This window comes from Lolium rigidum, chromosome 3 (genome assembly GCF_022539505.1).
Source record: "Lolium rigidum isolate FL_2022 chromosome 3, APGP_CSIRO_Lrig_0.1, whole genome shotgun sequence".
NCBI lineage: Eukaryota > Viridiplantae > Streptophyta > Magnoliopsida > Poales > Poaceae > Lolium > Lolium rigidum.
The window spans coordinates 213011584-213083672 of NC_061510.1; the positions used below are offsets into that span (position 1 = coordinate 213011584).

General features: G+C 43.2%; 2 protein-coding genes across 2 annotated transcripts; one reads left to right on the forward strand and one right to left on the reverse strand.

Annotated features, from left to right (window-relative positions):
• Nucleotides 1–6781: 6781 nt before the first annotated feature.
• On the reverse strand, nt 6782–7126 carry LOC124696030 (60S acidic ribosomal protein P2A-like). Its single transcript, XM_047228820.1, has one exon. The coding sequence runs from the start codon at nt 7124–7126 to the stop codon at nt 6782–6784; it is 345 nt and encodes a 114-aa protein (XP_047084776.1).
• A 1498-nt stretch (nt 7127–8624) lies between these two features.
• LOC124696031 (BTB/POZ and MATH domain-containing protein 2-like) lies at nt 8625–9689 on the forward strand. Its single transcript, XM_047228821.1, has one exon. The coding sequence runs from the start codon at nt 8625–8627 to the stop codon at nt 9687–9689; it is 1065 nt and encodes a 354-aa protein (XP_047084777.1).
• Nucleotides 9690–72089: the final 62400 nt, after the last annotated feature.

Here is a 72089-nt window from a genome sequence, read left to right on the forward strand (position 1 = left end):
CCAATTTCCGGGTGGCCGCAGTGCTGAGCACTTCGCGGGCGCGTTTTGCATAGGGGCTGGAAGGAGCCGGCTTCTTCCTCTTAGCGGGGCGGGAAGCCTCGGGAGCTTCCGCCTCCGATGCGGCTTCCGGATCCGTGTTTCCGGTGGATGGGACTCGGAAGAGAGTTCCGAGTTCATTTTCCTCAAGCGCCTCGAGCTAATGCAAAGTTAAACACTTAGATGAAAAAGTTCGAAGGAAAACAACAGACCAAGGTCAAGACGACGTACCGCGGTTCCGGATCCATTCGTGTGGATATCTTTGTTGCACACGTGAACATGGAGATCACGTGAGATCTTGATGAGGACCCGGATCCTCTTGTCGATGGCGTCGGCGGAGAGATTGTCTTTGGTGGCGCGCATTGGATCGTCGCGCCCTGTGTATTCAAACATCAGGCGGTCCCTGTGTTGCAGCGGCTGGATCCGCTTGGTGAGCCAGGAAAGGGTTAAATCCTTCCCCGTCAGCCCCTCTTCCGTGAGCTTGCAGATCCGCCTAACAGCGCGGGTCAGTTGAGGCGAGTCGGAGAAGTGGGGGCAGTGCGTCCATGACGGAAGCTCCGTGGCGGGGCAATACTTGAAAGGCGGAAGTTTCTTTTCGCTCGCGGGGTCGGAGACGTCCTTCAGATAGAAGAAACCCCCGGACCAGTACCTCGCGGATTCATGGCGGTCGGTGGGGGGGTAGACGCGGCCCGGGCGGATCATGAAGGTAATGGATCCGCATGTAGCAAGTTCGGCGGATTGCCGGATCCTCTCCTTCTTGACAGAGAAAAATATTGGAACGAGAGAGATCTCGGGGGTTACCCGGAGATGGCCTTCTCGAGAGGGCGACGTGGTTGCTGATGGCGAGCACGCTGTTTGGAGATATGTTGTGGGGCTGAAGTCCATACGTCTTCAGAATCTCCAGGAAGAAGTCCGAAGGCGGAAATGAAAATCCGCGCTCCACCAGTGCCTTCGTCAGCACCATCTCGTCGTCCCTCAGAATCGGAGCTAGTTCGTTTGGAACTGACCTCCAGCTTCTGGGTTGCAGAAAGCCCTCCGACTCAAGGTTCTTCAGCTCCATCTCGGTGGTGGTACAAGGCCACCATTTTCCTTTAGCTTCAGAATCTCGCTTCCGAGCTTTCGACTTCTTTGTGACCTCTTCTGCTTGGTGCTCCGTCGACCCGCCCGGAGGTTTTTCCGGGTGAGCGAGAGGTCCCCTCGGCCTCCTTGCCGGAATCCTTTGAAGGATCCAGCCTGGCTGGAACAAAGGGAGGAGGGCGGAGGAGATCGGGGTCGCCATGATTGGTTCCGAGGTCGGAGGCGGAGTCGTTGAAGACATCTGAGGAAAAAAGGTTTGGCGGAAACTTGCTTTAGTCGGATCCCACATTGTCTTCTCCAAGTTCACCCCTACCAACTACGGCGCGAAGATGAAGCTCGAGGACTTGCTCGTAATGGCGATTGCGGTGGTCGTAGTCGCCGGCGATGAGTTTTCCGCGCGGTGGCTCGCCGGAGTTAAGAACACGAAGAACACTGCGGTGGTGGACTCGCTCCGGTGATGCTCCGGCGACTTTTCCGGCAAGTTCCGGCACGGCGGAGGAAGAGCTCGCGGGCGGCGCTCGGCTGAGAGGTGAGAAGGGGGGTGAATGAGGGTAAGGGCCTCGACGGCGGATATTTATAGGCTGAAGGGATAAGATTCGTGCTCCGCATCCTGTGGTCGGAACGCAAGCGTCGCACCGTTGGATGCGCGACACGTGTCCCAAACCCTAACGGTAAAAATGGCTAGAGATAAGTTACCGCGGAAATCGCGCGAAAATGGCGCCAGAATTGGCGGAACCGTTTGAGTCTTTTAAGATTCCGGGTAATTGCGTGAGGATAAGTTAGTTCTCATTCACGAGCAGGGAGTAACCCGGAAATGTTCTTTGGAATGTCGATGGATGAAGTCCCGCGGGATGGGAGCATTTCCGACTAATAGTTGGGGAAAGAAGAAAATGCGAAGTTGGAGCTCTTCAAGTTTCTCCGCGTTACCAACGTTTGCCGGAGATCATGATGGACCAGCAAGGCGGAAACTGCAGGAGAAACTCGGAGAACTCTGGGGGCTACTGTTGTGGGTATACTTCATGGGTGTACCATCGACAGTCCCTAGATCCGGCAAGCCCGGGTGGCCCACAGATGGTGATGAGGTATGTGGCCCATCGGGCGGCCCAGTTGCTGTTGATCATGAAGGAAGAAGTCCAGCCCAGGATCAGTAAGCCGGATCCGTACCAACATTAGGAGTAACCCGGATCCGTGGAGGCCCATGAGGAACCCAAATCCAGTACGACGTATATGGAAGGCGGATCCGTGACGTGCACGGCAAGATATTGTACCGTAGTTAGGCTATCTGTAATCCGGCTAGGACTCTCCGTGTAAACCCTAGATCCGTGCGTCTCTATAAGCCGGATCCCGGGAGCCCTAGAGGCACAACCACAACTCATTGTAACAACGCGAAAGCGCCCAGATAATTCTAGACAAGCAGCAGTAGGCCCTGTCATCGTGCAGGTGTTCCGAAGCTGGGTAACTCGCGTACCACCGTCCCGTGTGCACTCCGCCCTATGACCCCTACTTCTTCTCCCCCTCGTGAGGATCCCTCCTCCGAGGTACCGTCGATTAGGCAACGACAGCGTGTGCGGAGCGGCAAAATCCTCCGGCGGCGGTTCATCCTCCACTGCTAGGAAAATGCTCATATGCTTTGAGTTACCACCGACGCGCCAAGAAAGAGATCAATCGGTGATATATTACCGCCGACACACGAAATATTTTGTGGTAATAGAAGCATTGATACATATAATAGAAGCATTGAGGAGATCATATAGAAAATGCACAAAAGGGGGGAATAAATTAACGATTAACAAGATACTACGTGTAAATTATACTCCCTTCGTTCTTAGATATAAGTTATACTCCCTCCATTCTGAAATACTCTACGTTCTAGTTTTTAGTCAACAAGAATACGGAAAACGAAGTGGTCCTCGTTTACCCATTGGATGTCATTATTTTCAGTGTAGCTTGAATTGATTGTTTACCAATTTAACTAGTACTAATAAATGCACTACTAATTTGTCCGATTTTTCCTAAAATGTAGACTAAAAGAGAACGAAGGGAGTATAGTTTTTTGAGAAAAAGTCTAGAATATAAGGTGTATTGCATTGCGTCAATTATATGTACAATACTTTTAGAAATTTGATTACGTTTTCTTATCTTATGGAGAATTTTTTTATTACCTCATGTTAATTGCCTAGGGTTAATCCCCTTTAAACATTGTGTAATTTTTCCGAAATTTACATTCTTTAATTTCCGTACCAAAAACTATATGACTTATACTTAGGAACGGAGGGAGTATATAGTACTGATCAAAATAAGTAGTAGTACTATTCATTGGTCTATTCTTTTGGATTGTACAAGCTATGTAAATTATATTGCATAATATCATAAGCTGTGTCTTCCAACAACTTCAAAGATGAACAAGATCTAGCTCTTCTATTGCTTTTTGCATCTGGAATATTTCAGTTAATTGTTCCAAGAAAATTTTAACGTATCATCAACTGAAACAATCCTTCTGATCAATAGACATGGCAAGTTTATATAAACTCAACTTCCATGTTTCACATCTCAAAATAAAAAGCTTCCACGTTTCATGGATCGGCATATTTTCACAAATCTTCCAACGGCCAAGCGCCGCAACTCGTGCCATCATGGTGTTGTGTTGTATTGTATTGATGTTTTGTGGAGATAGAGGCATTGATACATAATACTCTCTCCGTTCCTATATATAAGACATATAGGTTTTTGAGAAAAAACCTAGAATATAAGGTTTATTGCGTTGCTCTACTTGTATGGATAATATTTTTAGAGATTTGATTAGGTTTACTTATCTTATGCAAAGTCCTCTATTTGCTCACGACAATTACTTAGAGTTAATCCTAGCCAAACATGATGTAATTTTTTCTAAATATGTGATCCTTAATTTCCGTGCCAAAAATTATACGGCTTATATTTAGGACCGGAGGGAGTGAGGGAGTATAATAGAAGCATTGAGGAGATCATATAGAACATGCACAAAAAATAGGAAATAATTAAAAAATTAACGAGATACAACGTGTAACAATAAGATGATTACTAAAAGAGAGGATCATATATAATGACACCTAAATCAGTATACTAGTACTATTGTTGCCGATTTACAATGAGTCCGGACGCCATGTATGCATGTATTAGCAAAAGTGCCCGTGCGTTGCATCGGGAGAAACAAAAGGCTAAAACGCTAATGTGAAACATCTGCGATGACCATAGATAATTTCGCTATTGAAAATCAACTTTTCTTGACGAGAACACAATTGTTCTACCACCAAGAATGTTTTTGTAGTACGACTCCAGGAGAGAGGCGACCCGTGACTGATGCAGCGAGCTGAGTAGAAGCTTCAACTGCACTGGGGCATCGGCGGTGATAGTAGATGTGGCATGACGCTAAGGAGGCGACAACCGTCTAGGCGAACACGGACAGATCAACTGTTATCTTTTACTTACGCGGTGGCATCGGTTATAATTTGGGTAGAAATTCAGGGGCAATAAAAAGGAGGAACAAGAAGCTAAGAAAAATATACTCATACGTTGCTACGGGTCATAAAGAATTTTGAACTGCAATTCAAACTTTATAGTTGCATAATCCACATTGCGATCACAAAATAGACATCACATATAGATGTTCCTCCGCCCGCGCGGCCTAACTGACTAAAATTTGGCCCTACCGGGGCCTCTACGCGCGGCGGACGACGACACCCCTACTTGGCGTCGAGGTCGACGACCTCCTTCTTCGTGCGGTGGACCGCGGCCTCCCTCTGCGCCGTCTCGTACGCGCACACCTGACTGACGTTGCCCGCCTCCTCGCGGCGGAAGCGCGCGCCTCGGCCTCCGAAATGACGACAACCTTATTAATGGATAGTGAAAGCATGCTAAATAAACTTCCCGAAAGAGCTCGATGAGAACGAGGAGATCGATGCATGACATCCGCAGCGCAACATTGTTAATAGGAAGATTTCTTTCATCGTTATTTATTGGCCCTCCCCCGTTGTTTACTACAATGCCGCCCATCTCGTCGTGCACTTTCACATCGTTGAACGAGATGAAGAACAAGAAGAGGTAAATGCACAAGAAGTTTTTATGTTTTCTTTCTTGTTGTTTTCGCTGTTAAGACACTATTTATTTCCCGTCACGCATGGGCAAGCGTCTGATATATAATGTGTTTGATTGAATTTGTCGTTACCTGTCGCCGTGGTGGTACTTCTGGTAGGAGGAGACGCAAGTCAGCTCCATCGATTTTGGCAGCTTGATAGTTGAATCGATCCGTGGATCACCACTTGGATTCGAGTCCATGACGACACGCGGGTATAAACATCATTGTATATGCAGCTAACCCGAGATTTCAATATTCCATTGAAGCAACCAGGGTAAGAAGCGTGCAGTCATTCAGTATGGAGGAACGGAGCCTCCGTCGTCCGGCTGCTCGTCCCTGTCCGCTGGTGGAGACTGCGGCAGTCCGCAGCGGGATGAATTTGACTCCGAGATCTTCGATTCACGGTGACACTGGCTAGCTTAACTGTCGAAAAACACAATCATACCTGGAGGCTTTGGAACTCGTCGGACAAGACATCCAGCTGTTTGCTCCTCTGCTCGAAATCCGCGAGCGCCTCCTTGCATGCTCTTGCGTCAGCACCGGCGGCAGAGGATCGGCCTCCAAGTCGAACGCAGCCCCGGGGACCGGAGCATCGGACTATGCACGTAGAATCGACAGTGATCGTGTGCCTTCTCCCCAATCCGTGGAGCAGGCTAGCACCAAAACTTCTCGATCCTGCTCTCGATTCCATATCGAGCAAGAGCTTCAGGCTTCAGGCTTCAGGCTTCAGCGACTTGGCGCACGATCAGCACGTCAGCACCGGATTCAGTGGAGCGAAACACGCGTCGGCCAGTACGAGCGAGGCAGGGAAATCTTGATCGGCCACCGATTGATTTACACGAGAGAGCGGAGGCAACGTGCCGCATCGGAAAACAAATCGACACTACGGGGCCTGTTAGCAGCGCGAATCGGAGACGACCGGCGGCAGGTGACCGACGAGGATTGGATCTCACGGGCTAGAGATCGAATTCGAGGATCGAGGTCATCGGGTTGAGCTGCTGCGGCAGAGCCGCAACCGATTCGGAACTCTCGCGACTCGATCTGAGGCTTCTTCGGTAAGATTCAATCGTGATGTTCTTTCGCCACGGATGCGTGGACTCTAGCGACCGGATCTGAGGCTTCGGTAAGATTCAATTGAGATGTTCTTTCGTCACGCCAGAGTAACACGATGGGGCGGCGGCGGCGTGTTGTAGGAATCAACTTTAGGATAAAACAGATTATATATAGGTGGGTTTTCCTGAGAAGGAGGCAAGAGTTGTCGATTCAATTCAATTGTAAATCGTGTTTGTTATGAACTGCTCTAGCTCAGGTGCGGGACGGGAGAAAACACCAGGTACAAACACCGACATTTTCACGATTCCAGGCCCAGTTCAGCCCAGTTCGGGTGGACGAACAAACCAGACGAAACTGAACGAACCGGTACGTGGCGTGGCAGTTGTGCAGTATTATGGAGATTGGTGGGAGGGCAAAATCGTCCAAAACAATGTTGGACGAAAATTTTGGCAGAAACCTTAGCTCCTTTATTATTAGGTATAGATATGCGTCTATCCTAATTGCTTAGTCGTCGAAGAGGCTAAACATGTTGTCGTCCTCCTCTTCCTCCATCTTCTCCTCCGCCTTCTCTTCCTTCTTATTCTCGGCAGCAGTGGCGCCCCCGGAGGAGGAGGCGGGAGCCGAGTCCATACCAGCACTGCCGCCAGTGGGCGCGTAGGCGAACTTCTCCCTGCCGGCTGCGAGGAGCTCGAGCACGTCCTTGCCCTCGACCTCCTTGAAGAGCATCTCCTTCTTGTCTTCCTCCACCTCGGCGCCCACCGAGTCGAGGATCTTGCGGACGTCGTCCTTGTTCGGGCTCGGGTTCCCGGCCCGGGCGGAGGCCAGCAGGTACGCCGCCACGAGCTTCATCTCGATCGCCGATCGGAAACTCGACAAATCGATTCACTACTCGCAGGCGAAGATTGTGCGATCGAGCTGGTCGATAGATACCTCGACGTAGCGGGGTATGATAGTTTATATATAGAGAAACCCTACATCTACGTGCACGGTGCACGGGTAGGACTCTTTTCCGGAGGGCTGGAGCTAATACGACTACTTAGAGCATGTCTAACAGTTCCCTTATAACCCGTCCACCCCGTAAAATTCCGACGGGATACGGGCAGGCGCGGTTTGGACCGTCTAGCAGGCCCCGTATTCGGGCCGGCCCGTTTCGGTGGAATACGGGGCCCAGGAAATCCGCCCCGCCGCCCCCTACTTATACCGGGCGAAGGTGCGAGTGAGGGGTTAACCCCTCACTCGCAGCCCTAGCTCCGCCGTCCGCCGCCGCCTCCGTAGTTAGCTCCGGCGAGAAATCCCTCACTCCCTAGCTCCGCATTTCACCCCAGCTCCGGCATGGACGCACGCCGCCGCAGTACCGCCTCGCCGGCGAGCGGATCGAAGCGATCCCGCTCGCCGGACAACGTGGAGGATGCGTGGCGTCTCCAATGCAAGAGATCCACCGCCGGGAGCCACCGTGCTGCCTGCAGGTACGCCGGCGCCGCGTACGTCCCGCCGAAGCTCGTTGAGTTCGCGGCGGGCGGTCGCTGGTACGAGGAGGATCCGCCGCTCAAGCTGATGAGCGGCCCCGCCTTCGACAACTGGCGCGCTGAGTGGGAGTGCCACCGCCGGGCGAAGGCGGCGTGGAACGCGACCATCGGAAGCACCAGCGGCGGAGGAGCTCTGCTCGCCGGCGAGGAGGAGGAGGAGGACCCCGACTTCTTGAAGGCGATAGAAGAGTCCCTCAAGGACGACGCCGAGAAGAAGAGGGCGGAGGAGGAAGAGAAGGCGGCGGCCATCGCCGCCGTGAAGGAGGCGCAGTTGCGGGAGGCGGAGGCCGACGCGTACATCGTCGACCTCTCCGACTAGAAGTCGCGATCCATTTAGGATCGCACATTTTGTATGTATTTACGTTGATCCGTATGTATAATCGACGAACTATGAATATGAACAAGTTTCCCGGGGTTTTAAATTTACGAATTTACGGGGTGAAATACGGGGTCTGCTAGACGGAACGGCGTATCGACGAGCACTTTTTTTATACGGAACAAAAAAATCGCGAAATACGGGGCAGAAAAGTAAGAAACCTGGGGTTTTGGGACACCAACATGGTATATGTACGTATCTCTGAACTCAGCACAACGGGTCACGATCGATCCCGGGCACAACGCACTTGGACGGGAGGCATCTGCGATTCTGCTTTCAATACGGTAACACCTATACCATACTCGTATTAATTTCTAGCTGCTTACATGCCACGCACTTTATATACGGAGTACTCCGATTGATTGAAGCAGAAAACACGGACGCGTTTGTTTGCGTAAGGAACAGAATTCTTTCCTTGCTCTCAAGGCCACACAGTTTTGGATCTATGTCCAGCTCTTCTAGATCTGTCCATGGCGGCGGCGGCAGCCGCGACGCGCCGGCGCAGCAGACGACGTTGTCAATCATCTCCAAGCCATCGGCGTCGGGTTCGTTCGCGTTCAAGATCGAGGGCTACTCCAAAACCAGGGCGCGGATCGGCGTGGGCAACAGCATCACGTCCGACGTGTTCGTCGTCGGAGGCCACCGCTGGCAAGTCAAGTACTACCCAGACGGCTCGGTCTCGGGGGCCAATGGATGGATATCCATGGCTCTGCTGCTTGTCGGCACCTATGCTGCCAAGGTCGAGGTGAGGGCCACGTTCAGGTTGCTCCACGACGACTCCAAGCCGTCTGGCTCTGGCTCTGACCGTGACATAATATACACGACCTTGCCGAAGAACTGTTCCTTGTGGGCGACGAATTTCACGACAGAAACGGAACTGGTCAAGTCTGGCTATCTGAAAGATGACAGCTTCAAGTTCATGTGCGATATCGCCCTCAGCAAGTTTGTTGCGGTGCCACCTTCTGACATGCGTCACCAGTATGGCGAACTCCTATCATCAGGCAAGGGTGCGGATGTAATGTTTGAGGTCGGCGGTGAGACCTTCTCCGCACACAGATGCGTCCTCGCTGCCCGGTCGTCCGTGTTCATGGCGGAGCTCTTTGGTCCCATGAAAGAGCACACCGCAGCACGTGTGCGTATCGACGACATGGATGCCAGGGTTTTTAGAGCTATGCTGGACTTCATCTACACCGACGAACTGCCCGAGATAGACGACGGGTACGCCATGGAGATGACTCAACACTTGCTTGTAGCTGCGGACAGGTATGACCTCGAGAGGTTAAAGTTGATTTGTGAGAACAACTTGTGCAACTATATCAATACCAAGACGGCGGCCTCTATGTTGACACTATGTGAGCAGCATGCTTGTTATGGGCTTAGAAAGGCATGCTTCAAGTTTCTCGAATCTGTGGCCAATTTACAAGCAACCGTGGTGACCGATGAATTCAAGCATCTCAAGAGCGTCTGTCCCGACATCCTAGACCAGCTGGTTGACAATCTTCATGGATGATTTCTTCACCTTCACTGCAACAGAACTCGGATATTATTGTTTAGTTTAGAGAAATAATTTTAGATTCCAGGGTATTCCAAATTATAGAGACATATAATTACCATGCTACCGTTCTGGATTGGCGACGACGACCTATAGAGCAACGGAGGAGGCGACAGGGAGCAACAGGCTGATCTGATTGGTGAGACGTGAACTGTGAGAGAAGGGTTTGGAAGCAACATGTGATTGACTCAGGATGGTAATTTAGTCCATGTACGAAATAAGAGGTGAAATATATCAATTTTTTTTCATAATTGTCTGAAACGTTACGCCCATATTCATAGTATATGCAAGACATTGTGGTGAACCTAATTAAGAATAGGGTTTATCTATGTCTTAGTTAACTGGGATTTTCTATCTTAGAAAATGCAGATGTAGTTCAAATTTTAAAATAATACAACTCGATACAGTAACACTTTTGCACAAAAAAGTGTAACAAAAACATTTTTTTTGTGGATGACTGGGGAGACTGAGACATAGCCCATTAATAATAATACTCCCTCCGTCTAAAAATAGGTGTCTCACTTTTATCTAGATATAGATATATGTAGCATACATCCGTATATAGATAAAAGTAAGACACCTATTTTTAAATAGAGGGAGTATAATAACTTCTTATAAAACATGAAATGCTTGGTGAATGACGTTATTTTTATTGCTCTATGCACTAACCAAAAAACTATTTTATTTATATAAAAGTTGTTATTATGTCAGACTTTAAATTAGTAAAGACCAAGTGTTATCGACGGATGTGCCAAATGGATCAGACAAGAACAAGCAATCACAACACAACACCGAGATTTGGTAACGCAATTCAGTGATCAACGACTACATCCCTAGGTACTTATCATGGTATCACTGATGATAAGCTCGCCGAGGTGTACATACACATAAGATCTACAAACGTCACACTGGTCCAACGCCTCTCTGCCACATGTCTAACCTATAGATTGAGTCTAGTCTATTTTAGCTACCCACAGCGCCTTTATATATTCTGCTAGGTTACAAAGTTTGACTTCAACATGTAACCTACGGCTAATTACAAGTCCAATTATAATGCTATTTATACACATACTGGACACATGTCTCTTTTTTAAACTTAAGGCACTACTGGAACCAGTCAAGGGGCTGACGGCCGACGGCCGTCGGCACAGCCAGCCCTGCCGTCGGCCCACGCCTGTGCCGACGACATCCGTCGGTACCTCGCCGTCGGCACAGTCTGGCCTCGACACAGCCTGCCCTGCCGTTGGCACAGGTCTAGCCGTCAGCACAGCCGGCAGCCTGACGGTGGGACCAAGTCGTCGGCACAGACGTCGTCGGCACAAGCGTCGAGGGTCCCGCAGCAGGTCTAACGGCCGTTAACCCAGGGAAAATACTGTGCCGACGGCCTGGCCACAACCCGCCACGTGGCCACATCCCACATGCTGTGCCGATGGCAATGCCGTCGTCCCAGCTCCATCGGCACAGCGTGCCCGTGCCCAGCTCCTGCACCAGCTGCTGTGACCAGCTGCTGTGCCGATGGCAATGCCGTGCCGACGGCATTGCCGTCGGCATAGAAGCTGCCATTCATTTTTTTTGCAGAAATCTGCCTGCACAACAGGTGCATGATCAAATAAGCAGTAAATATGGCAGTTTAATAGAATGAAATGCATCATAACGTCATCATATCAAATATAGCACGGCACATCGACACATGTAGCACGGCACATGTAGCACGACACATGGTAGCAACATTATCATACATCGTCGACATGCACACATGATCGAGACACACCCGCTAGACACCTAGCTAAGGGAAACTAAGATCAGGGGCTCCAACCAAGTTCCTGAATCGTAAATTCAGGCATCCGACCTTTGTTGAGGTAGACTGAGGTAGAACCATGGCCCGAACCATCGCCAGCAGGAGAAAAATCTGAAGCACCGGGATAATGGCGGCCGGGGTGCATCGGTGTGCCCTTGGGCGACAAACCAGGAGAGGGTTGGTTCCGCGAGCTTCCCGTTCCCTACATGTTTGACAAGAGTTAGAATCTTAGACATGTGAAAGGAAAGCGACGACAACGGGTTAGGCACAGAACTTACCGGAGTCCATGCGTAGTATGTGGCCGCGAAAGTTTCCCTCGATGGGCGCAATGGAGTCCGCCCCGGCCTAGGTGGCTCCTCTTCCGGCAGTGGGATCCTTCCTCCAGTCAAGAAAAACGTCTTGAGTGCCTACAAGATAGTTTAGATGTCAAGCGCTGCAGAAATAAAATAAAGAGGAGGTGGAACTTGTCATGTCTTTGAACCATAAAAGATTGGAACTTACACAACTCGTGATCTCCTGGTACTCTTCCCAAGCCGCTCTCTTAAGGTCTCAGTTGGCTACAACCATCAAATACTTCTCATAAGCGGCCCGCGTAGGCGGCCTCAAAGTTAGCCAACAATTTCCAAGAAAATGAGTCTCGTCAATTTAGCCATTCAGGAATGAATGTTGGAAAGAAGATGAAAATGAGAAAACTTACATCGGTACGACCGTGTCGAGGAGGCGCGATTGGTGGGTGATACGTCTCAAACGTATCTATAATTTCTTATGTTCCATGCTACTTTTATGATGATACTCACATGTTTTATACACATTATATGTCATTATTATGCATTTTTCGGCACTAACCTATTGATGAGATGCCGAAGAGCCAGTTGCTGTTTTCTGCTATTTTTGGTTTCAGAAATCCTAGTAAGGAAATATTCTCGGAATTGGACGAAATCAACGCCCAGGATCTTATTTTTCCACGAAGCTTCCAGAAGTCTGAAAGGGAAACGAAGTGGGGCGACGAGGCGACGCCACGCTAGGGCGGCGCGGCCCAGGCCTTGGCCGCGCGGCCCTGATGACCCACAAGTATAGGGGGTGTATCGTAGTATCTTCGATAAGTAAGAATGTCGATCCCAACGAGGAGCAGAAGGTGTTGACAAGCAGTTTCGATGAAGGTTTCACTGTAAATGCTCACGGACAAGTATTCGGGAGGTTTTGATGTAACGGATGAAATAAATACGAGTAAGTAAAATGCGAGAGAAATAATTGCAGCGAGTGGCCCAATCCTTTTTAGCACAAAGGACAAGCCGGTTTGTTTACTTATAATGACCAAACGTTCTCGAGGACACACGGGATTTTAGTCTAGTGCTTTCGCTACATACGGCTAAATAATCTTCATTGTTATGATAAGTGTTGTGTGGGTGAACCTATGCTAATGTACCGCCCTTCCTAGGACTAAATACATACTTGTGATTATACCCCTTGCAAGCATCCGCAACTACAAGAAAGTAATTAAGAATAAATCTAACCACAGCCTTAAACTGCGAGATCCTGCGATCCCTCCCGCATCGATATACCAACGGGGGTTTAGGTTTCTGTCACTCCGGCAACCCCGCAATTAGCAAACGAATACAAGATGCATTCCCCTAGGCCCATAAATGGTGAAGTGTCATGTAGTCGACGTTCACATGACACCACTAGAAGAATAACACCACAACTTAAATATCACACCATTGAATATTACTCAACCATAGTTCACTACTAACATTTAGACTTCACCCATGTCCTCAAGAACTAAACGAACTACTCACGAGACATCATACGGAACATGATCGAGGTGATATGATGATGAACAACAATCTGAACATAAACTTGGTTCAATGGTTTCACTCAATAGCATCAACAACAAGTATGAATAGATACTGGGAGAGTTTCCCCTATCAAACAATCAAGATCAAACCCAAATTGCTACGGCGGTGACGAGGTGCTGCGGAGGAGATGGCGATGATGATGGTGGAGATGATGATGATGATGATGGTGATGATGTCCAGCTCGATGACGGTGACGATGGCGTCGATTTCCCCTCCCGGAGGGAATTTCCCGGCGGATTCCTGCCCGCCGGAGAGCTCTTTTCTCTCTGGTGTTCTCCGCCCCGCGAGGCGGCTGTAACTCTTCGCGAGGTACCCCTTCGGCTTAGGTTTTCGGGACGAAGGTTTTCGCGAAGAAAAGGAGGCGAAAGGGGTCGTGGGCCCCCGGACCATAGGCCGGCGCGGCCGGGGCATGGGCCGCGCCGCCCTAGGGTGTGGGCCCACCCCGGCTCCTCCCGGCCCCTCCTTCCGGCTTCCTTCGTCATCTTGAAAAATAGGATTTTTGGTATAATTTCCTTCCGGAGTTGATCTTCCGAAATATTGCGTTCGACGGTGCTTTTTCCAGCAGAATCCTGGCTCCGGTGTTCAATCCTCCAATAATGATGAAACATGCAAAATAGATGAAATAACATAAGTATTGTGCCCCAATATGAAATATATCAATGAATAACAGCAAATTATGATATAAAATAGTGATGCAAATTGGACGTATCAACTCCCCCCAAGCTTAGACTTCGCTTGTCCCCAAGCGAAACTGAACTCGATAGACATGACCACATGTTTATGGAGTGAAGAGTCGATAAACAAAATACGGACAAGAAGCATCATATTCATTCTCACAAGACATTATAGTAAACAACTTCTTCATATAACTCAATCTTGAAACAAGTATAAGGTAGTCACAAGTAAAGGTGCATAAGGAATCATAATTGGTGGTGGCAAACTTTGTTCTTGGTCAGAGAACATTTAACAAATTATATTCATCTATTGAGCAGTGCTCTCATATTAACAGCTGATGGTAATCTTGCATACTCAATCATAATGGTCTCTTCGTAATCATTGATAACTTGCAAAGCTATATTCATTCGGATAAAACTTGTACTAAACAAGGAAGAATAAAAGACATGATGTAGCAAATCACAATATAATGGTTTGATCACAACTACTCAAATGCTTGCTTGAGATGGAGAGAAATAGGTTTACTCGACTCAACATAAAGTAAAAGACAGGCCCTTCGCGAGAGGGAAGCGGGGATTAAATCATGTGCTAGAGCTTTTTCGAGTTTTGAAATCATATAAAGATAATAAAAGTAACATTTTGAGAGGTGTTTGTTGTTGTCAACGACTGGTATCGGGTACTCTAACCCCCTTGCCAAACAAACCTCCAAAGAGCGGCTCCCATATTATTTTCATTTTGTGTGGCACTCCTTCCAACCTTTCTTTCACAAACCATGGCTAACCGAATCCTCGGGTGCCTGCCAACAATCTCATACCATGAAGGAGTGCCTTTCTATTTTAGTTTTATTATGATGATGACACTCCCCCCAACCTTTGCTTACACAAGCCATGGCTAACCGAATCCTTCGGGTGCCGTCCATCAATCACATACCATGGAGGAGTGTCTATTTAGTTTAATTAATTTGGGATCCGGGAATCCCATTGCCGGCTCTTTTTGCAAAATTATTGGATAAGCGGATGAAGCCACTAGTCCATTGGTGGAAGTTGCCCAACAAGATTGAAAGATAAAACACCACATACTTCCTCATGAGCTATAAAACATTAACACAAATAAGAGATACTAAGTTTTGAATTTTTTAAAGGTAGCACATGAAGTATTTACTTGGAATGGCAGAAAATACCATGTAATAGGTAGGTATGGTGGACACAAGTGACATAGGTTTGGTTGAAGGTTTGGATGCACGAGAAGTATTCCTTCTCGGTATGGGTCTTTGGCTAGCAAGGTTAATTAGCAAGCATAAGAGTCGAGGGAAACAAACAAATATACATATGATAGAAACAATCATGCATCTTCCTTGTAAGCACAAACAATTTTAACTTCAGAATAATGAGCTATGAGCTAACAAGAAAGACAATGAAACATCTACATGTATTTCTCTTTTCTATTTAAACCTCAAAGCGTTGTTGCTATTGACCAATGCTAAGTTTGCCAAAACCAAATAGATTTATTCAATGCTCCCAAAGTGATACCTATACTAACAACAAGACAAATCATATGGCAGAAAGTGCAAACTAAAATAAGATGTGCAATATGTAAATGATAAGACTTCTCATTGATATTCCATATCGATAACTCGCACCAAGGGATACATAGACAACTAAAGGAGAGATACTTCCAAACGCAACCCATCTCATATGATAACTTCCCTACTCATGATATGACACTACTTGACAATAAAAGTAAAAGGTAGTGATAATGTGATACCGCGGCACTCCCCCAAGCTTGGAACAAACCAAGGGGATGCCAATACCGATGATGAATTACTCCTTCGGCGATGGTGGTGATGAATTTTTCCCGCGCTTCTTAATAAGCTCCTTCAACTTCAGTTTCTCAGCTTGACAATTCTGCACTAGGCTTCGAAGAGATTCATTGTTATCTGAGGTTGGCGATGACGACCTTGTGACGCGAATCGAGTGGTATTCAATCAATCTTCGGAGACGGCAGTTCTCCTCCTGGAGTATCTCCACTTCTCTTCTCGAGCCCGATATTGATCACAAAACTCATCGGTAACCCGTAGAACTTCTTCCATCATGGGGAAGGAGTCGAGGCTAAGAGCTGGTGGTAAAGGTCCCTGCAGGTTATGAGAGAAAGAACGTCGAGTGTCAATAGATCCCACCAAGACTTGCTTGCTCCCTCCGGCTTGCTGCTCTTGTCTTGATGGCACCTCCTTCACTTTTTCCTCCGAAAGCCCCTTGCCCTTGTTGTTGGAGGCCATGGTGCTTCTAGACTAAAAACGAGATCTCGGCGAAACAGCTCGAAACAAAACACGTCGAAAACACGATATACGGACCTCCAGGAGTCCGGGGAATTATATAGCAAAAATTTTCTCGGCAAAAGGAAAGTACCAGATCGAACCAGAGTCGGAAAGGGGCGACGGGGCGGCCAAACCCTAGGTCGGCGCGGGCCCTGGCTAGGCCGCGCCGGCCTATGGTGCCACGCCCTCGTGCGTCCTTTCCACTCCGTTTCGAACTCGTAATTTCTCATATTTTCCAAAAACAGCGAAAATATTGTTCGGAAAGTAAATTGCGTACTTTTCATTACCAGTACTGTTACCTATTCAAAGTCGAGTTCTGGCGGACTGTCAATTTGTCCCTTGATGAAAGCTTCCGGTGTTTCCACTCGAATAATATCAACATCAACATTATAAGAATCACCTGAGATATAATGCTTGAGTCTTTGTCCATTCACCACTTGCGTGGCATTACCTTGGAGAGAGCTAATCTTGATTGCTCCTGAGCGATACACCTCCTCGACAACATATGGTCCTTCCCATTTCGAGAGTAATTTCCACGCAAAGAATCCGAGACGAGACCGATACAATAGGACTTTATCCCCAATATTAAACTCTCTTTTGATGATCCTCCTATCATGCCATTTTTTAACTTTTTCTTTAAAGAGTTTAGCATTTTCATAAGCTTCACTTCTCCATTCATCTAGAGAACTTAATTGTAACAACCTCTTATCACCGGCAAGTTTAGGATCTTTATTTAATTCTCTAACAACCCTATAAGCTTTGTGTTCTAGCTCTAAAGGTAAATGACAAGCTTTTCCGTAAACCATTTTATAAGGTGACATTCCCATGGGGTTTTTATAAGCAGTTCTATAAGCCCATAGTGCATCCTTCAATTTACTAGCCCAATTCTTTCTAGATTTATTAACAGTCTTTCCCAAAATAGATTTAATTTCTCTATTTGATAATTCTACTTGACCACTACTTTGAGGGTGATAAGCGAAGCAATTCTATGATTAATACCATACCTAGCAAGAGTCTTTCTAAAACCTCCATGAATAAAATGAGAACCTCCATCAGTCATAATATATCTAGGAACTCCAAATCTAGGAAAAATAATATCTAAAAGCATTCTTAAAGAGGTCTCACCATCGGCACTTTTTGTAGGTATAGCTTCCACCCATTTAGTAACATAATCAACAGCAACAAGTATATGAGTGTTACCTTCCGAAGAGGGAAAAGGTCCCATGAAGTCAAATCCCCAACAATCAAACGGTTCAATAACAAGAGTATAATTCATTGGCATTTCATTGCGTCTGGAGATATTACCAACCCTTTGGCATTCATCACAAGATAAAATAAACTTCCTTGCATCTTTGAAGAGAGTTGGCCAATAAAAACCTGATTGTAGAACCTTTTGCGCGGTTCTATCTCCGGCGTGATGTCCTCCATAAACACTGCCATGACATTTACTCAATATCTCTTGTTGTTCATATTCGGGAACACATCTTCGCATAATACCATCCACTCCTTCTTTATATAAGTGTGGGTCATCCCGAAATAATGCCTCAAATCATAAAAGAATTTCCTCCTTTGTTGAGCTGAAAAGGTTGGAGGCAAGTACTTGGAAACAATAAAGTTAGCATAATCAGCATACCATGGACCGTCTCGCGAGCTCACCTTTATTACAGCCAATTGTTCATTTGGAAAATTATCATTAACGAGGAACAGGATCATAAGCAATATTTTCCAATCTAGACAAATTATCGAGCAACGGGATTATCAAGCACCTTTCCTATCTACAATATGTAAATCAAATTCTTGCAACGAGAAGTACCCATCTAATAAGCCTCGGCTTAGCATCTTTCTTTGTCATAAGGTATCTAATTGCAGGCATGATCAGTATGAATAGTAACTTTTGAATCAACAATATAAGATCTGAATTTATCACAAGCAAAGACTACAGCCAACAATTCCTTTTCAGTTGTAGCATAATTTCTTTGAGCAGCATCAAGGGTTTTACTAGCATAATGAATAACATTCAGTTTTTTATCTACTCGCTGTCCAAGAACAGCACCTACAGCAAAATCACTAGCATCACACATAATTTCAAATGGTAAATTCCAGTCATGGGGTTCAACTATAGGAGCAGTTGTTAAGGCTTTCTTAAGAGTTTCAAAAGCTTCCTTACAATCATCATCAAAAACAAATGGTACATCTTTTTGAAGGAGATTAGTAAGAGGCTTTGAAATCTTGGAGAAATCTTTAATAAATCTCCTATAAAACCCGAACATGACCAAGAACACTACGAATACCTTTAACATCCCTCGGATAGGGCATCTTCTCAATTGCTTCAACTTTAGCTCTATCAACTTCAATACCTCTTTCAGAAATTTTATGTCCCAATACAATTCCTTCATTAACCATAAAATGGCATTTCTCCCAATTAAGAACAAGATTAGTTTCTTCACATCTCTGCAAAACTTTATCAAGATTTCGCAAACAACTATCAAATGAATTCCCATAGACGGAAAAATCATCCATGAATACCTCTACAATACTCTCACAAAAACCATGAAAAATAGCAGACATGCATCTTTGAAAAGTAGCAGGAGCATTACATAAACCAAAAGGCATACGCCTATAAGCATAAGTTCCATAGGGACAAGTAAAAGTGGTTTTCTCTTGATCTTTAGCTTTAACGAGCAATTTGTGAAAACCCGAATAACCATCAAGAAAACAAAAATGAGTATTTTTAGATAACCTTTCTAGCATTTGATCAATAAATGGTAAAGGGTAATGATCTTTCTTAGTAACTTTATTAACTTTTCGAAAATCAATGCACATTCTATACCCTACAACTACTCTTTGAGGAATGAGCTCATCATTATCATTAGGCACAACAGTCATACCTCCTTTCTTGGGAACGCAATGCACAGGACTAACCCATCTACTATCAGCAATAGGATATATAATACCGGCTTCAAGAAGTCGTAATACCTCATTCCTTACCACTTCCTTCATCTTCGGAATTAGACGACGTTGAGGTTCAACAACGAGCTTTGCATCATCTTCCATATTAATAGCATGTTGGCAAATAGATGGAGAAATCCCCTTTAAATCATCAAGAGTGTAGCCAATAGCTCCTCGGTGTTTCTTCAATATTCCCAATAACCTTTCTTCTTCAAACTCGAAAGCTTAGAACTAATAATAACAGGATATATTTTCTTATCATCAATATGAGCATATTTAAGATTATCGAGTAAAGGCTTTAAATCAAAAACAGGATCTTCCTTTGGTGGCGGTGTTGTACCCAAATCTTCCACCGGTAAATCATGCTTGAGAATAGGTTGGCGAAGAAAAATCTCCTCAAGCTCCTCTCTTTCTTTCCTAAAAACTTCACTCTCGCTATCCTCCAGATGTTGCTTGCAAAGGATTATTAGGAACAAGAACAATAGATGCACACTTGCTCCATTTTAAAATCATTACTAGGCAAATCAGCTTTATAAGGAGTTTTAGTAAATTTAGAGAAGTTAAACTCGTAAGATTCACCAGACAAATTTAGTCAAAATTTTCTCTTTCTTGCAATCTATAATAGCTCCACAAGTATTTAGAAAAGGTCTACCAAAAATAATAGGACAATAATCACTAGCAACGGACCCTAGTACCAAAAAGTCGGCGGGATATTTAATCTTACCGCATAAGACTTCCACATCTCGAACAATACCAATTGGTGAAATAGTTTCTCTATTAGCCAGCTGAATAACCACATCAATATCTTCAAGTTCACAAGAATCAATTTCGTGCATAATCTCCGTGTAAAGCTCATACGGAATAGCACTAACACTTGCACCAATATCACATAATCCATAATAGCAATGATCACCAATTTTAACGAGACATCATAGGAACACTAGCTTGTTTGGGTTTATTAGGATGTGAAACAATATTAGAAGCATCTTCACGAGAAAATAATATGACCATCCTCCACATTTTCGGTCACAAGATCTTTAACTATTGCAACAGCGAGGTTCAACTTTTATTTGTTCTTCGAGTTCTACGGGTTTCTTTTCACTTTTATGAATCGCACTATTTATAACAGAGTACTCTTTCATTTTAGCAGAAAAGGAGTTTTTTCAATATAAGCTTCAGGAATAACGCGATCAGCAGTTTCAATTACAACACACTTATTAATAGATGAATCAATTTTATCTTTATACGGTTCATGATACTTATCAAAATTCTTCTTTGGCAATTCATAATGAGAGGCAAAAGCTTTATAAAGATTTACAGCGACTTGAGAATCAAGACCATATGTAGCACTCATATTACGAAATTTATCGAGTATCCATAAAAGCTTCAATGCATTTATAATCATAAATTATACCCGATTCTCTACCTTTGTCGTTCTCCCAACCTTCGGTATTTTCTTGGATTCGATCAAGAAGGTCCCTTTTAAACTCTTCTTTGTTGCGTGTAAATGATCCGGAACAAGAAGTATCCAGCAAGGTCTTGTCTTGAAAAGAAAGTCTTGCATAGAAATTATCAATAATAATATTACCAGGAAGCTCATGAATGGGGCATTTGAGCATCAAAGACTTCAATCTCCCCCACGCTTGGGCAATACTCTCTCCATCATGAGGCCAAAAATTATATATGCGATTCCGATCTTTGTGAATTTCACTTGGAGGATAGAACTTAGAATAAAACCGGGGCACAATATCATTCCATTCAAGAGAATCCCCATTATCCAAGTAATTTATACCAATGCGCCGCCTTACCGGACAGCGATAAGGAGAATAATTTCTTCCTCACTTCATCCACGAGCAATACCTGCACATTTGAATAACCCGCATAATTCATGCAAAAACAAGTAAATGATCACCAGGATGGACAGTTCCATCCCCTTCATAGCGGTTATCCATAACATGTTCAATAATTTTCGTAGGTATTTTATATGGTATTACTTCCTCACCTGGCGCCTCATCCACTACCGTTGCAGTAGTAGTAGATTTCCCAAATAGAAAATGAAGAGAAGATCTCTCCATAATGACTTATAGCGACGAGCGAAATAAAATCAGCACAACGAGTAAAGGTTTTCCTTACCAATTCCACTTACCAATAGCGCTTCACTCCCCGGCAACGGCGCCGAGAAAATAGTCTTGATGACCCACAAGTATAGGGGGTGTATCGTAGTATCTTCGATAAGTAAGAATGTCGATCCCAACGAGGAGCAGAAGGTGTTGACAAGCGGTTTCGATGAAGGTTTCACTGTAAATGCTCACAGACAAGTATTCAGGAGGTTTTGATGTAACAGATGAAATAAATACGAGTAAGTAAAATGCGAGAGAAATAATTGCAGCGAGTGGCCCAATCCTTTTTAGCACAAAGGACAAGCCGGTTTGTTTACTTATAATGACCAAACGTTCTCGAGGACACACGGGATTTTAGTCTAGTGCTTTCGCTACATACGGCTAAATAATCTTCATTGTTATGATAAGTGTTGTGTGGGTGAACCTATGCTAATGTACCGCCCTTCCTAGGACTAAATACATACTTGTGATTATACCCCTTGCAAGCATCCGCAACTACAAGAAAGTAATTAAGAATAAATCTAACCACAGCCTTAAACTGCGAGATCCTGCGATCCCTCCCGCATCGATATACCAACGGGGGTTTAGGTTTCGTCACTCCGGCAACCCCGCAATTAGCAAACGAATACAAGATGCATTCCCCTAGGCCCATAAATGGTGAAGTGTCATGTAGTCGACGTTCACATGACACCACTAGAAGAATAACACCACAACTTAAATATCACACCATTGAATATTACTCAACCATAGTTCACTACTAACATTTAGACTTCACCCATGTCCTCAAGAACTAAACGAACTACTCACGAGACATCATACGGAACATGATCAGAGGTGATATGATGATGAACAACAATCTGAACATAAACTTGGTTCAATGGTTTCACTCAATAGCATCAACAACAAGTATGAATAGATACCGGGAGAGTTTCCCTATCAAACAATCAAGATCAAACCCAAATTGCTACGGCGGTGACGAGGTGCTGCGGAGGAGATGGCGATGATGGTGGTGGAGATGATGATGATGATGATGGTGATGATGTGCAGGTCGATGACGGTGACGATGGCGTCGATTTCCCCCTCCCGGAGGGAATTTCCCGGCGGATTCCCGCCCGCCGGAGAGCTCTTTTCTCTCTCGGTGTTCTCCGCCCCGCAGAGGCGGCCGTAACTCTTCGCGAGGTACCCCTTCGGCTTAGGTTTTCGGGACGAAGGTTTTCGCGAAGAAAAGGAGGCGAAAGGGGTCGTGGGCCCCCCAGACCATAGGCCGGCGCGGCCAGGGCATGGGCCGCGCCGCCCTAGGGTGTGGGCCCACCCTGGCTCCTCCTGGCCCCTCCTTCTGGCTTCCTTCGTCATCTTGAAAAATAGGATTTTTGGTATAATTTCCTTCCAGAGTTGATCTTCCGAAATATTGCGTTCTGACGGTGCTTTTTCCAGCAGAATCCTGGCTCCGGTGTTCAATCCTCCAATAATGATGAAACATGCAAAATAGATGAAATAACATAAGTATTGTGCCCCAATATGAAATATATCAATGAATAACAGCAAATTATGATATAAAATAGTGATGCAAATTGGACGTATCAGGCCCTACTGTGTGGGTCCCTCGCGTCGCCCCTAAACCTACCTCTTCGCCTATAAGAAGCCTTCATCGATAATAACTCCAGTACCGAGAGCCACGATACGGAAAACCTTCTAGAGACGCCGCCGCCGCCAATCCCATCTCGGGGGATTCAGGAGATCGCCTCCTGCACCCTGCCGGAGAGGGGAATCATCTCCCGGAGGTCTCTTCATCGCCATGATCGCCTCCGGATCGATGTGTGAGTAGTCCACCCCTGGACTATGGGTCCATAGCAGTAGGTAGATGGTTGTCTTCTCCTCATTGTGCTATCATGTTAGATCTTGTGAGCTGCCTATCATGATCAAGATCATCTATTTGTAATCCTACATGTTGTGTTTGTTGGGATCCGATGAATATTGAATCTATGTCAAGTTGATTATCAATCTATCATATATGTTTTTTATGTTCTTGCATGCTCTCCGTTGCTAGTAGAGGCTCTGGCCAAGTTGATACTTGTGACTCCAAGAGGGAGTATTTATGCTCGATAGTGGGTTCATGCCTCCATTGAATGCTGGGACGATGACGATGAAAGTTCTAAGGTTGTGGATGTGCTTGTTGCCACTAGGGATAAAACATCGATGCTTTGTCTAAGGATATTTGTGTTGATTACATTACGCACCATACTTAATGCAATTGTCTGTTGTTTGCAACTTAATACTGGAGGGGGTTCGGATGATAACTCTGAAGGTGGACTTTTTAGGTATAGATGCATGCTTGGATAGCGGTCTATGTACTTTGTCGTAATGCCCCGATTAAATCTCATAGTACTCATCATGATATATGTATGTGCATTGTTATGCCTTCTTTATTTGTCAATTGCCCAACTGTAATTTGTTCACCCAACATCTGTTTATCTTATGGGAGAGACACCACTAGTGAACTGTGGACCCCGGTCCAATTCTTTACATCTGAAATACAATCTACTGCAATTGTTCTTTACTGTTCTTCGCAAACAAACATCATCATCCACACTGTACATCTAATCCTTTGTTTACAGCAAGCCGGTGAGATTGACAACCTCACTGTTACGTTGGGGCAAAGTACTTTGATTGTGTTGTGCAGGTTCCACGTTGGCGCCGGAATCCCTGGTGTTGCGCCGCACTACACTCAGCCACCAACAACCTTCATGTGCTTCCTTGACTCCTACTAGTTCGATAACCTTGGTTTCTTACCGAGGGAAAACTTGCTGCTGTGCGCATCGCACCTTCCTCTTGGGGTTCCCAACGGACGTGTGTCTTACACGCCATCAAGCTCTTTTTTCTGGCGCCGTTGCCGGGGAGATCAAGACACGCTGCAAGGGGAGTCTCCCACATCCAATCTCTTTACTTTGTTTTTGTCTTGCTTTACTTTACTTTATTTACTGCTTTGTTTGCTCTTTATATCAAAAACACAAAAAAAATAGTTGCTAGTTTTACTTTATTTACTGTCTTGTTCTCCGTATTAAAAACATAAAAACTTAGTTACTTTCATTTACTTTATTTAGTTTGCTTTATTTACTACTGCTAAAATGGGTACTGTTGAGAATACTAAGTTGTGTGACTTCACTAGCACAAATAATAATGATTTCCTATGCACACCTATTGCTCCACCTGCTACTACAGCAGAATTCTTTGAAATTAAACCTCGCTTTACTAAATCTTGTTATGAGAGAGCAATTTTCCGGTGTTAGTTCCGATGATGCTTGCTGCCCATCTTAATAATTTTGTTGAACTATGTGAAATACAAAAGTATAAGGATGTAGATGGTGACATTATAAAATTAAAATTGTTTCCTTTCTCCTTAAGAGGAAGAGCTAAAGATTGGTTGCTATCTTTGCCTAGAAATAGTATTGATTCATGGACTAAATGTAAGGATGCTTTTATTGGTAGATATTATCCTCCCGCGAAAATTATATCTTTGAGAAGTAGCATAATGAATTTTAAGCAATTCGATAATGAACATGTTGCTCAAGCATGGGAGAGAATGAAATCTTTGGTGAAGAATTGCCCTGCCCATGGACTAACTACTTGGATGATCATCCAAACCTTTTATGCAGGATTGATTTTTTCTTCGCGGAACCTATTGGATTCAGCTGCTGGAGGTACCTTTATGTCCATTACTTTGGGGGCGGCAACAAAGCTTCTTGATGATATGATGATAAATTACTCTGAATGGCACACGGAAAGAGCTCCACAAGGTAAGAAGGTAAATTCTGTTGAAGAAACCTCCTCCTTGAGTGATAAGATTGATGCTATTATGTCTATGCTTGTGAATGGTGGATCTAATGTTGATCCTAATAATGTTCCTTTAGCTTCATTGGTTGCCCAAGAAGAACATGTTGATGTGAACTTCATTAAAAATAATAATTTCAACAACAATGCGTATAGGAATAATTCTGGTAACAACTATAGGCCATATCCTTCTGCTAATGGTAATAGTTATGGTAATTCTTATGGTAGATTTGTTTCGCCTAATGAGGAAAAGATGTTAGAAATTGAAAGAGCTACTAAGATCTTTATGCAATCACAATATGAGCAAAATCAATTGTTTACTAAAACTATGAATGAACAATCTGCCTTGTTGAAAAATATAGGAAATCAACTTGAAAATTTAAATATGGAGATTTCTGGTTTGCAAACTAAGCTTTCAAATGCTGAAAACCGAATCTCATACATGTCTGCGTCACAATCTTCTTTAATTAATAAAATGGCTGCTAAACCTGAGGACATTGATAATAAAATTGTTACTACAGCAAATGCCATCCAAGTTCGAATTAATGAGAATATTAGATTGATGGCTGAATTGCATGCTAGGTGGGAAAGAGAAGAAAACGAAAAACTAGCTAAAGAGAATAATGTAGCTAAAGTTTGGACTATTACCACCACTAGTAATGATAATGCTTCACATGTTGCTACACCCCCTACTATCAATGGAAAAATAATTGGTGTTAGCAATGTTTCTACTCCTAGTGCAAAGCGTGCAAAATTGCCTGAAACTGCTGAAACTGATAAAACTGCTGTATTTTTTCAAAATATTAGGGACAATGATCCCATTGCTGTAGATCATAATGGTTTAGATTTTGATGATTGTCACATCTCTGAAGTTATAAAGTTCTTACAAAAACTTGCTAAAAGTCCCAATGCTAGTGCTACAAATTTGGCCTTTACAAAACATATTACAAATGCTCTCATAAAAGCTAGAGAAGAGAAACTAAAACTTGAAACTTCTATTCCTAGGAAGTTAGAAGATGGTTGGGAGCCTATCATTAAGATGAGGGTCAATGATTTTGATTGTAATGCTTTATGTGATCTTGGTGCAAGTATTTCTGTTATGCCTAAGAAAATTTATGATATGCTTGACTTGCCACCATTGAAAAATTGTTATTTGGATGTTAATCTTGCTGATCATGCTATAAAGAAACCTTTGGGGAGGATTGATAATGTTCGTATTATGGTTAACAATAACCTTGTCCCCGTTGATTTTGTTGTCTTGGATATTGAATGCAATGCATCTTGTCCCATTATATTGGGAAGACCTTTTCTTCGAACTGTTGGTGCTACCATTGACATGAAGGAAGGTAATATTAAATATCTATTTCCTCTCAAGAAAGGTATGGAACACTTACCTAGAAAGAGAATGAAGTTACCTTATGATTCTATTATTAGAACAAATTATGATGTTGATGCTTCGTCTTTTGATGTTACTTGATACACACTTTCTGCGCCTAGCTGAAAGGCGTAAAAGAAAAGCGCTTATGGGAGACAACCCATTATTTTACCTCTGTACTTTATTTTATATTTGAGTCTTGGAAGTTGTTATTACTGTAGCAACCTCTCCTTATCTTTATTTTATTGCATTATTGTGCCAAATAAAGTCTTTGATAGTAAAGCCAATACTAGATTTGGATTACTGCGCAGGAACAGATTTCTTGCTGTCACGAATTTGAGCAGTAGTCTCTGTAGAAAATTTATAAAAGTCTGCCAATTTACGTGCGTGATCCTCAGATATGGACGCAACTTTCATTCAATTTGGGCATTTTCATCTGAGCAAGTCTGGTGCCTCTTAAAAATTCGTCTTTACGGACTGTTCTGTTTTGACAGATTCTGCCTTTTATTTCGCATTGCCTGTTTTGCTATGTTTGATGGATTTCTTTGTTCCATTAACTTTCAGTAGCTTTGTGCAATGTCCGGAAGTGTTAAGAATGATTATGTCACCTCTGAATATATGAATTATGCACCGACCCTCTAATGAGTTTGTTTTGAGTTTGGTGTGGAGGAAGTTTTCAAGGATCAAGAGAGGAGGATGATACAATATGATCAAGGAGAGTGAAAAGTCTAAGCTTGGGGATGCCCCCGTGGTTCATCCCCGCATATTTTAAGAAGACCCAAGCGTCTAAGCTTGGGGATGCCCAAGGCATCCCTTCTTCATCGACAACTTATCAGGTTCCTCTAGTGAAACTATATTTTTATTCCGTCACATCTTATGTGCTTTACTTGGAGCGTCTGTTTGTTTTGTTTTTGTTTTTGTTTTTATTTGAATAAAATCGGATCCTAGCATTCTTTGTTTGGGAGAGTGTGGTGACCCGGCATACCACTGCATGGTGTAGTATGCAAGTCTGATATAACACCAATGAAACACCGTTCCACTAGTATTATATCGCTCAGAGTGGTACAACAGAAACATATGCGGGTCCAAGGCATGTCTATAGAATTACAACATTGACTCTGTTACATAAGATCATCACAACCTCCTACTTTACAATGAGGTAAAACCGCAAATAAACTCCAGAAGAACGACTCGTAGTCTATTCTTATCACGGACTCTATTTGTAGAGTATTTGACTAGCTATAGGGGCTATGAATAGATTCTAGCTAAATAGGAGCTAGGTTTAGGAAGCTAGTTCCCTTCTATGGCTAAACTAGGTTTTCTCCTTGTTGGATGTGGTATTCGACTCTTCCGACGAGTTCCTGTCCCTTGAAGTAGTTGTTGACTCCTCGGCCTTCGAGTTGCACCGTAGATCCTCCTTCGATGCCTCCATATCTAGCAGGGATTTAAGAGTGGGATGAGTACGAGCGTACTCAACAAGTTCATTATAGGAAAGAGGTGTTTAATGCACTAGCTACGGCATTAGACCGTAAAGTCTAATACCAATGCAGGTTTTCATAATCATTTCTTCAAGAGGTTGCTTTTATTCGGAAGAACTATGTCCGTCAGCCTTCACCGGTTTACTAGAACTTCATGGAGCTCCTTTCCGGCCGCGTTCGCAGCTTCCATATCCCGAACAGGGAGTGACAGGTCACGGTTCTTTACACTCGCAGAGGTGTGTTGCTTTACCCATAAGAGATCTTAACCTTGGTGCCAACCGGGCATATGTTCCCGTCCACACTTCCTTTGGTGTGAGGCCCGGTATAAGGTCTAGCCAATCATGTTCCTCCGCTACCTCGAACACCCACCCGTTGTTGCATGCCCCGACCCTGGGTCCACGCCGGTCCCATTATTCCCGTAATTTCAGGGTGGACCCCGACCACGACAACAGTTTGGGACTCGTTAACCAAACTCCTTCGCCGGTAGCTGCAACCCATCATAGACCACATTACCGTGGGGAATTAGAAGGGGATCCCCACCCACCAATTGTTCCGCAAGCGAGAACCGTCTACGGTAAGCAACAGCTATACCGTGGGGAATTAGAAGGGGCTCCCCACTCCACCAATTGCTCCGCAAGATACAACCGTCTACGGTAAGCGAATCCGTTGATGTTCAAGAGGTGGAAACACTTTTGACTACTCCGTCCCACTCCGGATCTTATGGTTAACACGGGTATTACGGCACAAGAATCACTCGGCGACATTTGTTGTTTAATCCTAGATGGATATAAACCCGTGCAATGGAACCTCCACCATATCAACACAATCCATGGTTCCATTGCCCACCACATAGTCATATTCATAGTTATGAAAGTAGTGGTTTTGATTTTTATGCAATAGTGATAACCATAGTACTTTGCAAGTAATTTGATAGAAATACACAAATGACATGAGCAAGTGATGAACTTGCCTTTCTTGACTGCAAGATTATGCAGGCAAGGTCTTCGGTGCGCAATAACTCCAAATTCTGAAATAGCATCATCGTCCGGTAAGGACGATGTTTTAAAGATTGGCAAGGATGCAATAATGCATAAGTATGAGATGCAATCGCTCTAAGCGTGACCCAACCCCGATGATTAAGGATTAGTGCGTTGTAATGATTAGTTTAGGGTGTGTTGCACTTTTAGAGTGATTCACAAACAAGGTTCTTATTAGGATTGAATACTTGGTATCATAAACATGTGCTGGAATATATCATAATAATATCATTAATAGCACACAACAATAACATTTGGTATAATCCTAACATGTAATGAATAGTGGTTGGTTTAAACACTATATGGCATGGTTAAATATTAATTATCATATACTTCAAAAGAATAACTTTTGAAGAACATGTTCTTTGATGAAGAACAGGTATGATAATTAGGTTTGTGGAGTTCTATGGTTTTCTATGGTTCTAATTGGTTCTCGGAGTAAGTAGTAGATGGATCACAACCTAGTTGGATTCATCCGCTACTAGGCTTGTACTGTTGAATTAAGCCTAAACATCTCAATTACCAATAGTTGCTATCAAGGTGGTATACCTTGTTGGTGATAGCTGGCTAGGGTTTATAGGTCCTTATAAGCAGGGTTGATGATGATTCTTTATTTACTTCAAAAGAATAACTTTTGAAGAACATACTTCTTAAGTAATAAGAAGTATATCAGTTAGGGTTGAGGTTGTCTAGGTTTTGCTACTGGATTCACTAAGTAAGGAATGGGTGGTTCCTAATCTAAGTGGCTTATCATTTCCCAAGTAGGGTTTAGTGGAATAGGAGCATGTAATGTGAATTACTACACAAGATTGATGTTAGGGTTGATCACCATGGTTCTACTAAGTAATGATGATTAAAATTGATTTCAATGATGTGATACTAAGAATGGTGATCAATGGTGTTAACATGTGACTAACAAGATGGCTTTATATTTAAGTGGCACTAACGGATCATATAAGTATTAATCAAAAGTCAAGACATGAAATACTAATTTCATGTGAATTGGTTTTATGTTAGTGGATCATGAGCATGCATTCATGGTTTGCTTATTAGGGTTCTACATGTAAACTAAATCTCCTATGATCACATGTTATAAACCCTTAGGGTTTTAGGTTTGAAAACCATTTAGGGTCTTCACATAAAATAATAAGGTTAAGGTCTTTACTCATGTTAGAACTAGGGTTTCCAAGTGGTGATGTAATTCTTAAAGTAATGATGGGTAACAAAGTTGAAATTATTAATCACTTTGATATAACAATAATAATGGATTTAACATTGTATGATAAATACTATTAGGGTTTTTTTTTTAATTAATAATTGAAGTAATGATCAATTAGGATTTTCATAGGATTAGACATAACCATCTAGAAATATTTGTTGTTTTAAAAAGGCAAATTAATATGAAGTGATATTTAATATTTTATTTATGTGGGGAATTGAAACAAGAAATTATATGCTTAGTTTTTAGGTTTTTAATTGTCTAAGATCTAAAATTACTCTTGTTAAAATACAGAGGAAACTCCAAATTATTGTTCCTTGAGTTTTTAAATTATTTGTCATATATTATTATGAGGTAATTTTCTATTACTCAATTTTATTTATTTATTGTTATTCAATTTATTTTTAAATGATAAAATCTTATAGGAAGGGAAATAAAGAAGAAAAGGAAAAAAATATTGGACCAAATGGCCCAATGGTTTGGCCCAAGACCTGGTCAACCAGGCCTGGACAAAACTAGCCCAAACTAGTTTGGGGTCAACGACCCTCTCTCTCTCTCTCTCTCTCTCGTTCCTCATCCTCTCCCCCGCACACACGCCCGGCCGAGCCCCCGGGCGTCCGCCTCGTCGTCGCCCCTCTCACCCTCGCCGGCTCCGGCCACCTCCGGCGCCGCCGTTAGCCGGATCCGCTCCGCCTCCTCATGCTCTACGAATCCCCCTCCTTGATTTGATTCCCATGGCCCCGGTTGCTCGCCCACGACCCCGGAAACCCTAGTGGTCACCGGCGGTTCTATCGTCACCGGTGCTCGCTTCGGCCATCGCCGGCCGCCCGAGAGCGTGGGCTCCGCCACCGACTCCTATTACGGATCTTCGCATCAGCACCATCCTCCCGCACCTGCGCGCGGGCGTCCGCAGAACCTGAGCCATAGGGCTCGTGCTTGCGGCGCGGCCCCTGTGCCTGCGTCCCCGGCTACTTCCTGTCCTCTCTGGCACCGGCGAGGCGGGCTCTGAACTGCCACGACGTGCTCTACCCGGCGCCGGCAAGATATTCGCCGTCGGCCCCCCACCACCTGGATGCTCTCTGCTCCTGCGCGTGGCTCCGCCATAGGAGTTGCTGCTGCCACCCACCGCCTCGACGCCTACTGCGGTGAACTAGTGGCGTGGCGGCTACTTCGTTCTCGACGCCGGCTGGACGGTGTTGTAGGCGCAACCCCGGCGTCAACCTCTTCCTCTATTCGCCCGAACCACTGTGAGCTATTCCCCTTTCTCCCTCTCTCTCTGTCTGCTCTAAAACGATGAATTTATTGGCCATGAGCTTGTGTGTGCTTGGCCTGATTATTGCATATGCTGGTGAGTGCCATTCCTGTGCTGTATGACTTGTAAATTTGTCAGTCCAGTGCTGATTCTAGTGTGTTGTATTACATTATGTGCTTAAGATGGAACCTGCAACTACTAGCTGCTTGCATATACATGGTATTGTTAACTGAAGAAGTTCGGTTCTGCTATTATTAAATCCTTATTGAGCTCAATTATGCTTGGAGAAGCAATTCATGGTTGGTACTTGTGTTGCTTGGCAATATCATGATACTCGGTTGGTTGGGTGGCAAATAAATGATTGATTTGATTATGGCTCGCTTGGAGATAACTTGGTTGGCCCGGGATTGTTCCTGGACCCCAAGTAATTCTCCGAAATTTATCTATATGGACACTCTGTTGTGGATGTGTAGGTGTGGTGCCTCTGTTTGGATGGTTTATTCATCCGGGCATAATTATCTTGGTATAATAATTTGATGTTGCATGTATGGGTTGAGTTTAATCAACAAGGTAGAGATATTGGTGCTTGATGATTTACTTGATGGATTCTAGTGAGCTTATGATATGCTTGTTATGCTCGATTGATGGGAATACTTACTCGGATAAGGTGCATACATGACCGGACCTTGTGGTTATGTGGATAGCTTGCTTATACTTAAGCCGATGATTTTGTAGCTTTGATTTACTTGTCTTTTCTTATTCCGCATAAGTACTCATGTGCTTCTTACCAACATATCTACCCCGTGGTGCCTCAATGAGTGTGCACGAGTATGAATCTGTTAGAGTGAGACCCGGTGTTGTTGTGCTTGTGTAAAATAGGAAATAGACATTGATCATAGCTGTATGATTAGATGATGCCAAATGTCCATCCCAAGCTCTTAATGATGCTTGAGTTAATTTGAATGGACAGATCGATGCTTGCTTTAGCCGATGATGCAAAGGCTGAGGCAAAAACTTGGATAAGAACAGATATTAATATTTGACTTAAATTCTCTGTGATGAGCTTGGCATAGCACTACTATGCAGATCTGAGAGAAATAATTTCTCTCGATCCTCCTAGACCAGAATCTAGTTGCAGGGTGGTTGGATTTATTTACTTGCATGTTACCCTTTTATTTTCCTTTACGTGATTATGCAAACTAGGAGCAGATGACATGCTTAAATTGTTGCATAATAACCTGTTGTTGGAGAGTTGCTTGACCTTGTGGATTCTTGATAAATCCCGCTCCTTGTGGATAACCTGCACCTCCTAGCTGTTTGATTTGCTTCCTGATGGTTTTAAGCATCCATGGCCATCTGTGGGTGTGCTTGTGTTCTAGCTACTATTCTCCTATCTGATCATCTTGACTATGGTACTGGTCTGATGTGGTTTGGGGATGAACTGTGGGAATGGTCGATGGATTGGTCTTGCACTAGGCTAAACAGCTATATGCTGTAAGGAATATGCCTTTTATATGATGCCTTGGAGCTGTGCTTGGCCGACAGCTATGCCTGTGTGCTATGAGTGTGAGACAACACATACATGGTGAGTGAGCTACTAGCCTGCATGGCTGCTAGTCGTGGCTGGGTGCATCTCCCCTTGAGGATGAGTATGACAGTGAAAATATCTCCAACCATCCGATATTATTTTCTTGACTCGCCATTTGGCATTACTTCTCTTGTGGTTTTCTTTGTTTGTTTTGCAGGTGACCAAAGAAACAAAGAATAGAAGATATTTAAATAGGTTTAGCTTAGCTTTTCTTTTCTGTTTTAGATTCTTGTAATATTTGTAATTTGTAATATTATGGATATTGTAATGACTTTGTATATGTGTATTTAATTAATAAAATGTGATTTCCCTATTCTTAATACTTCTACTTTTGTCTTATTCCTATTTCAATTGTTTGAATTGTAATTAGAAATTTATATCTGAATTCAAATTTGAATTCAAGTACTTATTTGAATTTCTTTTATATTTTATTGTATATGATTGTTTGGAATCCCAAATTCCAATTATTGTTTGCATAGTTGTCATTTATATTTGAGTCAAGTTTCACTCGCCTTTCTCACAACTTCGAAATCAACAAAGGTCATGTCAAAGTTTATCGCACTCGTGTCGCTGACTTTAGTCAATTCCCATCAACACAAGCGAAACCTTGATCTCTTTGTGTTTTAAATAAAAGCGCGAAAATTCCCCGGATTTTCTATGCATGAATGCAATGCACACATTTGTTTCCTCTCATTTTGTAACCCCAAATCCTGGGATATTACAGTCTCTACCCCTTAAATTAAACTTCGTCCTCGAAGTTTGAACTCTCTCACGTTTCCGGAGTGTGGATCTGACTTGTGCAGACTACAACATTCTCGAACTCCTTATTGATCTTGTTGGATATATTTGAATATATCCCTTGTCCAGAATTCTTCCTGGAATCCATTAGGGTTTGTCTCTGAACCATGGTTCTTACTTTGATTCATTGATTTCTTCCAACTCCATATGCTTGTTTCCTTTCTCATTGAAGAATCAATGATGGGACTTTTTCTAGTGCTTCTAGTCTTAATTGAGGATTAATTGGATAACATTCTCCTATTTGATAAAATAGGTCTTTGTTTTCCCTTAATACCAAAATTGCAGTAATGGTGCTTAATAAGGTACTAACTATGGAATTGGTCGTGATGGTTTATTTCTCTAAGAATGGATTAGACTCATTTAGTCCATCCAATCCTGGTTTATGATTGATACACATACCTATTTTGGATTCTTTAGGTTCCATGAAAGGAATCTTTCAAATGAACTTTAGTTTTGATATGGTGCATATTGACCATCTTGGGCTTTATTGGTCTACGGTATTTCCTTCGTCCAACTTCATTATGCTGACTTACTTGAGCTTTCGTAATTCTGAGTAAATACTACTCACTTTCTCAAGTTATAATCCCCTTCTTACTTCCTCGAGGTATAAATCTCGGCTTCTGGTCTGACATTCTTCTGAAAGTATTGTTCAATAATCTTATGAAAATAAGATCAAACTTCCTCTCAGTTCAGACCTTCTTCATCTATCTTGCTTAAAGTATTGAGTTATTGCACATCCAACTCAATCTTTACTCTACCCCTTAGAGTTTTCTTATGGTCTTCAACTCCTTTTCTTCCAACTATTGGACATATGGTTGGAATATTGGTCTGGTTCTAATTTCTGGGTTGTACTCTTCTAAGGTCTTATGAAGAACATCAGTGGTGTATCCACTCAATTGTGGACATCCAATTTGACTCCTTAGACTAAATGTTTATAGGTCATTGTTATTTGGCTAATAAAGTTTTATTTGTTCACAAACTTTTGTTACAAATAATTAAATCATGGACTTTTTGTAATACCATCTCATACCAGCTGTGGTTATTATACCAACTGTGGCTATTTGATATCAAAAAAAATGGATTCTATTATAGGTTCTGATCAACTGGACGAGACATCTTCTACTCTATCTCGTAGTGTTGGTCCTATACCAATTGTGGTCTTCTGATATCAACTATGGTCTTCTTATATCTGCTATGGTTTCACAAATCATCTTCCTTCATTCAGGGTTTATTTTGCAAGAAAACCACTAGCTGACACTATGATTATAGTATCCTAAGTGATTTCCCATGCATTCCCTCTTCCATGATGACTATGGTTCTTCTTTTACTTCTCCATAATCATCATATTTCTCACCTTCATACTTCTCAAGTACTAAAGTACTCCTCTGTTGAGGTAAAGCATGAGTTTTGATTGATCAATTATTTAGAGTATTGCGGTTACTTCCCACAACTTTTCTTCCTTTATCTGATGAACCTTCATCTTGTCTTTAAGATCTTCAGAGTTCGTCACTTCCTCACACGTTTACCACCACCCCCTAGATCTATAGCATCAAGTAAGGACTTGATATTGCAACATGCATTTGCATATCAAAGTCAAACTTCATGTATGGATCTAGTCAAACAATGAAAATCCAATAAAATCCAAGAAGATTCAGCTTTGTGTTTATAGTACACACCATCATAAGCCTGAATAAAATAATTCAGTAAGACATCTCTAAACATCAGGCTCTGATGTGTAGTATATAACACCACATAAGATAGGTTTATATCGTGATACTTAGCACGAATATAGGGAATTCTACCATTTGTCTCAATCTTTACCTTAATTGCACATTTGCAATGAGATAAACTTGAAACAAAGTGGTATGGGATGGTTAAGGTTAACCTAATTTTCTTTGGAAGTATTGACTTAGCTTCCATTTTATTGAGGACTATCTCACATGATATGTCTAGGTTCTAACATTGCTACTCTAAACACATATTATGGAAATATAGCTCCTATACTTCCAAGTGTTTATATTATCACAAGACTATGGTGATGATGTGCTGGGGCACACTTCCCATGGTTTTGGAACACAAATCTTGCACTATTATTTAGCACTTGACTTCTTATTGTACTTTCCTAAGTATTTATGATGTTCTGGTGCATCACATAATGATTCTTAGGTGAATCTTATATGATTACTATCTCTACCATGTGTGTAGACATATTTTATTCCTATTTCTCTTCCTTACCTCCCATGATTGACTCATCATGGTCTATACTACCTCATATGACTAATAGTTATCACTTACTATTAATTGTTTCACATGTCTAGATAAATTTAATTATTCATTACTATCTGAGTCTACATCTTCTATTAGGATATCTTAATTATCTTCATCACTTGATATTAATCCTATTACAGGTCTGAATAATTTTATTTAATTATAACATGTGTTGGTACACATCTTCCAATAGGATATCTTCCTTATGGTTGTATCCTCTCTTTGGACTACCATGTATTGTATACCAACTGTGATCTACTCATCTATTGTTTTAAGGACTTATTGATGTGCTACATGTTTTGCATTAGCCGACTAACTTCACTTAGGAAGGATGGGTAGGAAATGTTGACTCAAGTGTGTCGGGATTATTCTCAAGTGAATATCCATCTCAAGTCATAAGAAATATTTGGTTTACCTAGGACAACTTCCTATAGACACTACCAATCCTATAGGTCTCCTTTAAAGGGTTTTAATCCTAGGGTCAAAGCATTTGCTACGATACCAACCGTGGTGACCCGGCATACCACCGCATGGTGTAGTATGCAAGTCCGATATAACACCAATGAAACACCGTTCCACTAGTATTATATCGCTCGAGTGGTACAACAGAAACATATGCGGGTCCAAGGCATGTCTATAGAATTACAACATTGACTCTGTTACATAAGATCATCACAACCTCCTACTTTACAATGAGGTAAAACTGCAAATAAACTCCAGAAGAACGACTCGTAGTCTATTCTTATCACGGACTCTATTTGTAGAGTATTTGACTAGCTATAGGGGCTATGAATAGATTCTAGCTAAATAGGAGCTAGGTTTAGGAAGCTAGTTCCCTTCTATGGCTAAACTAGGTTTTCTCCTTGTTGGATGTGGTATCTGACTCTTCTGACAGGTTCCTGTCCCTTGAAGTAGTTGTTGACTCCTCGGCCTTCGAGTTGCACCTGTAGATCCTCCTTCGATGCCTCCATATCTAAGCGGGGATTTAAGAGTGGGATGAGTACGAGCGTACTCAACAAGTTCATTATAGGAAAGAGGTGTTTAATGCACTAGCTACGGCATTAGACCGGAAAGTCTAATACCAATGCAGGTTTTCATAATCATTTCTTCAAGAGGTTGCTTTTATTCGGAAGAACTATGTCCGTCAGCCTTCACCGGTTTACTAGAACTTCATGGAGCTCCTTTCCGGCCGCGTTCGCAGTTCCATATCCCGGAACAGGGAGTGACGAGTCACGGTTCTTTACACTCGCAGAGGTGTGTTGCTTTACCCATAAGAGATCTTAACCTTGGTGCCAACCGGGCATATGTTCCCGTCCACACTTCCTTTGGTGTGAGGCCCGGTATAAGGTCTAGCCAATCATGTTCCTCCGCTACCTCGAACACCCACCCGTTGTTGCATGCCCCGACCCTGGGTCCACGCCGGTCCCATTATTCCCGTAATTTCGGGGTGGACCCCGACCACGACAACAGTTTGGGACTCGTTAACCAAACTCCTTCGCCGGTAGCCGCAACCCATCATAGACCACATTACCGTGGGGAATTAGAAGGGGATCCCCACCCACCAATTGTTCCGCAAGCGAAGAACCGTCTACGGTAAGCAACAGCTATACCGTGGGGAATTAGAAGGGGCTCCCCACCCACCAATTGCTCCGCAAGATACAACCGTCTACGGTAAGCGAATCCGTTGATGTTCAAGAGGTGGAAACACTTTTGACTACTCCGTCCCACTCCGGATCTTATGGTTAACACGGGTATTACGGCACAAGAATCATCGGCGACATTTGTTGTTTAATCCTAGATGGATATAAACCCGTGCAATGGAACCTCCACCATATCAACACAATCCATGGTTCCATTGCCCACCACATAGTCATATTCATAGTTATGAAAGTAGTGGTTTTGATTTTTATGCAATAGTGATAACCATAGTACTTTGCAAGTAATTTGATAGAAATACACAAATGACATGAGCAAGTGATGAACTTGCCTTTCTTGACTGCAAGATTATGCAGGCAAGGTCTTCGGTGCGCAATAACTCCAAATTCTGAAATAGCATCATCGTCCGGTAAGGACGATGTTTTAAAGATTGGCAAGGATGCAATAATGCATAAGTATGAGATGCAATCGCTCTAAGCGTGACCCAACCCCGATGATTAAGGATTAGTGCGTTGTAATGATTAGTTTAGGGTGTGTTGCACTTTTAGAGTGATTCACAAACAAGGTTCTTATTAGGATTGAATACTTGGTATCATAAACATGTGCTGGAATATATCATAATAATATCATTAATAGCACACAACAATAACATTTGGTATAATCCTAACATGTAATGAATAGTGGTTGGTTTAAACACTATATGGCATGGTTAAATATTAATTATCATATACTTCAAAAGAATAACTTTTGAAGAACATGTTCTTTGATGAAGAACAGGTATGATAATTAGGTTTGTGGAGTTCTATGGTTTTCTATGGTTCTAATTGGTTCTGGAGTAAGTAGTAGATGGATCACAACCTAGTTGGATTCATCCGCTACTAGGCTTGTACTGTTGAATTAAGCCTAAACATCTCAATTACCAATAGTTGCTATCAAGGTGGTATACCTTGTTGGTGATAGCTGGCTAGGGTTTATAGGTCCTTATAAGCGGTGGTTGATGATGATTCTTTATTTACTTCAAAAGAATAACTTTTGAAGAACATACTTCTTAAGTAATAAGAAGTATATCAGTTAGGGTTGAGGTTGTCTAGGTTTTGCTACTGGATTCACTAAGTAAGGAATGGGTGGTTCCTAATCTAAGTGGCTTATCATTTCCCAAGTAGGGTTTAGTGGAATAGGAGCATGTAATGTGAATTACTACACAAGATTGATGTTAGGGTTGATCACCATGGTTCTACTAAGTAATGATGATTAAAATTGATTTCAATGATGTGATACTAAGAATGGTGATCAATGGTGTTAACATGTGACTAACAAGATGGCTTTATATTTAAGTGGCACTAACGGATCATATAAGTATTAATCAAAGTCAAGACATGAAATACTAATTTCATGTGAATTGGTTTTATGTTAGTGGATCATGAGCATGCATTCATGGTTTGCTTATTAGGGTTCTACATGTAAACTAAATCTCCTATGATCACATGTTATAAACCCTTAGGGTTTTAGGTTTGAAAACCATTTAGGGTCTTCACATAAAATAATAAGGTTAAGGTCTTTACTCATGTTAGAACTAGGGTTTCCAAGTGGTGATGTAATTCTTAAAGTAATGATGGGTAACAAAGTTGAAATTATTAATCACTTTGATATAACAATAATAATGGATTTAACATTGTATGATAAATACTATTAGGGTTTTTTTTTTTAATTAATAATTGAAGTAATGATCAATTAGGATTTTCATAGGATTAGACATAACCATCTAGAAATATTTGTTGTTTTAAAAAGGCAAATTAATATGAAGTGATATTTAATATTTTATTTATGTGGGGAATTGAAACAAGAAATTATATGCTTAGTTTTTAGGTTTTTAATTGTCTAAGATCTAAAATTACTCTTGTTAAAATACAGAGGAAACTCCAAATTATTGTTCCTTGAGTTTTTAAATTATTTGTCATATATTATTATGAGGTAATTTTCTATTACTCAATTTTATTTATTTATTGTTATTCAATTTATTTTTAAATGATAAAATCTTATAGGAAGGGAAATAAAGAAGAAAAGGAAAAAAATATTGGACCAAATGGCCCAATGGTTTGGCCCAAGACCTGGTCAACCAGGCCTGGACAAAACTAGCCCAAACTAGTTTGGGGTCAACGACCCCCTCTCTCTCTCTCTCTCGTTCCTCATCCTCTCCCCCGCACACACGCCCAGCGAGCCCCCAGGCGTCTGCCTCGTCGTCGCCCCCTCTCACCCTCGCCGGCTCCGGCCACCTCCGCGCCGCCGTTAGCCGGATCTCGCTCCGCCTCCTCATGCTCTACGAATCCCCCTCCTTGATTTGATTCCCATGGCCCCAGTTGCTCGCCCACGACCCCGGAAACCCTAGTGGTCACCGGCGGTTCTATCGTCACCTGGTGCTGCTTCGGCCATCGCCGGCCGCCTGAGAGCGTGGGCTCCGCCACCGACTCCTATTACGGATCTTCGCATCAGCACCATCCTCCCGCACCTGCGCGCGGGCGTCCGCAGAACCTGAGCCATAGGGCTCGTGCTTGCGGCGCGGCCCCTGTGCCTGCGTCCCCGGCTACTACCTGTCCTCTCTGGCACCGGCGAGGCGGGCTCTGAACTGCCACGACGTGCTCTACCCGGCGCCGGCAAGATATTCGCCGTCGGCCCCCCACCACCTGGATGCTCTCTGCTCCTGCGCGTGGCTCCGCCATAGGAGTTGCTGCTGCCACCCACCGCCTCGACGCCTACTGCGGTGAACTAGTGGCGTGGCGGCTACTTCGTTCTCGACGCCGGCTGGACGGTGTTGTAGGCGCAACCCCGGCGTCAACCTCTTCCTCTATTCGCCCGAACCACTGTGAGCTATTCCCCTTTCTCCCTCTCTCTCTCGTCTGCTCTAAAACGATGAATTTATTGGCCATGAGCTTGTGTGTGCTTGGCCTCGATTATTGCATATGCTCGGTGAGTGCCATTCTCGTGCTCGTATGACTTGTAAATTTGTCAGTCCAAGTGTTGATTCTAGTGTGTTGTATTACATTATGTGCTTAAGATGAAACCCGCAACTACTAGCTGCCGCATATACATGGTATTGTTAACCGAAGAAGTTCGGTTCGCTATTATTAAATCCTTATTGAGCTCAATTATGCTGGAGAAGCAATTCATGGTTGGTACTTGTGTTGCTTGGCAATATCATGATACTTGGTTGGTCGGGTGGCAAATAAATGATTGATTTGATTATGGTCTCGCTTGGAGATAACTTGGTTGGCCCGGGATTGTTCCCGGACCCCAAGTAATTCTCTCGAAATTTATCTATATGGACACTCGTTGTGGATGTGTAGGTGTGGTGCCTCTGTTTGGATGGTTTATTCATCCAGGCATAATTATCTTGGTATAATAATTTGATGTTGCATGTATGGGTTGAGTTTAATCAACAAGGTAGAGATATTGGTGCTTGATGATTTACTTGATGGATTCTAGTGAGCTTATGATATGCTTGTTATGCTCTGATTGATGGGAATACTTACTGGATAAGGTGCATACATGACCAGACCTTGTGGTTATGTGGATAGCTTGCTTATACTTAAGCTGATGATTTTGTAGCTTTGATTTACTGTCTTTTCTTATTCTGCATAAGTACTCATGTGCTTCTTACCAACATATCTACCCTGTGGTGCCTCAATGAGTGTGCACAGAGTATGAATCTGTTAGAGTGAGACCTGGTGCTGTTGTGCTTGTGTAAAATAGGAAATAGACATTGATCATAGCTGTATGATTAGATGATGCCAAATGTCCATCCCAAGCTCTTAATGATGCTTGAGTTAATTTGAATGGACAGATCGATGCTTGCTTTAGCCGATGATGCAAAGGCTGAGGCAAAACTTGGATAAGAACGAGATATTAATATTTGACTTAAATTCTCTGTGATGAGCTTGGCATAGCACTACTATGCAGATCTGAGAGAAATAATTTCTCCTGATCCTCCTAGACCAGATCTAGTTGCAGGGTGGTTGGATTTATTTACTTGCATGTTACCCTTTTATTTTCCTTTACGTGATTATGCAAACTAGGAGCAGATGACATGCTTAAATTGTTGCATAATAACCTGTTGTTGGAGAGTTGCTTGACCTTGTGGATTCTTGATAAATCCCGCTCCTTGTGGATAACCTGCACCTCCTAGCTGTTTGATTTGCTTCCTGATGGTTTTAAGCATCCATGGCCATCTCGTGGGTGTGCTTGTGTTCTAGCTACTATTCTCCTATCCGATCATCTTGACTATGGTACTCGGTCCGATGTGGTTTGGGGATGAACTGTGGGAATGGTCGATGGATTGGTCTTGCACTAGGCTAAACAGCTATATGCTCGTAAGGAATATGCCTTTTATATGATGCCTTGGAGCCGTGCTTGGCCGACAGCCTATGCTCGTGTGCTATGAGTGTGAGACAACACATACATGGTGAGTGAGCTACTAGCCTCGCATGGCTGCTAGTCGTGGCTGGGTGCATCTCCCCTTGAGGATGAGTATGACAGTGAAAATATCTCCAACCATCTGATATTATTTTCTTGACTCTGCCATTTGGCATTACTTCTCTTGTGGTTTTCTTTGTTTGTTTTGCAGGTGACCAAAGAAACAAAGAATAGAAGATATTTAAATAGGTTTAGCTTAGCTTTTCTTTTCTGTTTTAGATTCTTGTAATATTTGTAATTTGTAATATTATGGATATTGTAATGACTTTGTATATGTGTATTTAATTAATAAAATGTGATTTCCCTATTCTTAATACTTCTACTTTTGTCTTATTCCTATTTCAATTGTTTGAATTGTAATTAGAAATTTATATCTGAATTCAAATTTGAATTCAAGTACTTATTTGAATTTCTTTTATATTTTATTGTATATGATTGTTTGGAATCCCAAATTCCAATTATTGTTTGCATAGTTGTCATTTATATTTGAGTCAAGTTTCACTCGCCTTTCTCACAACTTCTGAAATCAACAAAGGTCATGTCAAAGTTTATCGCACTCGTGTCGCTGACTTTAGTCAATTCCCATCAACACAAGCGAAACCTTGATCTCTTTGTGTTTTAAATAAAAGCGCGAAAATTCCCCGGATTTTCTATGCATGAATGCAATGCACACATTTGTTTCCTCTCATTTTGTAACCCCAAATCCTGGGATATTACAGAGAGAGACACGCTCCGCTTTTTCGTATGAACACATATGTTCTTAGCTTTATCTTTAATGTTCATTGCGAAAGTTGAACTACTTCATTCATTGTTAAATGGTTGGAAACGGAAAATGCCGCATGTGGTAAATGGTATAATGTCTTGAATAATTTGATACTTGGCAATTGTTGTGCTCATATAGATCATGTTTAAGCTCTTGCATCATGTACTTTGTACCTATTAATGAACAACTACATAGAGCTTGTTAAAATTTGGTTTGCATGATTGGTCTCTAGAGTCTAGATATTTTCTGGTTAAGGTGTTTGAACAACAAGGAGACAATGTAAAGTCTTATAATACTTACAATATGTTCATATGTGAGCTTTTCTCGTACCTTTTATACTTGAGTTTGCTTCAAACAACCTTGCTAGCCTAGCCTTGTATTGAGAGGAATTCTTCTCGTGCATCCAAATCCTTGAGCCAATAACCATGCCATTTGTATCCACCATACCTACCTACTACATGGTATTTCTCCGCCATTCCAAAGTAAATTACTTGAGTGCTACCTTTAAAAATTCTATTCTTTGTCTTTGCAATATATAGCTCATGGGAAAATAGCCTTAAAAACTATTGTGGTGAAGAATATGTACTTATGTATCTTATTTCTTAATAAGTTGCTTGTTGAGCGGTAACCATGCTTCTGGGGACGCCATCAACTTTTACCTTTGTTGAATATCATGTGAGTTGCTATGCATGTTCGTCTTGTCTGAAGTAAGGGTGATTTTCATGATCAAATGGTTTGAGTATGCATATTGTTAGAGAAGAATATTGGGCCGCTAACTAAAGCCATGATTCATGGTGGAAGTTTCAGTTTGGAGAATCAATCCTCAATCTCTTATGAGAATTTTAACTGTTGTTGAATGCTTATGCATTAAATAGGAGTCCATTATCTGTTGTCTATGTTGTCCCGGTATGGATGTCTAAGTTGAGAATAATCAAAAGCGAGAAATCCAATGCGAGCTTTCTCCTTAGACCTTTGTACATGCGGCATAGAGGTACCCCTTTGTGACACTTGGTTGAAACATATGCTATACTATGATAATCCATGTTAATCCAAGCTAATTAGGACAAGGTGCGAGCACTATTGGTATACTATGCATGAGGCTTGCAACTTATAGGATATCTTATACATAACACATATGCTTTATTACTACCGTTGACAAAATTGTTTCTTGTTTTCAAAATGAAAAGCTCTAGCACAAATATAGTAATCCATGCTTCCTCTCGCGAAGGGCCTATCTTCTACTTTATTGTTGAGTCAGTTTACCTATTCTTTCTATCTCAGAAGCAAACACTTGTGTCAAATGTGTGCATTGATTCTTACATGTTTACTTATTGCACTTGTTATATTACTTTATGTTGACAAATATCCATGAGATATATATGTTGAAGTTGAAAGCAACCGCTGAAACTTATATCTTCCTTTGTGTTGCTTCAATGCCTTTACTTTGAATCTATTGCTTTATGAGTAACTCTTATGCAAGTCTTATTGATGCTTGTCTTGAAAGTATTATTCATGAAAAGTCTTTGCTATATGATTCATTTGTTTACTCATTATCTTCATCATTGCTTCGAATCGCTGCATTCATTTCATATGCTTTACAATAGTATGATCAAGATTATGATAGCATGTCACTTCAGAAATTATCTATGTTATCGTTTACCTACTCGAGGGCGAGTAGGAACTAAGCTTGGGGATGCTTGATACGTCTCAAACGTATCTATAATTTGTTATGTTCCATGCTACTTTTATGATGATACTCACATGTTTTATACACATTATATGTCATTATTATGCATTTTCCGGTACTAACCTATTGACGAGATGCCGAAGAGCCAGTTGTTGTTTTCTGCTGTTTTTGGTTTCAGAAATCCTAGTAAGGAAATATTCTCGGAATTGGACGAAATCAACGCTCAGGATCTTATTTTTCCACGAAGCTTCCAGAAGTCCGAAAGGGAAACGAAGTGGGGCGACGAGGCGACGCCACGCTAGGGCGGCGCGGCCCAGGCCTTGGCCGCGCGGCCCTACTGTGTGGGTCCCTCGCGTCGCCCCTAAACTTACCTCTTCGCCTATAAGAATCCTTCATCGATAATAACTCCAGTACCGAGAGCCACTATACGGAAAACCTTCCAGAGACGCCGCCGCCGCCAATCCCATCTCGGGGGATTCAGGAGATCGCCTCCGGCACCCCGCCGGAGAGGGGAATCATCTCCCGGAGGTCTCTTCATCGCCATGATCGCCTCCGGATCGATGTGTGAGTAGTCCACCCCTGGACTATGGGTCCATAGCAGTAGCTAGATGGTTGTCTTCTCCTCATTGTGCTATCATGTTAGATCTTGTGAGCTGCCTATCATGATCAAGATCATCTATTTGTAATCCTACATGTTGTGTTTGTTGGGATCCGATGAATATTGAATCTATGTCAAGTTGATTATCAATCTATCATATATGTTGTTTATGTTCTTGCATGCTCTCCGTTGCTAGTAGAGGCTCTGCCAAGTTGATACTTGTGACTCCAAGAGGGAGTATTTATGCTCGATAGTGGGTTCATACCTCCATTGAATCCGGGACAGGTGACGTAAAGTTCTAAGGTTGTGGATGTGCTGTTGCCACTAGTGATAAAACATCGATGCTTTGTCTAAGGATATTTGTGTTGATTACATTACGCACCATACTTAATGCAATTGTCTCGTTGTTTGCAACTTAATACCGGAGGGGGTTCGGATGATAACCCGAAGGTGGACTTTTTAGGCATAGATGCATGCCGGATAGCGGTCTATGTACTTTGTCGTAATGCCCCGATTAATTCTCATAGTACTCATCATGATATATGTATGTGCATTGTTATGCCTTCTTTATTTGTCAATTGCCCAACCGTAATTTGTTCACCCAACATCTGTTTATCTTATGGGAGAGACACCACTAGTGAACTATGGACCCCGGTCCAATTCTTTACATCTGAAATACAATCTACCGCAATTGTTCTTTACTCGTTCTTCGCAAACAAACATGATCATCCACACTATACATCTAATCCTTTGTTTACAAAGCAAGCCGGTGAGATTGACAACCTCACCGTTACGTTGGGGCAAAGTACTTTGATTGTGTTGTGCAGGTTCCACGTTGGCGCCGGAATCCCCGGTGTTGCGCCGCACTACACTCCGCCACCAACAACCTTCACGTGCTTCCTTGACTCCTACTGGTTCGATAACCTTGGTTTCTTACTGAGGGAAAACTTGCTGCTGTGCGCATCACACCTTCCTCTTGGGGTTCCCAACGGACATGTGTCTTACACGCCATCAGTGGGTCGCCGGCGGTGAGGGTAGACTTCATCTGCGTGAGGGTCTTATGCGGCTTGATCACCCCACTAAGAATCTTCGTACGACCATGCTCCGAGCCGCGCCCCGCCACCATAATCGCCATCAAGTCGGTCTCCTCCTGAATAGGATCATCCACCTCCGGATGAAGACCCTTGAACGCCGAGCAGTAGTTGTCCAACTCCGTTTCGGTATAGCCGAAGTACTCGGGCAGCGAGGGCTGAGGCTGGCTCAGATCGGGCTGCTTCAGCTTCATCTTCTGCCACCCTCCCACCTCGGTGAGAGGCTCCCCGAGTTCCGCCTCCTGCACAGCAAAAGAAATGTTATGTGTATCAAGTAGTAATATGAGGGGAAATAAATGCAAGTTGTTCCATGTATATATGTACCTTGTGCTTCCTGTAGCGCTCAGTGCTGTGGCTTCCCGCACTGTGTTCCTCTGGTGCCACAGTTTGCCTTGTTGCGCGCGTTCTTGGTGTTGAAGTCGGTGTCTTCGCCAACCCACCTCTCTTCCAACGCCTCAAATTTGTCAGCCCATATGATCTCAAGGTCCCTTCCGGTTCACCGCCGAGGGAGTTCTCCCCTACACGTCTAGAATCTGCCTAAGTGTCGGAACCCCATGTCCGTGAAGACAGATACACCTGGGGGCATGGGCGGAGCGCCTTGGAGGCGAAACTGGGCGACAGCCCCCCCTTCCAAAATCATGCTATGCAGTATTCATTTCGTGCAGTACTTGGCAGGCTTTTGCGCTTCTGGTAGTCATGCACAGGGGAGCAGCAGAATGAGCCGTCAGTTCTCATCCTGCCCTTCTCTGTATCGACGAAGGGTCATGGATGAATGGTCTCTAGATAGTCGTTAACTTTGTGAGGGGATGGGGCCTGATGGATAGTGTCCAATCTAAAAAAGCAGTAGGTATTTTATTGTTTAACCTCAGTTTAGGCCATCGACACATGGTTGATTTTTTTTCTTGCTGGCAATTGGTAGATCGATCTTGGGTCTGCTCCGTCTATTTTTTGTACAAGTAGAACTTTTACCGGTGGGTCTTAGCCAAACAAAATATTTTTCCACTCTTAATTCTACTTCCTCCATCTGCCAATAAGTATACAATTTGATACTGACTTAACTAAAAGAATTAATTTTGATCAACTTTACATAAACGTATTGATGTATGTGACACCAAATTAGTATATTATGAATATATTTCGTGATACTAACTTAGCGTCAAAGATATTATCATTTTTCTTAGAAATTTGTCAAATGTAATATACTTTAGCTTAGGACACAAGCTAAAGATACATTTATGCTTGGACTGATGAAGTATGTAAATTCCAAAAAAAAACAAGTGCATTTTTGAAGATTAAAAATCATCTCTTGATGTTAGAATGAAATTACAGCAAAATTTACGTGAATAGTTGAATTTGCGCTAGTTCAAAAGATTTTTTTTGGCCCCCCCTCTGCTTTTGGTCACGCTCCGCCACTGCCTGGGGGATTTAGCCTTGGATCCAAAACCATCTCAAATCACTTGTGTGCATGCCATGTGGAGACACACAAGTTTTGGGGCCATTCCCACCCTCCGATGCTCGATTTCTAACGAAACCCTAGTTCTGTTAACCTCGCGATCTACCCCTTTGACTACATCCCAGCGGGGGTCCCTCGGTGGGCATATGCCTCCATTTGAGCTTGGTTAGGTCATAGGTACATGTGGTAACTAGGATCAGCCCATATGATCTCAATTCCCCTCTAGTTCACCGCCGAGGGAGTTCCCCCCTACACGTCCAGAATCTGCCTAAGTTTTGGGGCCATTCCCACCCTTCGATGCTCGATATATGATGACACACAATAACGATACACTTAAGAACTTGAGACCCACACACGATACAAAACACTTAAATAACTAGACCCACACACAAACCAAAGCACTTAAAGAACTAGACCACACACGAACCGAAACATTTAAAGAATTACACCCACACACGAACCAAAGCACTTAAAAACTACACCCACACACAAACCAAAACACTTAAATAACTACACCCACACACGAACAAAGCACTTAACATAGGGTCGACACATGACCCGCGCTAGACACATGGACTCGACACACACACATACTAATCAGTTGTCAACATCTTCGTCCTCGCTGGGGGTTCCCTCTGAAGCGGTACTTGAGAGGTTCCACAACCACCGTTCATCATTCTACCCCCATGTCGACGCCTCTCCTTTGGCGCACTCCGCTTCATATTCGGCCCTCCTCTGTCGCTTTCCCGCCCTCCTCTCTCTCCTGTACGACTGCTTCTCCTTCCAGAATGCGCGCATGGCCTGGACGTCTCCGGGATGGTCTCTACGCCACTGTGCCATGAACTGCTCGTCCGTCTCAGTGTTATCAATCCGGTGCTGACCATCGCTGTACCGCCGCTCTTCACCCTCTGACCGAAGTAGCGACTCAGTAGAGAGACTCTGGGCTTCCGTCAGAGACGTGACCTCCGAGAAGTTCATTTCGTGGCGCGGCCAAACCTCCAAGCCGCAACATCGTATGCGCGGTGTGGTGACCCAGCGTACCACTGCATGGTGTAGTACACAAGTCGTTGACATAACACAAGTGAAACACCGTTCCACTCATATTACATCCCTCAGAGTGGTACAACAGAGACATATGCGAGTCCAAGGTATGTCTATAGAAGGATACATAATCTGTTTACAGAAGATCAACACACCCTCCTACTTTAAAGTGAGGTAAAACTTCAAATAAAGCTCCAGAAGAACGACTCGTAGTCTATCTTATTGCTAACTCTAACTCTAGAGATATTTGGCTTGCTATAGAATTCTAGCTACTTAGGTGCTAGGATTAGGGAAATGTTCCCTTCTATTACTAGTCTAAGTTTCCACTCTAGCTAATGCAGAAGTTGACTCCATTGACTTCTATGATTGGATTCGTCATCCTGTTGCAGTTGACTCCTTTGTCTTCGAGTTCCACGGTAGTTTCTCCTTCGGTGCCTTGATCTAAGAAGGGGGTTCAAATGGGAGGGAATGAGTACGAGCGTACTCAGCAAGTTCATATTAGGAAATAGGTCTATCATGCACTAGCTACAGCCATAGACCAGAAAGTCATAGGCAATGCAAGTTTTCGTAAACATTTTATCAAAAGGTTTATTTTATTCTGAAAACTATGCCCGTCAGTATTCACAGGTTGACCAGAACTTAATGGAGTTCCTTTCCTGCCGCGTTCGTAGTTCCCTTCCCGGAACAGGGAGTGACAGCCACAATTTGATACACTCTGCAGAGGTGCGTTACTTTTCCCATAAGAGAACTTAACCTTGTTGCGAACTGAGTAGCTTTCTCGTCCACATTTCCTTGGTGTGAGGTCAGGTATAAGATCCAAGCCCACACTTGTAGGGATTCGTAGCATAGAAAACAAAAATTTTCCTACCGCGAGAACGCAATCCAAGCCAAGATGCAATCTAGAAGACGGTGGCAACGAGGGGATGAACGAGACTAACCCTTGAAGATTTACAAAGCCTACGAGATTAGATCTCGTTGTTGCAGAAGATGATCACTTGCCGCTTTCAAAAGCGCGTAGAAGATCTTGACGGTGCCACAATCGGGCAGCACCTCCGTACTCGGTCACACGTTCGGTGTTGATGAAGACGACGTCCTTCTCCCCGTTCCAGCGGGCAGCGGAAGTAGTAGATCCTCCTTGAATCCCGGCAGCACGACGGCGTGGTGGCGGTGTTGATGGAGATCTCCGGCGGAGCTTCGCTAAGCGTTTGCGGGAGAGGTGGAGGAGGTGGGGCGGCTAGGGTTTGGGAGAGGGGGTGGCTGGCCACTATGGGGTGCGGCCAAGGCTATGGCTTGAGGTGGCCGCCCCCCTCCCCTTGTCCCTCATTATATAGGTGGAACCCCCAAGTGTTGGTCTACAAGTCTTCGAATAAGACCCAAACCCAAAACCTTCCATGTGTAGGGAAACCTACCCAAGGTGGGATTCCCACTTGAGGTGGGACTCCCACCTTTCCATGAGGGGGTGGCCGGCCACCTTAGGTGGAGTCCACACGGGACTCCACCCCCTAGGGCTGGCCGGCCATGCTAGGTGGAGTCCCTCCGGGACTCCGCCTTCCATAGTGATTTCTTCCGGACTTTTCTAGAACCTTCTAGAACCTTCCATAAATGCACCGGATCATTTTCAAACTTATAAAATGACTTCCTATATATGAATCTTATTCTCCGGACCATTCCGGAACTCCTCGTGATGTCCTGGATGCCATCCAAGACTCCGAACAAAACTTCGAACTCCATTCCATATTCAATATCTACTAATACGACATCAAACCTTAAGTGTGTCACCCTACGGTTCGCGAACTATGTAGACATGGTTGAGACCTCTCTCCGACCAATAACCAATAGCGGGATCCGGAGATCCATAATGGCTCCCACATATTCAACGATGACTTAGTGATCGAATGAACCATTCACATACGATACCGATTCCCTTTGTCACGCGATATTTTACTTGTCCGAGGTTTGATCATCGGTATCTCTATACCTTGTTCAACCTCGTCTCAGACAAGTACTCTTTACTCGTACCGTGGTATGTGGTCTCTTATGAACCATTCATATGCTTGCAAGCTATTAGACGACATTCCACCGAGAGGGCCCGGAGTATATCTATCCGTCATCGGGATGGACAAATCCCACTGTTGATCCATATGCCTCAACTCATACTTTCCGGATACTTAATCCCACCTTTATAACCACCCATTTACGCGGTGGCGTTTGATGTAATCAAAGTACCTTTCCGGTATAAGTGATTTACATGATCTCATGGTCGAAAGGACTAGGTAACTATGTATCGAAAGCTTATAGCAAATAACTTAATGACGTGATCTTATGCTACGCTTAATTGGGTGTGTCCATTACATCATTCATATAATGACATAACCTTGTTATTAATAACATCCAATGTTCATGATCATGAAACTATGATCATCTATTAATCAACAAGCTAGTTATACAAGAGGCTTACTAGGGACTCATTGTTGTTTACATAACACACATGTATCAATGTTTCGGTTAATACAATTATAGCATGGTATATAAACATTTATCATAAACACAAAGATATATAATAACCACTTTTATTATTGCCTCTTGGGCATATCTCCAATAGTCTCCCACTTGCACTAGAGTCAATAATCTAGATTACATTGTAAGGTACCTAACACCCATGGCATTCTGGTGTTGGTCATGCTTTGCCCTAGGGAGAGCTTTAGTCAACGGATCTGCTACATTCAGATCAGTGTGTACTTTGCAAATCTTTACTTCTCCATCTTCGATGTACTCGCGAATCGAATGATAACGCAGCTTGATATGCTTCGACCTCTTCTGTGACCTTGGTTCTTGTGCATTGGCGATGGCACCCATGTTGTCACAATAGATGACTAGTGGGTCCAATGCACTAGGAACCACACCGAGCTCTACAATGAACCTCTTCATCCATACCGCTTCGATGAAGCCTGCTGAAGCCGCTATGTACTCCGATTCTGTTGAAGACTTCGCCACCGTGCACTGCTTCGAGCTTGACCAGCTTACTGCAGCACCATTCAATATAAACACGCACCCAGACTGAGACTTAGAGTCATCAGGATCAGTGTTCCAACTTGCATCGGTGTAACTGTTTACAACGAGCTCTTGGTCACCTCCATAACAAAGAAACATATCCTTAGTTCTTTTCAAGTACTTCAGGATATTCTTGACCGCTGTCCAGTGTTCCATTCCTGGATCACTTTGATATCTACTAGTCAAACTAACAGCATGTGCTATATCCGGTCTAGTACATAGCATGGCATACATGATAGAGCCTACTGCCGAGGCATAGGGGATCTGATTCATCCTTTCTCTTTCTTGTGCCGTAGCTGGACCTTGAGTCTTACTCAAGACCTTACCTGGTAACATAGGTAAGAATCCTTTCTTACTTTCGTCCATTCTAAACTTCTTTAGAATCTTGTCCAGGTATGTACTCTGTGAAAGCCCTATTAGGCGTCTTGATCTATCTCTATAAATCTTGATGCCTAATATGTACGATGCTTCACCAAGGTCTTTCATTGAAAAACTATTATTCAAATAACCTTTTACACTGCTTAATAGTTCTATATCATTCCCAATCAATAATATGTCATCTACATATAATATCGGGAACGCTACAAAGCTCCCACTCACTTTCTTGTAAATACGAGGCCTCTCCATGACATCTGTATAAACCCGAAGTCTTTGATCACCTTATCAAAGCGTCGGTTCCAACTTCGGATGCTTGCTTCAGTCCATAAATTGAACGCTGAACTTTGCACACCTTGTCAGCATTTTTAGGATCGACAAAACCTTTGGGTTGTACCATATACAACTCTTCCTCAATGTCTCCATTAAGGAACGCCGTTTTGACATCCATCTGCCAAATCTCATAATCGAAAAATGCAGATATTGCTAACAAAATCCTCACAGACTTTAGCTTCGCTACAGGTGAGAAAGTCTCATCGTAGTCAACACCTTGAATTTGTCGGAAACCCTTTGCGACAAGTCGAGATTTATAGACAGTAATATTACCATCAGCATCTGTTTTTCTTTTGAAGATCCATTTATTCTCGACTGACCTTGCGGCTATCAGGTAAGTCTACCAAAGTCCACACTTTGTTATCATAAATGGATCCCATTTCGGATTTCATGGCTTCTTGCCATTTGTTGGAATCTGGGCTCATCATCGCTTCTTCATACGTCGCAGGGTCTTCATCATTGTTGTCCACAATCATGACATTTAGACAAGGATCATACCAATCAGGAGTGGCACGATCCCTTGTCGATCTGCGAGGTTCAGTAGTTATCTCATTCGAAGTTTCATGATCATTATCATTAGCTTCCTCTCATTACCGGTGCGAGCGGCACGGGAACAACTTCCGATGCTTGCGCTACTACGATCAACGAGAGAAGATTCAGTAATCTCGCCGAGTTCTACTTTTCTTCCAGTCACTTCTTTAGTGAGAAATTCTTTCTCAAAAAAGGTTCCGTTCTTAGCAACAAAGATTTTGCCTTCGGATCTGTGATAGAAAGTGTACCCTATAGTTTCCTTAGGGTATCCTATGAAGACGCATTTCTCCGCTTTGGGTTCTAGCTTGTCCGGTTGTAACTTTTTTTACATAGGCTTCGCAACCCAAAACTTTAAGGAACGACGACTTAGGTTTCTTATTAAACCATAATTCATACGGTGTCGTTTCAACGGATTTAGATGGTGCCCTATTTAAAGTGAATGCAGTTATCTCGTAATGCATAACTCCAAAATGATAACGGCAAATCGGTAAGAGACATCATAGAACGAACCATATCTAAGAGAGTTCGATTACGACGTTCGGACACACCGTTTCGTTGTGGTGTTCCCGGCGGTGTCAATTGTGAAAGTATTCCGCATTTCTTTAAATGCATGCTAAACTCATAACTCAGATATTCACCTCCGCGATCAGATCGTAGAAATTTAATCTTGTTACGTTGATTTTCTACTTCACTTTGGAATTCCTTAAACTTCTCGAAAGTTTCGGATTTATGTTTCATGAAATAGATATACCCATATCTACTCAGATCATCTGTGAAAGTTAGAACATAACGATATCCACCGCGCGAGGCTACACTCATTGGTCCGCACACATCGGTATGTATGATTTCCAATAAGTCTGTAGCTCGCTCCATAATACCAGAGAATGGAGTCTTAGTCATTTTTCCCATTAGACATGCTTCGCATCTATCAAGTGACTCAAAGTCAAGTGATTCAAGTAATCCATCGGTATGGAGTTTCTTCATGCGTTTCACTCCAATATGACCAAGACGACAATGCCACATATAAGTAGAATTATCATTCAATTTAATTCGTTTAGCATCAACGTTATGAACATGTGTATCACTACTATCGAGATCTAATAGAAATAAACCATTCTTCTCAGGTGCTCGACCATAAAAGATATTATTCATAAAAATAGAACAACCATTATTCTCAGACTTGAATGAATAACCGTCTTGCATTAAACAAGATCCAGATATAATGTTCATGCTCAACGTGGGTACAAAATAACAATTATTGAGGTTTAAAACTAATCCCGAAGGTAGATGTAGAGGGAGTGTGCCGACATCGATCACATTGACCTTGGATCCATTTCCAACGCGCATCGTCACTTCATCCTTCAATAGTCTTCGTTTATTCCTTAGTTCCTGTTTCGAGTTACAAATATGAGCAACCGAACCAGTATCAAATACCCGCGTACTAGTACGAGAACCAGTAAGATAAATATCTATAACATGTATATCATATATACCTTATTTCTTCTTCTTGACAAGGCCGCTCTTCAGATCAGCCAAATACTTGGAGCAATTACGCTTCCGGTGTCCCTTCTCCTTGCGGTAATAGCACTCGAGCATTAGGCTTAGGACCAGTCTTAGGTTTCACGGGGAGCGTGGCAGCTTTCTTGCCACCCTTCTTGAATTTGCCTTTAGACTTGCCACTGTTTCTTGAAGCTGGTGGTCTTGTTGACCATCAACACTTGGTGCTCTTTCTTTATCTCAATCTCAGCAGATTTCAGCATGGCGAAGAGTTCGAGTAACTCTTTGTTCATGTTCTGCATATTGTAGTTCATCACAAAGTTCTTGTAACTAGGTGGTAGTGATTGAAGGACACGATTAATCCCCAGTCTGTTAGGAATCACTATTCCCAGATCACTGAGTTTCTTTGCATGCCCGATCATGGCGAGCATGTGCTCACTAGCGGAGCTGCCTTCTTCCATCATGCAACTGATGAAGTGTTTCGATGCTTCATAGCATTCCACAGCCGCATGAGTTTCAAAGATAGCTTTCAGCTCATTGACCAACTCATGAGGATCGTGGTGCTCAAAACGTTTTTAAGATCGGCTTCCAGACTGCATAGGATGGCACACTGAACTTGAGAGTACCGAGTTTTCCGAGTCGCGTAAACATTCTTTACTTCATCGGTTTCAGTTTCTGCAGAAGGGTCACCTAGCGGTGCATCAAGCACATATTGCAGGTTTCCATCAGCGAGGAAAATCCTCACATGACGGAACCAGTCGGTGAAGTTGCTACCGTTGCTCTTCAGCTTTTCTTTCTCTAGGAACTGGTTAAAATTGATTGGGGACGCCATAATCTACAACATATATTTGCAATAGTTTAGACTAAGTTTATGATAAATTGAGTTCAAATTTTAATTCAAAAAAATTAAAACTAGGTGAACTCCCACTCAAAACAATATCCCTCGAATTGTCTTAGTGATCACACGAACCAAATCCACCACACCAAGTCCGATCATCACGAGACAAGATGTAACTTCAATGGCGAAAACTTGTTCATCATATCAATCATATGATTCATGCTCTATCTTTCGGTATCACGTGTTCCGAGACCATGTCTGTAGATGCTAGTCTCGTCAAGGCAACCTTAGTATCCGCGTGTGCAAAACTGGCTTGCACCCGTTGTATACACTTGTTGAATCTATCATACCCGATCATCACGAGATGCTTCGAAACGACAAGTATTGGTAACGGTGCTACTAAGGATGAACACTTTATTATCTTGATATTTTAGTGAGAGGGATCATCTTATAATGCTACCGTCGCGATCTAAGCAAAATAAGATGCATAAAAAGGATTAACATCACATGCAGTTCATATGTGATATGATATGGCCCCTTTGTCTTTGCGCCTTTGATCTTCATCTCCAAAGCACGGACATGATCTCCATCATCGTCGGCGTAGCGTCAAGGTCAATGGCGCCGTCTTCATGATTGTTCTCCCATGTAGCAAATATTACAACTTCTTTGAAATACTACTCAACATGAAATTTAAAGACAACCATAAGGCTCCTGCCGGTTGCCACAATACAATAATGATCATCTCATACATATTCATCATCACATTATGGCCATATCACATCACCAAACCCTGCAAAAACAAGTTAGACGTCTCTAATTTGGTTTACATATTTTACGTGGTTTAGGGTTTTCGAGTGAGATCTAATCTACCTACGAACATGAACCACAACGGTGATACTAGTGTTGTCAATAGAAGAGTAAATTGAATCTTTACTATAGTAGGAGAGACAGACACCCGCAAAGCCACTTATGCAATACAAGTTGCATGTCGAGCATGGAGCAAATCTCATGAACGCGGTCATGTAAAGTTAGCCCGAGCCGCTTCATCCCACTATGCCACAAAGATGAAAAGTACTCAAACTAAAGACAACAAAGCATCAACGCCCACAAAACAATTGTGTTCTACTCGTACAACCATCTATGCATAGACACGGCTCTGATACCACTGTAGGGATTCGTAGCATAGAAAACAAAAAATTTCCCACCGCGAGAACGCAATCCAAGCCAAGATGCAATCTAGAAGACGGTAGCAATGAGGGGATGAACGAGACTAACCCTTGAAGATTTCCAAAGCCTACAAGATTAGATCTCGTTGTTGCAGAAGATGATCACTTGCCGCTTTCAAAAGCGCGTAGAAGATCTTGACGGTGCCACAATCGGGCAGCACCTCCGTACTCGGTCACACGTTCGGTGTTGATGAAGACGACGTCCTTCTCCCCGTTCCAGCGGACAGCGGAAGTAGTAGATCCTCCTTGAATCCCGGCAGCACGACGGCGTGGTGGCGGTGTTAATGGAGATCTCCGGCGGAGCTTTGCTAAGCGTTTGCGGGAGAGGTGGAGGAGGAGGGGCGGCTAGGGTTTGGGAGAGGGGGTGGCCGGCCACTATGGGGTGCGGCCAAGGCTATGGCTTGAGGTGGCCGGTGACAAGGTATTAACTTGTCAATGCCTACGAGTAGTAGACTAGGGTTTCGTTGGATGTAGAGGGCAAGTAGATCTCGAAGGTTTCAGCCGAAAAGTACTCGACGATGTAAAAGCTAGGGTTTGTGAAACAATGATTCGATCATTTCTTTGTCCCTCGACCCCCCCTTATATAGGAGGTGGAGCCGAGGGATTCGTGATACACAAGTTTACAGAGTCCGGGAGGGTTTCTAACCCGTCCCGCAAGATTACAAATAATGCCTCCTATTACAACTCTAGCTTTCCTTAATAGTATCTTGGGCTTCCGAATCTTCTTATACTTCGGGTCGTGGGCCTTCAGTAAACCCCGGGTACCTTCTTCGGCAGGCCCATTGGGGATGCCTATGTCAGTAGCCCCCGAGATTTTGCTTGAATCGCAGAGTCAGGGAAAATCTCCAACTTTATATTTGTTCAATAACTCTGAACTTTATCATATATCCTTGAATATGAAATTATATATTGCACAGGGATAATGGTAGTTGGGGCTAGTTCATCTGACGGATCAGGTACTAGTTAACTGCTCTAGTGGCAATCCGCAAAAACCTACTTCAAGATCACGTCCCTGGACATGATCTCGGGATACTGGTGTAAACTTCGACAGGTGCCGCTTAAGGTCTTACCATTCGTCGAGTCCCGGTCATATTTTATCGGGTACCTAACGCGTCCGTTAGGATTTTTCTTCGTATCTGTTGATACGGAAAAAAGTAACAAACCGACGTCGGAGACGGCGCCACGCCGCTCAGAATGGATCCAGGGTCTTACCTTCGCAAAGTTTTGCGGCATTCGAGAGATTATTCGCTACTTTGGCGCTCTGAGAATATATTGTCGAGTGCTTTTTCGGCTGCTGGAATAGCACATTTTATTGAGTCAACGGATGACATATTTTGCCTTCCCGATGGGAGTATATGTAGAGTTATTTGATAACTCGAAATATACTCACTTCTTCTTTCTTTCTTTCTCCTCTCTTTTTTCTTTTCTCTCTTTTTTTTCTTTTTTTTTATAATTTCATCGGGCACGCGAACAGCGTTCCCGATGGGAGTAGCCCCCGAGGCTAGAGCCAAGGACTAGTGCTTGGTTGTAGGCTCAACACTCTAGTACCTCATGTCGCTATATTGTCATTCTTTCTCGATCTTTTATATCTATCGGGTGCGCGAACAGCGCTCCCGATGGGAGTAGCCCCCGAGGCTATGGACAAATGCTTGCATTTGGTCATAGGCTCTCGCCTTTTCTATTTTGCCATACTCAATTTTTTTTTCTTTTTCCCAAAGTATCCCCCGAGCATTTGGGCAAAAACTTGTATTTGATCAAAGGCTCTCGAAATAATCAACAACCTTCTGCTGTCGCCATTCTTACGAACCTTCGTAACCGAGATTTTCTCTTGTCAAGGTGACATCATTGCTGATGATAGCCACGATCACTTTATCGGAAAAACGCGAGAACTTCTCTCTCACTGTCTTGCGGGCCCAAATTACGCATCGTATTGACACGTCGCGCAAGTGGGGGACACACGTCCTCCGCTTTTCCTGGCGCACGCACTGTAGCTCCTGTGCTTTCTCGTCTGTATGAAATTACTTTTTACCTCTTGTCCACGTGTACACCATCTGTCCCACAATCTCTCAATCCAACGGCGCGTCAATTCACCGCACCTCTATATAGAGGCATCGTCTTCCTCCTCTAGTCTTTTCGCTCGCGCCGCACCTTTGCTTCTCCTCTGCAAAATTCTCTCTTGCGCCCCATAGTTCTTGGAGCTCCACCACGCTCGCACTGTACTCCTGCGCCATTGTTGATGCCACCGCGCAGGCTCACTAGACACAACACGCCCGAGTCTAAGATGGCGACCGAAGATCTGGGGAATATGGAGTGGGAGAGATCCAAAATCTCCCCTCAGGACATCAATCTACTGAAGAAACTGGGGATCAGCAAGAAAGAAGGCGCACTTCGCTTCCCCAGCGAAGAAAGCTACCCAACCCCTCCAATGGAGTATCGGGTCAGTTTCGTCGACCACCTCATCCGTGGTCTTTCCGCCCCCATTCACAATTTCTTACGGGGGTTGCTTTTTTATGTATGGACTGCAACTACATCATCTTACTCCCAACTCCATCCTCCATATCTCAATTTTCATCACGCTTTGCGAAGCTTTCCTTGGAGTCCAGCCTAACTGGGCTCTATGGAAACGCATTTTCTTCTGTCGCCGTAATGGCTCTCCCAATGTTTCCTACAACATTGGCGGCGTTGTCATCTACGTCCGCCCTGACGTCGAGTACTTTGACGTCAAATTCCCTGACTCAGTACAAGGGTGGCGCAAAAAGTGGTTGTATATTCATGAGGAGAATCATGGCTCTGTTGAAGACAACATCCCTCCTTTTGATGGCACCGATAAAATCTGTCGCCGTCGTTCCTGGGATGCAGAGGCTACCGACGAAGAAAAAGCGGCGACAGAAGCCTTGATGACACGCATCCACCAACTCCAAAATACCCGGGGACAAGAACTGCCGGGTATCCAAATCACGGCTTATTTCCTTAGGATTAGAGTGGAGCCTCTGCAAGCTCGCAAAAATCCCCTCTGGAAGTATGCTGGCGACAAAGATGTGGGTCACTTGTCGGTGGATTTGTCGGTCAAGGATTTAGAAAAACTTGTCCGAAAAATCTCCTCCCTCAACAAGAAAGATCCTGTCCCCTCGTCTTGTCGCGTAAAGCCGTATAGCGCCACCAACGCGCTCCCTGAGGTAATTCTCGTATGAACTATTTTCTCGAGTACTTATTGTTGTTGACATCTTTTGCATAACTTTCTTGTCGACATTCTTCTTTTTGTAGAACCATCCAGATCTTGTTTCTCTTCCTCCCCTTCCTGAAGGTGGAGAAGTCGAAGAACGGGCCGTTGTCACCGACGACAACCAGGGTACTTCTCGCCACGAGAGTGAAGCCGCGGGTTCTCGAAAATCTGCGGTATCCTCCGAAAAGGAAGTTGACTCCGAGGCTACCGGATCAGCACGAGTCTCCTCCCCAGCTGTTTCTGCCAAGAATAAGAGAAAAAGGGAGGAAACTGTCGACTCCGGCCCTTCCAAGACCGGCACACCTCCTGCCGAAGAAGTTGCTCCTACTGAAAAAAGGACAACTTTCGACCCTTATACCGATGCTCTTATCAGCTCGTAAGTTCTTGTCGCTGTTTATTGTTTGCCATTGATTGTTTCGACTATATTTTCTTACTGTATTGTCGCCTTTTTGTGGTGATGATGACGATGAAATTCAACCTATTGACGCGACTGCTCGAACGAGTACGTCTCGTACTTTAGTTCTTTCTGAAGCTCATGGGGATGAAACTTCGCCTCTTCAACGAAATGAAGAGCATCCTACTCCGATTGCCAGCCCCCAAGCCTATTTGCCAAAGAGAGCTAGGATAGAAGCATCCAAGGACCCTCTCCTGCTGGCTGGTAGTTCCACGACTCCGTCACTGGATGATGTAAGTTTGTCTCTATTCTTTTTCCGAACATTTCAACATTTGTCGACTCCCCTTTGTTTCTTGCATAAGTTCTATCGAGCTTTCCCTTCCTACATTGACTTTTCTTTTTTTCTTTTGTTTTCTCTTCAGCCTGTGATGAAGGAATTTATTCGCCTCGGTACCCAATTCGTCGGGTACCGTGATCATGCGAATAAACTTGAAGGTACTATTTTTCCTTGCCGCTCTGCTGTTTTTTACTCCTTTACTGTTTTGTCGTGATATTTACTGTTTTTTTTTCAGAAACTCTTGCCGAAACCCTCAAACGCGCTGACGCTCTCGCTGTTAAGTTAGAGCAAAGCGAGGCAACTCGCAAGAAAGTTGAAGCTGATGCCGCCGCCGTCGAAGACCTTCGAAAAAGACTTCATGAGGCGGAAACTGCCTTAAGCGACAACATATCCGAACAAACTATTCGTGAAGCTGAAATCCTCAGTCGCTTGCAATCGCAAAGTCGACATTTTGTCAGTAAGTCCTTAATCATTTGCTACTTCTTCGGGTTGTCTAATTTTATCCTTGCGCAATTTTTGATGATCTTCCTTTTGCTTCTTTGTAGGGAAAACACATCAGGATTTTGACTTGGAGTGTCCTGAAGGCGATCAGCTGCTTGACGAGCTTTCCCTTCTTGAATTTCATGCAGAGGAAGCACGCGAAGGCCTTGCTGAAGCCAGAGTAGGTCTGTCGCGTCTTTTCCCTTATTTCTTCCCGAAGACACAGGAGCCCAAGATTTTCACCAAACTTGCCAAGCACTTCAACACCCAAGAAGATCTCGGGCTTAAACTTCGCCAAGAAGGTTTGAAAGTTGGCGTCGAGGGCACTATCGCCTTGGTCGCTGACAGCCAACAAGACGTCGACTGGACGAAAGTTGGCGACACAATGACAATGGAAACGAAGAGGTGTGATGGCGTGTAAGACACACGTCCGTTGGGAACCCCAAGAGGAAGGTGTGATGCGTACAGCAGCAAGTTTTCCCTCAGAAAGAAACCAAGGTTTATCGAACCAGTAGGAGCCAAGAAGCACGTTGAAGGTTGATGGCGGCGGAGTGTAGTGCGGCGCAACACCAAGGATTCCGGCGCCAACGTGGAACCTGCACAACACAATCAAACTACTTTGCCCCAACGTAGCAGTGAGGTTGTCAATCTCACCGGCTTGCTGTAAACAAAGGATTAAACGTATTGTGTGGAAGATGATGATTGTTTGCGAAGAACAGTAAAGAACAATTGCAGTAGATTGTATTTCAGATGTAAAGAATTGGACCGGGGTCCACAGTTCACTAGTGGTGTCTCTCTCATAAGATAAACAGATGTTGGGTGAACAAATTACAGTTGGACAATTGACAAATAAAGAAGGCATAACAATGCACTTACATATATCATGATGAGTACTATGAGATTTAATCGGGACATTACGACAAAGTACATAGACCGCTATCCAGCATGCATCTATGCCTAAAAAGTCCAATTTCAGGTTATCATCCGAACCCCTTCCAGTATTAAGTTGCAAACAACAGACAATTGCATTAAGTATGGTGCGTAATGTAATCAACACAAATATCCTTAGACAAAGCATCGATGTTTTATCCCTAGTGGCAACATCGCATCCACAACCTTAGAACTTTCTGTCATTGTCCCAGATTTAATGGAGGCATGAACCCACTATCGAGCATAAATACCCCCTCTTGGAGTCACAAGTATCAACTTGGCCAGAGCCTCTACTAGTAACGGAGAGCATGCAAGAACATAAATAACATATATGATAGATTGATAATCAACTTGACATAGTATTCAATATTCATCGGATCCCAACAAACACAACATGTAGAATTACAAATAGATGATCTTGATCGTGATAGGCAGCTCACAAGATCTAACATGATAGCACAATGAGGAGAAGACAACCATCTAGCTACTGCTATGGACCCATAGTCCAGGGGTGGACTACTCACACATCGATCCGGAGGCGATCATGGCGATGAAGAGACCTCCCGGAGATGATTCCCCTCTCTGGCAGGGTGCCGGAGGCGATCTCCTGAATCCCCCGAGATGAGATTGGTGGCGGCGGCGTCTCTGGAAGGTTTTCCGTATCGTGGCTCTCGGTACTGGGGGTTTCGCGACGAAGACTTTAAGTAGGCGGAAGGGCAGGTCAAGGGGCATCACGGGGGGCCCACACAGTAGGACGGCGCGGCCAGGGCTTGGGCCGCGCCGCCCTAGTGTGTCGTCGCCCCGTGGCCCCACTTCGTTTCCTCTTCGGACTTCTGGAAGCTTCGTGGAAAAATAGGAACCTGGGCGTTGATTTCGTCCATGTCCGAGAATATTTCCTTACTAGGATTTCTGAAACCAAAAACAAGAGAAAACGAGAATCGGCTCTTCAGACATCTCGTCAATAGGTTAGTGCCGGAAAATGCATAATAATGACATATAATGTGTATAAAACATGTGAGTATCATCATAAAAGTAGCATGGAACATAAGAAATTATAGATACGTTTGGGACGTATCAAGCATCCCCAAGCTTAGTTCCTACTCGCCCTCGAGTAGGTAAACGATAACAAAGGTAATTTCTGAAGTGACATGCTATCATAATATTGATCATACTATTGTAAAGCATATGAGATGAATGCAGCGATTCAAAGCAATGATGAAGATAATGAGTAAACAAATGAATCATATAGCAAAGACTTTTCATGAATAATACTTTCAAGACAAGCATCAATAAGACTTGCATAAGAGTTACTCATAAAGCAATAAATTCAAAGTAAAGGCATTGGAGCAACACAAAGGATGATTAAGTTTCAGCGGTTGCTTTCAACTTCAACATATATATCTCATGGATATTTGTCAACATAAAGTAATATAACAAGTGCAATAAGTAAACATGTAAGAATCAATGCACACAGTTGATACAAGTGTTTGCTTCTGGGATAGAAAGAATAGGCAAACTGACTCAACAATAAAGTAGAAGATAAGCCCTTCACAGAGGGAAGCATTGATTACTATATTTGTGCTAGAGCTTTTCATTTTGAAAACAAGAAACAATTTTGTCAACGGTAGTAATAAAGCATATGTGTTATGTATAAGATATCCTATAAGTTGCAAGCCTCATGCATAGTATACTAATAGTGCTCGCACCTTGTCCTAATTAGCTTGGATTAACACGGATTATCATTGCATAGCATATGTTTCAACCAAGTGTCACAAAGGGTTACCTCTATGCCGCCTGTACAAAGGTCTAAGGAGAAAGCTCGCATTGGATTTCTCGCTTTTGGTTATTCTCAACTTAGACATCCATACCGGGACAACATAGACAACAGATAATGGACTCCTCTTTAATGCATAAGCATTCAACAACAGTTAATATTCTCATAAGAGATTGAGGATTGATTGTCTAAACTGAAACTTCCACCATGGATCATGGCTTTAGTTAGCGGCCCAATGTTCTTCTCTAACAGTATGCATACTCAAACCATATGATCATGAAAATCTCCCTTACTTCAGACAAGACGCACATGCATAGCAACTCACATGATATTCAACAAAGGTAAAAGTTGATGGCGTCCCCACAAACATGGTTACCGCTCAACAAGCAACTTATTAAGAAATAAGACACATAAGTACATATTCTTCACCACAATAGTTTTTAAGGCTATTTTTCCCATGAGCTATATATTGCAAAGGTAAAGGAATAGAGTTTTAAAGGTAGCACTCAACTAATGTACTTTGGAATGGCGGAGAAATACCATGTGGTAGGTAGGTATGGTGGACACAAATGGCATGGTTATTGGCTCAAGGATTTGGATGCACGAGAAGAATTCCTCTCAATACAAGGCTAGGATAGCAAGGTTGTTTGAAGCAAACTCAAGTATAAAAGGTGCAGCAAAGCTCACATATGAACATATTGTAACTATTATAAGACTTTACATTGTCTCCTTGTTGTTCAAACACCTCAACCAGAAAATATCTAGACTCTAGAGATCAATCATGCAAACCAAATTTTAACAAGCTCTATGTAGTTATTCATTAATGGGTACAAGGTACATGATGCAAGAGCTTAAACATGATCTATATGAGCACAACAATTGCCAAGTATCAAATTATTCAAGACATTATACCATTTACCACATGCGGCATTTTCCGTTTCCAACCATATAACAATGAATGAAGTAGTTCAAATTTCGCAATGAACATTAAAGATAAAGCTAAGAACATATGTGTTCATACGAAACAGCGGAGCGTGTCTCTCTCCCAAACAAAGAATGCTAGGATCCGATTTTATTCAAATAAAAACAAAAACAAAAACAAAACAAACAGACGCTCCAAGTAAAGCACATAAGATGTGACGGAATAAAAATATAGTTTCACTAGAGGAACCTGATAAGTTGTCGATGAAGAAGGGATGCCTTGGGCATCCCCAAGCTTAGACGCTTGGGTCTTCTTAAAATATGCAGGGATGAACCACGGGGGCATCCCCAAGCTTAGACTTTTCACTCTCCTTGATCATATTGTATCATCCTCCTCTCTTGATCCTTGAAAACTTCCTCCACACCAAACTCAAAACAAACTCATTAGAGGGTCAGTGCATAATTCATATATTCAGAGGTGACATAATCATTCTTAACACTTCTGGACATTGCACAAAGCTACTGAAAGTTAATGGAACAAAGAAATCCATCAAACATAGCAAAACGAGCAATGCGAAATAAAAGGCAGAATCTGTCAAAACAGAACGAATCCAGTAAAGACGAATTTTTAAGAGGCACCGAGACTTGCTCAGATGAAAATGCCCAAATTGAATGAAAGTTGCGTCCATATCCGAGGATCACGCACGTAAATTGGCAGACTTTTATAAATTTTCTACGGAGACTACTGCTCAAATTCGTGACAACGAAGAAATCTGTTCCTGCGCGATAATCCAAATCTAGTATTGGCTTTACTATCAAAGACTTTATTTGGCACAATAATGCAATAAAATAAAGATAAGGAGAGGTTGCTACAGTAATAACAACTTCCCAAATATAAAATAAAGTACAGAGGTAAAATAATGGGTTGTCTCCCATAAGCGCTTTTCTTTTACGCCTTTCAGCTAGGCGCAGAAAGTATGTATCAAGTATTATCGAGAGATGAAGCATCAACATTTGTGTTGGGAGTTTTCTCAACTATGCATTTTATCTTATCTATGTGAGTTTCAGAGGCTCCCTTTTCATTATTCTTAGGTTTTCTATCCTCGTCAAACAAATTTTCAGGAACAAGCCAACCATAGTGATTTTCTAGAGCGTCATTCATTCCTAGGAGCTTACAAGGTATTGTTGTCTTAATCTCCCCACCATCATTAACATTATTAGTGTACCTTATTCTATCCATGTCCATCTTTTCAAGGGTACTAGCAAAGTTGGTATAAGAGCCAAGCATCTTATATTTAATAAAGACCTTTCTAGCCTCTCTTGCTACACCACCAAATTCTTTAAGAAGGGTTTCTAAAACAAAATCTTTCTTTTCCCTTCCTCCATATCACAGAGTGTAAGAAACATGTGTTGAATTATAGGATTGAGATTAACAAATTTAGTTTCCAACATGTGTACTAAAGAAGCAACAACAATTTCATAAGTAGGAGCAAGTTCTACCAAGTGTCTATCTTCAAAATCTTCAGCGGTACTAACATAGAAAAAGTCTTCTATATTATCTCTCCCAATGATAGACCCTCGTCCTACCGGTATGTCTTTTAGGGTGAACTTAGGAGGAAACATGATGAAATAAACTAAAGGTAAATAAAGTAAATGCAAGTAACTAATTTTTTTTGTGTTTTTTTTAATATGGAGAACAAGACAGTAAATAAAGTAAAACTAGCAACTAATTTTTTTGTGTTTTTGATATAGAGAGCAAACAAAGCAGTAAATAAAATAAAGTAAAGCAAGACAAAAACAAAGTAAAGAGATTGGATGTCGAAGACTCCCCTTGCAGCGTGTCTTGATCTCCCCGGCAACGGCGCCCGAAAAAATGCTTGATGGCGTGTAAGACACACGTCCGTTGGGAACCCCAAGAGGAAGGTGTGATGCGTACAGCAGCAAGTTTTCCCTCAGAAAGAAACCAAGGTTTATCGAACCAGTAGGAGCCAAGAAGCACGTTGAAGGTTGATGGCGGCGGAGTGTAGTGCGGCGCAACACCAGGCATTCCGGCGCCAACGTGGAACCTGCACAACACAATCAAAGTACTTTGCCCCAACGTAACAGCGAGGTTGTCAATCTCACCGGCTTGCTGTAAACAAAGGATTAAATGTATTGTGTGGAAGATGATGATTGTTTGCGACGAACAGTAAAAAACAATTGCAGTAGATTGTATTTCAGATGTAAAGAATTGGACCGGGGTCCACAGTTCACTAGTGGTGTCTCTCCCATAAGATAAACAGATGTTGGGTGAACAAATTACAGTTGGGCAATTGACAAATTAAGAAGGCATAACAATGCACATACATATATCATGATGAGTACTATGAGATTTAATCAGGGCATTACGACAAAGTACATAGACCGCTATCCAGCATGCATCTATGCCTAAAAAGTCCACTTTCGAGTTATCATCCGAACCCCTTCCAGTATTAAGTTGCAAACAACAGACAATTGCATTAAGTATGGTGCGTAATGTAATCAACACAAATATCCTTAGACAAAGCATCGATGTTTTATCCCTAGTGGAAACAGCACATCCACAACCTTAGAACTTTCGTCACATCGTCCCGATTTAATGGAGGCATGAACCCACTATCGAGCATAAATACCCCCTCTTGGAGTCACAAGTATCAACTTGGCCGAGCCTCTACTAGCAACGGAGAGCATGCAAGAACATAAATAACATATATGATAGATTGATAATCAACTTGACATAGTATTCAATATTCATCGGATCCCAACAAACACAACATGTAGAATTACAAATAGATGATCTTAATCATGATAGGCAGCTCACAAGATCTAACATGATAGCACAATGAGGAGAAGACAACCATCTAGCTACTGCTATGGACCCATAGTCCAGGGGTGGACTACTCACACATCGATCCGGAGGCGATCATGGCGATGAAGAGACCTCCGGGAGATGATTCCCCTCTCCGGCAGGGTGCCGGAGGCGATCTCCTGAATCCCCCGAGATGGGATTGGCGGCGGCGGCGTCTCTGGAAGGTTTTCTGTATCGTGGCTCTCGGTACTGGGGGTTTCGCGACGAAGACTTTAAGTAGGCGGAAGGGCAGGTCAAGGGGCATCATGGGGGGCCCACACAGTAGGCCGGCGCGGCCAGGGCTTGGGCCGCGCCGCCCTAGTGTGTCGTCGCCCCACTTCGTTTCCTCTTCGGACTTCTGGAAGCTTCGTGGAAAAATAGGACCCTGGGCGTTGATTTCGTCCAATTCCGAGAATATTTCCTTACTAGGATTTCTGAAACCAAAAACAGCAGAAACAACAGAATCGGCTCTTCGGCATCTCGTCAATAGGTTAGTGCCGGAAAATGCATAATAATGACATATAATGTGTATAAAACATGTGAGTATCATCATAAAAGTAGCATGGAACATAAGAAATTATAGATACGTTTGGGACGTATCAAGGTGGCAATCCTTGATCAAGGCTGCCAGGCCTAATGCGAAGAAAATCCTTGCCTACCTCGGATGCAAGCCAACTCCTGCTCCCAGCTCATCCAAGCCGGAGGTCAAGTAGACCACCCTGTCTTTCCTTCTTTTTTCTTTTTCTTTCTTCCTTTTGATGCTGTCGCCAAAGTAGCTTTTGGCGACACTTATCCCACTAGCTCGTTAGGGTGTCCTCCATTGTAATGCCTTGTAAATATTCTGAAAATCAATGGAGTTCTATTTTGCTTGATGATTGATGTCGAACCTTTTGTTTTCAGTTGATATTTGATAACTATACTCTAACTCCTACTCCTTCCGATATTTTGCCTACTTCTTCTCGCTCGAAGGAAGCGCTTGTTAATACTGAACTTGGTGAAGATTCCTCGAGTAAGAATTTACTGCAAGACTTGGAAGAACTTCGTCAACAGCTTCAGTATGCGAAGAAGCAAACACTTGTGATGATGGAGCAATCTCGCAAGGCATCCTAAAAAGAGAAAGTTGCACTTCAACAAGCTCAAGAAGCCATAACTGCCAAGGAAGCCGCCGTTTCTGAAGCTGAAAAGGCAACCACTCGAGAGAATTTTATGCTCGAATTGATGAATGAAGCCAGTGTGGATATGTCAGGTATGCTTCTTCAACTCAAAACTTCTTCTATCTTCCTACTGTATCCTTTTTTAAGATTCTTGTGCCGTCGCCAAATAGGTTCCTTTCTCGATGCTGCTGCTGAAGATGAAAGGGTAAACGCAAGGACACATCTTCTTGTTAACCTTTCTCTTGACCATGGTTCTCTGTTCTGGGCTACCCCAGAGCGGACCCGACAGATTGTCAGATTACAAGACCGCGCCTGTCAGGTTCGCGAGTTTCTTGATTTCTGCACTAGAATATTGTCCCTGGTTTACAAGACGATGTTTCCTCGGAACGAGGCGCCCGATACTCTTCTTGGTTTAACGGAAAAATTTCGGGATGCTCCTCAAATCCATGGGTTTGTTCGGGCCCAACTATCTGCCGGCGCCAGGTTTGCTATGATGATGATCAAAATCTGCTATCCCAAGTTTGACATGAGTCAAATTGTGAATAAGTGCCTGGCCAAGATGGCGAAAAGAAAAAGGGATGTTGGAAAAATTGATGATCATGTGACCCCTGTAGCAGAAGATATGATGGATGAACTTCTTCGGATGGACGCTGAGTTCTTCGAGAAGGGCAGCTATGCTGAACACTGTACTCGTACTGTAAATCGGATGACCATAGATAATATACTAGGCCGCAATTGACTTTTCTTTTTCTTTGAACTCGTTGAGTTTTCTCAGGAATTGCCTTTGTATGTTGTAAACATGTTCTATATTGTAAAGTCAATAAATATTTCTATTTTTCCTCATCAAGCCCCCGAGTGTCTCGGTAGTGAATTTCTTTATTGTATGTGCGAGGTTTTAAACCAAGGCAACTAAATTATATTGAATATGTTGTATTTGCGGGTACGAGCCCCCGTGCCTTGTTGTTGATCGCTATTTTGTATCTTTGTTTATTTTGCGAGGTGTTTTCGCACCAAGGCGAAATATTTTCGGAAAAATATATTTTAAGTCTTGAGCACAAGCCCCCGAGCCTATCGAAGAAAAAGATATATATCTCGACTATCTTTATTATATTGCAGCACCGCGAGCCCGCCTCATCAAAAACCTTTTCCGGCCCCACTCGGTGCCCCAAAAAAGGAAAAAGAGTGCGTCTGAGAACTCGCGGGTGTTTCAGTACATTGTATTTTTACAAGGAGGACTATATTTAGACACTAAGCGTAAAAACGCCTTAGCTGTGCCACGTTCCAGGGGTTTTTCTCGGGAACCCCTGACTTCTTATCCTTGATCCTGTATGCTCCTCCTTCGATGACTTCCGTGACGATGTAAGGGCCAAGCCATGGTGACTCGAGTTTTTCAAGCACTCGTTGATTGAGTCGTAGAACTAGATCTCCCACCTGAAAGGACCTTGGTCTCAAACGTCGACTATGATAGTTTTTCAAGTCTTGATGATACTTGGTGACCCGTGATAGTACTTCGTATCTGGCCTCAACCAATGCATCGACATCATCTTCCAATGCCTTTCTAGAAACTTCTTCATCATACTCTGTAATCTTGGGGAATCATGCTCTATCTCTATTGGCAATACCGCCTCAGCTCCATGGACCAGGAAAAACGGAGTTTCCTGTGTTGCCGTATTTGGTGTTGTTCGAATACTCCACAATACACTCGGCAGCTCCTCTGGCCAGGTGTGTCGAGCTTTTTCCAATGGTCCTAACAAGCGCTTCTTGATACCGTTGCAGATGATACCATTGGCTTTCTCGACTTGGCCGTTGGTTTGTGGATGTGCGACTGACGCGAAGTGCAATTTGATGCCTACCTCTGCACAGTATGCCTTGAATTCCTTGGATGTAAAGTTACTGTCGTTGTCCGTGACAATGCTGTGAGGTACTCCAAACCGAAAAACTATGCTTTTCACGAACTTTATTGCAGATGCTGCGTCTGGTGAATTTATCGGCTTGGCTTCTATCCACTTGGTAAATTTATCGACAGCGATGAGCATATACTCGTATCCTCTTGGCGAAGCTTTATGTAACTTCCCCACCATATCGAGGCCCCATTGAGCAAAAGGCCAGGACAATGGTATTGGCATCAGCTCTGCTGCCGGAGAATGAGGTTTCGCGGCAAATCTCTGGCACGCGTCACAAGTTCGTACTATCTCCTTTGCATCCTCGATTGCTGTCATCCAAGAAAATCCAGCTCGAAAACCTTGGCGGCAATAGCTCGACCGCTCGCGTGATGACCACAAATTCCCTCGTGTACGTCCTTCAAGATTATCCTTCCTTCTTCGGGTGTTACGCATCGCTGTAACACACCCGAAATACTGCATTTGTACAGCTCCCCTTTGATCACTGTAAAAGCTTTGGACCGTCTAATAACTCGCCTTGCTTCAACTGGATCGTCGGGTATTGTTTTCCTTAGGATGTATGATATGTACGCTTGCATCCATTGTATTTGCACCATCAATACTAGATCCTGTTCCTCTTCTTCTTCTAGTGTTTCTTTTGCAGCCCCCGAGGATTTCTCCTCCTTCTCCTTCTTCTTTGGTTTCTTCGGCTTTGTAGATCTCTCTGTTATTTCCTCCCAGAACACACCTGGTGGAATTGCAAGGCACTGCGACCCGATATTTGCAAGAACATCGGCTTCATCGTTGCTCGGCCTCGCTGATATGATTTACCTCGCATCCATCAAATAATTTCTCGAGCTCGTTGTACACTTCTTTGTATGCCACCATGCTATCATTGGCTGCATCACATTGGTTCATGACTTGCTGGGCCACCAATTGTGAGTCGCCAAAGATTTTTAGTCGGGTTGCACCACAAACTTTCGCCATCTTCATCCCGTGTATAAGAGCTTCGTATTCTGCCTCATTGTTAGACGCGTTTGGGAACGACATCCGTAAGACATACTTTAGTTTGTCGCCTTCAAGTGATATGAGTATCACGCCTGCTCCAGCTCCCTCTAACCTCTTGGACCCATCAAAGTTCATAGTCCAGGTTCTCGATAGATCCGGGGTCCTCGTATTTTGCAACTCCATCCACTCTGCGATGAAATCGGCGGAATTTGCGACTTTATTGCTTTTC

Bases quoted from the DNA above. Each gene is read 5' to 3' on its own strand.
- LOC124696030 (XM_047228820.1), bottom strand. From the start codon at position 7,126: ATGAAGCTCGTGGCGGCGTACCTGCTGGCCTCCGCCCGGGCCGGGAAC.
- LOC124696031 (XM_047228821.1), top strand. From the start codon at position 8,625: ATGTCCAGCTCTTCTAGATCTGTCCATGGCGGCGGCGGCAGCCGCGAC.